Consider the following 68,840-nt stretch of genomic DNA (forward strand, 5'->3'; position numbering starts at 1 on the left):
AATGATCGTATTTTACTAGAGATTCTGTTTGGGATTCAGATGTGCATTCGGACAGCAATCCCTTTCAAGAAATGATACGTTCTGGATGAGGTCAAAGGTGCATCATTTGGACACTTTGTGGGCTTGAAATACAAAGAAAATCATGTTCTATGGTACAAGATAAATACAAAACTTAAGCTTTTATTATAATTAGATTTGTTTATAAAGCATAAGCAATCATTTATTACATTAATATATGTAAAAATAACATTTTAGCATCATACGTTTAGTATATTTAGTCCCTAATGCTGAAAGAAATGATCATAGAACATGACTTCTAACCTTACCTGCGGTGTTTTTGATCCCTATTGCTCAATGCACAGTGAAAGCATTGCATACATGTGTCTGACAATGAGAAATGGGCCCCTGAGACAGTCATTTGCCTGTTTCACAAATGATCGTATTTTACTAGAGATTCTGTTTGGGATTCAGATGTGCATTCGGACAGCAATCCCTTTCAAGAAATGATACATTCTGGATGAGGTCAAAGGTGCTGGAACACTGTATTTAGGATGTGTTTGCAGTTATTCTGTGTTTCTAGCTTCAACCCAGTGATATATATATATATGCTCACTGCTTTTTTGGTACATGCCCAGGACAATAATCATTATGAGGATTTATTTCCATATGTGCTAGAGGTAGTGTTGTGAAATTCTTCAACACACTGGATCGCAGGTTTAAACCTGCACTCTTACTCCTTAAATACCAACAAATGCAGATATGTAGCAATCATATTGTAGCTGACACTCATTTGCCTGTTTCACAAATGATCATATTTTACTAGAGATTCTGTTTGGGATACGGATGTGCATTCTGACAACAATCTCTTTCAAAAAATGATTTTACCTTATCGCAGCTTTGCCCCTCTTGCCTCTTTGGAAAATATCTCCATCTTGTGGTCGTTGTTGGTAATGTCTAGACAATATCTCCATCTTGTGGTCGTTTTTGGTAATGTCTAGACAATATCTCCATCATGTGGTCGTTGTTGGTAATGTCTTCTTATGCCCTTTTTTTATTTCAATTCTTTATTAGTTGATTTTAGAATCTCTACAATAGAGCTGAAAATATCAGTTTTGTAGCAGACAATATGACATTAGTTATAGCCCAATTAAGACTTTATTACCCTGTTTTTAACATAACAAATTAAAATTGATTAAAACTAAGTTTGGAACACCAGGGAACATAAAAAATGATTTTTAGGAAAACCATGAGGTTCTCTGTGTCCGATGCCTGCAAGGGGAGAAAGCTAGAATCCTTTGCTTTTTCAAAATTTGAAAATAAACATCATATAACAACAGCTTTCATTCCTAGGAGTGAAAAATAACCATTTTTGAAGACATATTAGTTTCTAAAACACTACAATAAAGTTAAAAACATCCGTTTTATATTACTTTTAGTATTTTTAGTGAAATTAGTCATTTATTGCACTATTTTTAATATAATCTCTAATTAAAAGTGAATAGAATTAAGTTTGGAGCAACAAGGAACACAAAAAAAAAAGATTTTAAGGAAAAAAATGATGTCTTCTGTGCCAGGTGCCTGCAAGGGGAGAAAGCTAGAATCCTACCCAGGCTCCTGGAGCTCTGTCCTGGCTAAAGGAGGGTGAATCCATCCCCTTCAAAGCTCCATGAAAAAATGATCATTTAAAATTTGAAAAAAAAAACATCATATAACAACAGTTTTCATTCATAGGAGTGAAAAACAACCATTTTTGAAGACATATTAGTTTCTAAAACACTACAATAAAGTTGAAAACATCCGTTTTATATTACATTAATTTTTGTGAAATTAGTCATTTATTGCACTATTTTTAATAAAATCTCTAATTAAAAGTGATTAAAATTAAGTTTGGAACAACAAGGAACACAAAAAAAAAGATTTTAAGGAAAAAAATATTGTCTTCTGTGCCAGGTGCCTGCAAGGGGAGAAAGCTAGAATCCTACCCAGGCTCCTGGAGCTCTGTCCTAGCTAAAGGAGGGTGAATCCATCCCATTCAAAGCTCCATGAAAAAATGATATTTTTAAATTTGAAAAAAAAAAACATTATAGAACAACATCTCTTGGTCCACAGAGTGCAAAAATCCAACTTTGAAGAAAATCCATTGACTGATCCCCGAATCCTGAAGTTTCTTCACATGATATTGGGCTTGCAACCACTTTCTGGAAAATGATGAAAAATGCCAAAAATGAAAAAAAAGTTATCAATTCTAGAGCCTAAGAGGGAAATAAGAGAAATGTATATCTCCAAATAATTTTATGTGCTTCAGAAGAGCCCAGGAAAGTTTTTTGCATACATGAAACCACGCCCGTTTGCACGTAAGCAGACATGGTTGCACACACGACTGCATGAAAGCACACGTGCATGCAAAATCATCCTGTTAAGCATTTGAAAAGCCGCACCACGGCGCACTTGAAATAGCTCTTACATTAGTGGTCGACACAGGAATCGCCTTTTTATTTACGCTCTTACCAACGCGATGGAAAGCAAAACAAAGCAAAGCAGAGCAAAACAAAACGAACAAACGCAAAACCCTCACGTCCCGCACTTGCATATAACGCCGTTACGTGCCCAAGCGGTATTGTACGTCATCCTAGCACTGCACCCCGGGGCGTACGGTATATGGGAATGAGCACACGCCACGAATCGTCTGAAATCACTCCCTACAGCTGTAAGGCGCCTTGAAGCGTGCACCCCCAACATTCTTCTTTGCGCATCTGTGAAAGGTAAACTCTTGAGCAAACTCTGAACCAGCTCTAAGGAAACTAATCCGATTAGACGTTACTTTGACTCATCCTTTAACAGTTTTCAGTCTCTGTCTTTAAACACCTTGCTCAGTCACATTCAAGCCACAAGTACTCTTCTCGGATGTTGCACAAACAAATCCTAATGTCTTGAAAGCATTGCAGCATGTTTGTGTCCCACTTCCCGTGGCTGCAGGACAACTGACACGAACGGACAAACACAATCCCGGGCGTTTAGCGTGACATAGTCTTGCAGGCATCGTGCTGTCTTACTGCAATACTATACCACTTGAGGAAACAGTCCATCTGGCCATGAAACTCATTTGAACGTCTAGCTACAGCAACTAACAATAACATGATTTATTCAGGATGTGTGGAATCAGCACGTCCCGGAGACAGCTTCTGAAATCGTGAGCATTCTCTGGTGGTGTCCTGGAGGGCTCCCCCGGGCATGTGTTGGTGGTATAGTGGTGAGCATAGCTACCTTCCAAGCAGGTGACCCGGGTTCGATTCCCGGCCAACGCAGTGGCAAGTGTTTTCAAATGCTGTCACAAGCCTTGGATTGTGACTAGCAAAGCGAAGCCTTTTGAAAGAGCTAAAGCACTGCAAAACGGAATTGAAGGAGAATCTTACAGGGGATTCTGAGCGGTGTCTAAATAAATAAATTCACAGCGTCCGCGGATGGCATTTTGCAGCTGGAAGTAGATGTCGACGCTTTTTGCACACAGCACCAAAAAAGCGTCTTTTTTGAAGGTACAGGCATTGAGCATTGGTGGTTCATTGTTAGAACTCTCGCCTGCCACGCAGGAGGCTTGGTTTCGATTCCTGGCCAATGCAGTGGCTTTTGCAGCGAACGGCTCCATCACTTGCATCCCAACTTTTGCAACTCGCAACTGAAAACCCACTGAAGCTAAGCAGGTGTGAGCCAGGTCAGTACCTGGATGAGGGTGAGCTACAGGGAAAAACAAAGCTTCCAGCTGGAAGTGGTGTTAATAGGGCCAGCGGGGAGGCGCTCACCCTGAGGTCTGTGCGGGTCCCAATCTCCCAATATAGTGACGGAGAAGCTGTGTTGTAAAAGGGCGCTGTCTTTTGGATGAGATGTAAAACCGAGGTCATAGTGCTCTGTGGTCATTAAAAATGACCACCAAAACCTTTGACAAAAGCTCTTGGTAATTGATGGTCTTCAATAATGTTTCTCCTTTAGGTACATTTAAAATCAGCTGAATAATGCTGTGAAACCATGAAACTGCATGAGAAAGCCCGTACACTGAATTACACGGCTTTCTATTCAAAGGAGGACAAAAGAAATTCCCTGAGTTCGATTTTTTGCAGCACAGAGAGGGGCACTGTCACGAGGCCGGTTAGCTCAGTTGGTTAGAGCGTGGTGCTAATAACGCCAAGGTCGCGGGTTCGAGCCCCGTATGGGCCATGTCCTTTTCTCCTCTCTTACCAAAGCTGTTAGGTTCCTTTCCGTGGTGAGATGGGTTGTCCTGCAACGCTGCCACACAGTGCCGACAGACAAGAGTGTTGCGGGAGAAGAGAAAAGTGTTTGAAGATTTAAGAGTGTCTTAGGTGGAGCCAAAATCAAGTGTCACAAATGCAAGTGGGAAGATTTCCAATGTTTAATATGGTCAAAATAAGCGGAAGTTACCAGCTGGTCCGGCACAGTCTGCCATGTTTTTGTCATATACTGTAAAGTGGTGTCGAACTGGAGCCTCACCATTTGCATATGTGAGGCTCCAGTTATACATCGATTGTCACATTAAATGACAAAAATGAAGAGAGGTAAAGCAGCTGGAGAGGTTTTCTTACAACTTTTGAGCACAGTTTTGGAAAATGTTTCCTTCACGCTGCACTGTACAATATAGGCAGCCAAGAGTCTCCAAAACAAAACAGAATTGACAGATAGGAGAAAATTCCCACTCGTCCTGAAGTTCCCAAAATCCAGCACTGAGTGTAAACAAAGTGTCTAAGTAGCGTGGGAATGTTAAACCTAACCCTAGCTGGAGTTTGAGCAATCCAGCACTGAGAGTAAAAAGATGAGTCAAAGTAACGTCTAATCAGATTAGTTTCCTTAGAGCTGGTTCAGAGTTTGCTCAAGAGTTTACCTTTCACAGATGCGCAAAGAAGAATGTTGGGGGTGCACGCTTCAAGGCGCCTTACAGCTGTAGGGAGTGATTCGAGACGATTCGTGGCGTGTGCTCGTTCCCATATACCTTACGCCCCGGGGTGCAGTGCTAGGATGACTACAATACCGCTTGGGCACGTAACGGCGTTATATGCAAGTGTGGGACGTGAGGGTTTTCGTTTGTTCGTTTTGTTTTGCTCTGCTTTGCTTTGTTTTGCTTTCCATCGCGTTGGTAAGAGCGTAAACCATGTCTGCTTATGTGCAAACGGGCGTGGTTTCATGTATGCAAAAAACTTTCCTGGGCTCTTCTGAAGCACATAAAATTATTTGGAGATATACATTTGTCTTGTTTTCCTCTTAGGCTCTAGAATTGATAACTTTTTTTTAGGATTCTAGCTTTCTCCCCTTGCAGGCATCGGGCACAGAGGACCTCATGGTTTTCCTAAAAATCTTTTTTTTTTGTGTTCCTTGTTGTTCCAAACTTAATTTTAATCACTTTTAATTAGATATTTTATTAAAAATAGTGCAAAAAATGACTAATTTCACTAAAAATAATGTAATATAAAACTGATGTTTTTAACTTTATTGTAGTGTTTTAGAAACTACTATGTCTTCACAAATGGTTATTTTTCACTCCTAGGAATGAAAGCTGTTGTTATATGATGTTTATTTTCAAATTTTGAAAAAATCAAAGGATTCTAGCTTTCTCCCCTTGCAGGCATTGGACACAGAGAACCTCATGGTTTTCCTAAAAATCATTTGTTATGTTCCCTGGTGTTCCAAACTTAGTTTTAATCAATTTTAATTTGTTATTATGTTAAAAACAGGGTAATAAGTTTCTAATTGGACTATAAATAATGTCATATTGTCTGCTATAAAACTGATGTTTTCATCTCCATTGTAGAGATTCTAGAATCAACTAATAGAGAATTAAAATAAAAAAGGGCATAAGAAGACATTACCAACAACGACCACAAGATGGAGATGTTGTCTAGACATTACCAATAACGACCACAAGATGGAGATATTGTCCAAAGAGGCAAGAAGGGCAAAGCCGCGATAAGGAGATTGCTGTCAGAATGCACATCCGGATCCCAAACAGAATCTCTAGTAAAATATGATCATTTGTGAAACAGGCAAATGAGTGTCAGCTACAATATGATTGCTACATATCTGCATTTGTTGGTTTTTAAGGAGTAAGAGTGCAGGCGGTTTAAACCTGCGATCCAGTGTGTTGAAGTATTTCACAACACTACCCCTAGCACATCAGGAAATAAATCCTCATAATGATTATTGCCCTGGGCATGTACCAAAAAATCAGTGAGCATATACATATATCGCTGTGTTGAAGCTAGAGACACAGAATAAGTGCAAACACATCCTAAATACAGTGTTCCTGCACCTTGACCTCATCCAGAATGTATCGTTTTTTGAAAGCGATTGCTGTCAGAATGCACAACTGAATCCCAAACAGAATCTCTAGTCAAATATGATCATTTATGAAACAGGCAAATGAGTCTCTCAGGTGCCCATTGCTCATTTTCAGACACATTTATGCAATACTTTCACCATGCGTTGAGCAATAGGGATTAAAGATACCAGAGGTAAGGTTTAAAAGTAATTCTGAGGTGCAACACATCAGCAAAACAGCTAGGCATCTGAAATGTGGGGTTTGAGAGCCCTTCAGGGAACACCGTACCCTAAAGGTACCAGAAGTCCACTAGTATAAGCATTAAGTCACTGTCAGCCCTGTTGCAATGTGATTGCTACATATCTTCATTTCTTTGGTTTTTAAGGAGTAAGAGTGCAGGGGGTCTAAATCTGCGATCCAGTGTGTTGAAGTATTTCACAACACTACCTGTAGCCCGTCTGGAAATAAATCCTCATTCTGATTATTGACCTGGGCATGTACCAATAAATCACTGAGTATATATATCACTGTGTTGAAGCTAGAGACCTGTATGTAATAATATGATGCTAAAATGTTATTTTCACATGTAAGAAAACCGGCTCAGGGATGCCAAATATGTAATGTTGCCATATCAAAATTAAATGTAGTGGCTCTCTGAAGGCACCAGTTCTGTAGGGTTTGGGCATTTACTGAGACAATTATTAATTGTAGCAGTAAATCACAAAGTTGATTCTTTTGATGGCTTTAGAATCCAACCATGTGACATAACTCAAACAACGCGCACACACAGGTACTAATACACGAGGATACATTTATTAATACATAAAATATGCATGTAAACCTAACAGATCTTATCGAGAGGGTTATCAGAATACAAAAGATATATATTCAGTCAGTTACGAAGTGTTACACATATCAAGAGGACATACGTTCAGTATATCATTCATTAAGACCGTTTCGTTAATGAACTTGGTTATAACTTCTACATTAGATACTCAAACAAGTACATAACTCTTAGGAATTAAATTGATATCAACTGGTTGGGATAACAATTGAATTCTCGAGCTCCAATGCATTGAAGTTGAATACTCATCCAATCTTTGGGGATTCAGATCTTCCTGCGGGCACAAAGAAACAGTTGCAGGCTGTTGCTGTCCAATCCGCGCTCTCTGGCTCCGTGCCAGGCTGTGCTGTGCGGCTTGCGACGCTGCGCTGCTGATGCTCACTGTGGGCTTTAACTAGCAAAGTTTGTGCACAGGAGAAAAGATGACTGTGGGTCCCAGCAAGTCAGGAAGAGGACCGGTTCGTTTCTGATGAAGAGCTAGTTCTGAATAGTGATTCAGCTGTCCACAGTTCCGACCTGTTCACGAGGCCTGCTGCTGGTGCTAACCTCGGGTGGATCCTCTGGTTATTCTCTGGCAACCTCCGCTCTAGACTCTTAGAACAAAGGAAAGTTCTGGCACTCGGACACACTGGCCGTTCCGTGGTTGTCCGGGCTGAGTCTCAGGATGGTCAGGAGGCGCGCTGCGAGAATGTCCTGCCCTTGGGAGCCTTCTGCTCCTGGGCCGCCCTGCCCTGGAATTCTCCTTTGAATTCCCTTTAGAATTGTTCACAGAATCCTCTGAATCCTCCCTTCTGAATCTTACTGAATCTCACAGGCTCTCTGTGTTGCCTGTTTTTACCTGGAGGAACTTCAGCTCATTGATTGGCTGAAAGTTCCATGGGCATCAGAGTCCCACGTGGGTTACTCGGCCCTACCAGTCCCTGATTGATTGATCAAGGTGAGATATGAGTCACTTAGTCCTGACACTTAGTAATGCAGTCCAGATGTCCAACTGGCACTCCCTAGACAGAAAGGCGCCAATGGATGACCATTGATCATGATAGCCAGGCTTAGCTAAGTGCATCCCCCTTTGGGAGCTGTCCTAGGACCTTAAATCACCCTGCATGAATAGTCTCTCTGTGGCTGCACCACAGAGATGAACAGAGAAATGGGGCCTCATTTGGGAAGGCTCAGAACACTTAATTCTGCCTTATTAATAAGCCTCGCCGCTACACACATATATTAATATAATAAATGATTGCTTATGCTTTATAAACAAATCTAATTAAAATAAAAGCTTAAGTTTTGTATTTATCTTGTACCATAGAACATGATTTTCTTTGTATTTCAATCCCACAAAGTGTCCAAATGACGCACTACATGATATAAGGAAGATTATCACATGCATATCGGTATTATCTTTCTTACGAAAATGCATTCCTTTCATTACCTTTTACTTTTTAAAATGAACTCAAATTGTGTATAATGTAATAATTTAAGTAGAATAGATTCTAATAATATAATGATCCAGTGTGTTGCACTACTTCACTGCTTCACTGCTCTATGCCGTCTGGAAATAAATCCTCAGACTGCTTACTGCCCTGGGCATGTACCAATGAATTACAGGAGCACATCTATTTCTCACTGCGTTGAAGCAGGAGACACACAGTCTCTGCAAACACATCCTAAATACAGTGTTCCAGCACCTTTGACCTCATCCAGAACATATCATTTCTTGAAAGGGATTGCTGTCCGAATGCACATCTGAATCCCAAACAGAATCTCTAGTAAAATACGATCATTTGTGAAACAGGCAAATGACTGTCTCAGGGGCCCATTCCTCATTGTCAGACATATGTATGCAATGCTTTCACCGTGCATTGAGCAATAGGGATTAAAAACACAGCAGGTAAGGTTAGATGTCATGTTCTATGATCATTTCTTTCAGCATTAGGGACTAAATATACTAAACGTATGATACTAAAATGTTATTTTCACATATATTAATGTAATAAATGATTGTTTATGCTTTATAAATAAATCTAATTAAAATAAAAGCTTAAGTTTTGTATTTATCTTGTCCCATAGAACATGATTTTCTTTGTATTTCAAGCCCACAAAGTGTCCTTTGATCTCTATTCTGTGGTAATCCACGATGACCCCGTTCTTCAGGTGATTCATCATGTCCTCCCTCGCCTGTTGAGAGGCCACCTGATCTCTTCTGCCGTGGCGTGCTTCATACACGCCCTCTTGAAGTGAGCAGGAAGCTGATCAAAAGTATTCAGGCACATCTTGCACACCAGGGGAATCCTCACGGGTTTCCTTTGAAAATAAATAATACCATCTGTGTATAGAAACAAGCTAAGACTGATTTCTTAAATTATCCTTAAAATTCTCTCTCATAGTTTGAGCATAATGATTTTATTGCATTTATATAAGAATTGCTCATTGCTCCTAAATAAATAATGGTCTCAGTCACAGACTTTCCAATAGAAGCCATTGTGGAGTTCAGCAACTGCAGGTCCTAGAAGTGGGGAAGGAATTTTAAAAGAGAAATTGAATTACAATACAGAAGGAATGGCTGAGGGTTCACTGAAATGTATAAATATACAAATTCCAAAGACTGAGTCCATATAGAAACAACTACTTTTCATTTTCAGTATAAGAAAAAAAAAACTATCTTCCAAAGCATCATAAAATTGTCCCTTCTTCCAGACCCTACTTCTCTCTTGTAGTAGTACAGCAGACCTTTCCAGGTGAGCAGATCACAGAGTCCGAAATGAGCTTCCTCCATCAAGCAAAGTACCTGAACATGACTCTGTCTTCATAAAAGCGCCCCTGTAATAAAGAAATTAAATCCAAAATCAAGAGGGCAGTTGCCTACTGAAATACAAGAAGTCATCAATTTTAACCTAGCAACACATTAAAGGCTGCATATATACAAGTGCGATTCTAGAAATGCTCACCAGATTACGTTTTAAGAAGGAACTGCGCCTCAGGTTCCGCCGAGATCTTAACTCGGATGGCAGGATTCAGAGTCCGGAGTGTGGACTGATGGCGAGCGGAGGGTCCACATACTGTGGATCCCTCAGTGATCTTCCGCGTATTCAAACCGCCAGCGTGTGACTCCCCTGTCCCTGTGACCTCATTGCTCTGCTCTCTCCTCTGTGCAGCCGAGCCCGACTCACGGTAAAGTGAAAAAAAAGATGCCCTCAACGTGAGATTTACTCTGGAGCGAGGATAGATGTTACCTTTTTATCATTTAACAGGATGTATGTGATGTGGCGACTAGGTTCAATTTTGTATCCTCTTTAAAAGATTAAGGACTGGGGTGAGCGTGATTTACCACCCTTTCAGCTAAGAACCCGACTTGCGCACCGTTTAAGCTGCATAGACTCGGTCGTTTAACTCTTCTCCGTTAGCAGGGTTAAGGTTAAAGAAAAAAAAAATAGCTGACTCCTTTTTTTTGCCAGCCGCTAGCGCTGATTAGCAAGGCTTGTATTTCATGTTTTGCAAGTTGCATCCATTTTAAGAAAAACAAGTCGCGTTAAAGACAGGAAATGAATACTTGCCTTTAATTAAGTCTAGCCGTAGGCGGGGATCTCCTGTTTACTAGACAGGCGCTTTAACCAACTAAGCCACGGCGCCCCGGGAGTGTTGTCCTTTTGCAGCCACTTGGACACACCACTCAGACACATCTGCATTCGGTGTGTGCTCCGCCTGCTCGCTGAGCAAGTTGCCACCTTTACATACAATAGCAACATCGACACCAAGAGAAAGGATGACAAATGGCTTTTATCTGGAACTTTTCATGTCCAAGGAGCTCAATGTGCTTTCTGTGTACAACAGGGCCACTGAACTCCACACTGGCCACTGAACCACAGCAGTGGCTTGCTGGCTTGACATCTCCCAAGGAAAATGTTGAAATCACATGTGGAACAGGAAAATGACCCTCGAGTACGTGGGGAAAAAAAAAAAAAGATCATCTGGAGCGCGCCAACCCATGTCCGGACAGCCCAGTTTCGTCGACAAGGTGGCTGAGTGGTTAAGGTGATGGACTGCTAATTCATTGTGCTCTGCAGGCATGGGTTCGAATCCCATTCTCATCGCTCTCCATGTTTGACACGTGTGCCTGTTCGACATTGGCCCTCCTGTTGTTTGCTCCGGTGCTAGAGCCGTACATTTTCTAGCAGTGGCTGAACATGGTATAGTAGGCCAACGTCGGTATCGAGCAGTGACAGTAACAGTACTTACTGCGCCCCATAAGAAATCGTTTGTCCCTGTTCAAAAGAGATTGTGCGATGTCCTGCGGCGTTCGTAAAGCAAACCTTTGACAGTTTGAAAAGAGGAATTTATTCTGCTTCCTGTGCGTGCAGTAGTTACAAAGTTGAACGTCTTTACACGATCTGCTGCAGTTTTCAGTGGGCGGGCTTTGTCAGATGGCTTGAAAAAACGCACTGTGTTTCGGCTCGGGAAACATCATGAGCAGTGTCCTGCATGTTTTCTGTGTATAGCTGTCTTTTAACACATACAGAATTCATTCGAAATCATTGATTTCTCCAATTAACAAGGGTCCCTTTTTGAACCTGCGAGAAGCATTCTTTCAATGTAACAGATTTACTCCGGGGAAAGCCAGCATGACATTGAGAGTAGCTCAAGCTTTCAGCACCCGTATCGGACTGCGTGTATGCAGACACCGCTCAGAATCCCCTGTAAGATTCTCCCTCAATTCCGTTTTTCAGTGCTTTAGCTCTTTCAAAAGGCTTCGCTTTGCTAGTCACAATCCAAGGCTCATGACAGCATTTGAAAACATTCACCACTGCGTTGGCCGGGAATCGAACCCGGGTAAACTGCTTGGAAGGCAGCTATGCTCACCACTATACCACCAACGCACACCCACAGGAAGCCTGCAGGACACCACCAGAGAATGCTTTTTTTATTTTTTTTTTTATTAAACAGAATTTACAAATACAAATACAACAAGAGGATCAGAGTCATGTACAAGAGAAAAGAAACGCAGCAGAAAAAAGCATTTAACTACCAGAGGTAATTAAGTAATTATGTGATCAAATTGTATATTTTACACGTATCATATTTTCCTTGCTTTAATATTTCTCAATTATTTATAAACTTTAGTTTCAACATGCATGCGTTTCCTGTAAAAAATAAAACTCAGCACACAGTTTTTCTTTTAACAACATTTCGAGTACCTCTGGCATTCATGAAAAAGACATACACAAAAGCAAATAACTAACTCTAAGACTGTCTAAACTATTGAGTTTTTCAAAGAACCAGAACTATAACAGTCCTTAACACTTAACTACACCATTCCAAACTAACACTAAAGAAACACTAGTATATACTGGTATAACAAATATAACCAAACATAATCATTAACTGAGCAGTCACTGGGAGCAAATCTCCTTCCCGTCCACAAAGGCCCTCGCTCCCACAAAGTAGGCTCTCCTCCCCTCTCTTCTGGCAGCTTCAACCTGGGGCCACAGCTGGTTCCTGGTACTCCTGTCCGTGGCAGACAGGTCCTCTGCAAACCTCAGTTTGTTCCCATTCAAATACTCATTCCCCCTCGCCGCTCGCCACAGCATGTCCCTCGCCGTCCTCTTGGTGAACTGTATTATAATCGATCTGGGGCGCACTTGCCCAGACATGTTCGCTCTCCCGAGCCTGTGAAAAAAGTCAATGGCCGATATTACGTCCTCCTGGTCCGGCAGGGTCCTTTTACAGATACCCTTCACTGTTGCAACAAGGTCCTTATCACGTTCCTCTTTAACTCCAAATAATTTTAAATTCCATCATCGACGGTATCTATCTACATCGTTCACTTTCAATTCAAGTTCTTTAATATGCTTTTCTTGTTTGGTATTTACTTGTTTAAGAACTTTTACTTCACTCTTTAAGTCTTCAACCTCTTTAAACACACAGTCCATGGACTTTTTAAGACTTTCGATTGCGACTGTATTAGATCAAATCATTTCCTTCAGCTCACCCATGCTCTGTGCCATCATGTTGAAGATGTTGGTCTGGAGCTCCTCCAGCGTCAGGTCGTCCCTTCCCCTCTTGGCTGCCGGGGTTTTCACAGGTGTGCTGGGCAGGGACTCCGGCTCTTCCTCTGGCAGCTGAGTCTCACTTGGGCTGCGAACGCTCGCGTACGAGCGCATCTCCAGCACTCTTTCCACGTCCCCTCCAGCTGCTTCACTTTTCCCTTTAGTTGCCATCAATTTTCTTGTAGTGCTATACATATACGATTGAGGTTTCTTAGACTTCTCCTTCGAAGACCCAGCACTCTCTTTTCTTTTCCCAGTGTTACTCATATCGAAATTCTTAAACCTAAAAAAAATCGTTTTTTTTTCTTTCAATTATAACTGAAGTTTAAACAAGTAGTGTTTAGTCCTTATTTTTCTGTAGTCAAAAAAAGCAAAAATTAACATTCAGGTCATGAAAAACTCAAAAAAAATCCTCAAACACTAAACTTTACCTCCCACCTGAGCGTCATCTTGAACGCCCCTACCACCAGAGAATGCTCACGATTTCGGAAGCTGTCTCCGGGACGTGCTGATTCCACACATCCTGAATAAATCATGATATTGTTAGTTGCTGTAGCTAGACGTTCAAATGAGTTTCATGGCCAGATGGACTGTTTCCTCCAGCGGTATAGTATTGCAGTGAGACAGCACGATGCCTGCAAGACTATGTCACGCTAAACGCCACAGATTGTGTTTGTCCGTTCGTGTCAGTCATCCTGCAGCCACGGGAAGTGGGACACAAACATCCCGCAATGCTTTCAAGACGTTAGGATTTGTTTGTGCAACATCCGAGAAGAGTACTTGTGGCTTGAATGTGAACTGTACGTGCCCGCCCCCTTTCCTCTGTAGTGCATGAGTTCCTCCCGGCATGCCCTTCGTCATTGTTCTGTCATCTTGTATTTAAAGGGTTGTATTTCTGCTGCTGAAAAGAATCAACGGGTTTCTTTGTTCCCAACGGAGCCCTTGTCTGTCATGAAATTCTTCAAAACCTCAAGCTAGAAGAAGACGACAAATATGAAGCGTTACAGCAACGACATGCCATGAGACGATTGATAACGATTTCCATAGGATCCCCGCGGTTGCCTGGCAACCGTCAGCTTTGCGCAGTGGCAGTATCGTAGCCTGTGAGGTTTAGCCGAGGCGGGATTATTGCTAGTTGAAAACTTTTCCCAATACCCCGCTTCCGCCGGTTTGCAATACAATCGGCGAAAGCAATTTTTGACAGTCTCGTTAGAGACTGAGCAAGGTGTTTAAAGACAGATTTGGTCATGGTGACATCATGGTAGAAAGAAGCGAGCTTGTTCCCAGTGGGCATTGATTCGTCGAATATACGTATATTTACGGTGAAATTACGGCTATACGTATATATACGTCGCCTCGAAGTATAATCAACGTCGAATTGCAACCGTAAAATTGACGACATTAACAAACGCATATATAACGTCGAAAACACATCTAACACAGTGCCTGAGGCTTTTTACTGTATGTATCGTGTGTGCCGCAACTAGGAGTATACGGCACTCTGCACAGTGTACGAAGTAAATTATTTTCGCAGCAATTAATTTACACGTGTATAATAAATATAGTAAATATAATAAATTAATTACTGCGAAAATAATTTACTTCGTACACTGTGCAGAGTGCCGTATACTCCTAGTTGCGGCACACACGATACATACAGTAAAAAGCCTCAGGCACTGTGTTAGATGTTTTTTCGACGTAATATATGCGTTTATTCATGTCGTCGATTTTACGGTTGCAATTCGACGTTGATTATACGTCGAGGCGACGTATATATACGTATAGCCGTAATTTCGCCGTAAATATACGTATATTCGACGAATCAATGCCCACAGCTTGGCATACAAGGGTTTTGCTGAGGGGGTCTTGCCACCTGCCTGAAAAAAAACAGTAAAATGTTTGAGTGCCTATAGAGTTTCTATTTTTATTTTCTTGACAAAAGTCCCCCATCAGTGCGCGGTGCCCGAGGAAAAATCTGTAGGGGGGTGTCTGAAATTCTGAGGGGGGAGTGATATTTCGGTTGAAACGGAGCTGTACGGTGCAGCTACCCAAATGAAATCTTGCAGCTATGCCATTGATTAGTGCTTCATGATAGAAGATAACGACTAGCAATCTGGTATTTGCGATGAAGTTCAGTTTCACATTTTTCGTCACTCTCAAGGTTTGTATTGCCTGGAGCGAAAAGTACCATAAGCGTTCATTTTTGCAGCTACATGGACGTTCTGAATCGTTAAGAAAAAAATGTTGTAAAACCAACAGAAAGCACAGACTGCTATAACTAGTCCTAGTTATATAACGATTTTAAGTATAATGATAAACTACTGCAAGGAATCGGTCCACCTGAGCAAACAGGATCGTAATGTTGACACTCAATAATATGCGCAGTTCCTGGACGGATAGCCCTTCTGCCCATCAAACAGACTGAGTGACTGTTCGTGTCATTTAGTGTTGTCTGACCATTGACAAAGTACAACTATTTTTTTAGGGTGCAAATTAAGTTAGGTAAAACTTTTTGCCCAAAACTGAAGGGGCGACATTCCCCCCTCCCCCCGTGATGCCAGGCCTGTCCCCATCCTATTCCATAATGTCATTATATATAATACCATACAACAGTGACCGATCCTTACTTATTGCATGCGTTAAAATTGCACATCAGCTCATAGCAGCGATGTATTATCAATGTTAAATTTCAACCATAATATCGACAACATTAATAAACGCATACGTTGAGAAAATATCGAACCCAGCATATTTTCCGGTTATATACCACAATGCATTGCTAGTATTCGTTGGTCACCATTTTGGACACGTTTTTCAAACGTAGAAGTATATCCGAAAATATCTCAGCAATCCTCTTTTGACGAGTAAGTATGAACAATAATAATACTATCTGAATACATACAGATCTTTCTTAATATTATTTTGATTAAAATAGTATGTGAATAAGCAAAAAAATGGCACATAAAATAGTGTGAATGGGGAAGATGACACAAAATCGTTTTGCCGTTTCTCTTATTCTTATTCTATGTTGTACTTTCAAACTTTGGGTACTCATTAATTAGGACAGACTTTATTGCTCAACTGCTATGATGCAAGCCAAATTTTATACATTTATTTCAGCTTTGAGCTTAGTAAACCGTTCATTTTTTAGATTATACTAAAGAAGATATTAATCATCATTTATTTGGGAAGTAATATTATATAATTTTCTCCTAGCTGCGGTGCTGAAGTCCCACCCTACATCAACAGAAAAAGAAATAAAGGAGCACGCAATGTGTTACTTGAAGAATGCATATGCAAGGCAGGGGGCCAAGAGATCTGGACTCTGAAAATAATAGGTTTTTGGTTCTAACTGTTAGGACAATTAGACAGGGTTTGCAAATAGTGGACAAAAATCGTCTTAACTTCCATTGTAATATTTTATATTTTATGTAATATTTTTTTCTTGGAAATATAGAAGTTGTACATTTTAAAATGTATATTTGAATCAAAATGTGGTTTTGAGTTAGTGTGTTAATGTAATTAGTTTTGTGTTTGTCATTACTATACTGTATATTGCCATGTTACCAGAATTTGTAGCTGAAGTTTAAGACTAGTTGTGTTTTTATGATTATTGCCCATATGTTGATTGTTGATTGATTGTATACAATGTATAATTTGAAATACATATGTTTCAGGTGTGAATGTGTATTTTCAGAATACATTTCTAAACCTAATCATTGGCTTGTTTTACTTGTTTCTACACCTATAAAATCTATCTTTGATGTATAATAGACCTCTACCCATATACGTATAATAGACCTCTAATGTTATCCGTATAATAGACCTCTAACCATATACGTATAATAGACCTCTAAAGTTATACGTATAATAGACCTCTAACCATATACGTATAAAAGACCTCTAAAGTTATCCGGAACTCCAACCATATATGTATAATAGTCCTCTAAATGTATCCGTATAATAGAACTCCAACCATTTATGTATAATGAACGTCTAAATATAGACGTATAATTGACGTTTTACTTTAGACGTATATTAGAATTTCATTCTAGACGAATTGTAGACCACATTTAGACGTATAAGATATGCGTTTAATAGACGTATATTATACGTCTTTTGCCCAATGGGTTACGTCTCAACAGAAACGCTCTTTAGCTCTTTCAGCGTTATGCAGAGACCATCGTCTGTCGAGATCACTTTTGAGTCAGCGCGAAACGCCGTGTGCTGTCAGTTTGATTTCATATTGCTCGTAGCGGCGCCCGGCTTTTGTCTGTCAAACGTTAGGTTGCGCTTCTTCATGCTGCATCGTCGGCATGAGTGGAGCTTTATAAACGTCTGTACTTACTGCGCCCCATAAGAAATCGTTTGTCCCCGTTCAAAAGAGATTGTGCGATGTCCTGCAGCAAACCTTTGACAGTTTGAAAAGAGGAATTTATTCTGCTTCCTGTGCGTGCAGTAGTTACAAAGTTGAACGCCTTTACACGATCTGCTGCAGTTTTCAGTGGGCGGGCTTTGTCAAATGGCTTGGAAAAACGCACTGTGTTTCGGCTCGGGAAACATCATGAGCAGTGTCCTGCATGTTTTCTGTGTATAGCTGTCTTTTAACGCATACAGAATTCATTCGAAATCATTGATTTCTCCAATTAACAAGGGTCCCTTAAAGGATGAGTCAAAGTAACGTCTAATCGGATTAGTTTCCTTAGAGCTGGTTCAGAGTTTGCTCAAGAGTTTACCTTTCACAGATGCGCAAAGAAGAATATTGGGGGTGCACGCTTCAAGGCGCCTTACAGCTGTAGGGAGTGATTCGAGACGATTCGTGGCGTGTGCTCGTTCCCATATACCGTACGACCCGGGATGCAGTGCTAGGATGACTACAATACCGCTTGGGCACGTAACGGCGTTATATGCAAGTGCGGGACGTGAGGGTTTTCGTTTGTTCGTTTTGTTTTGCTCTGCTTTGCTTTGTTTTGCTTTCCATCGCGTTGGTAAGAGCGTAAATAAAAAGGCGATTCCTGTGTCTACCACTAATGTAAGAGCTATTTCAAGTGCGACGTGGTGCGGCTTTTCAAATGCTTGTGGGCATTTCTCTGTTGTTGATTCTTTTTTTGTGTGTAACAAAGTGGCATTTTCATGTCCGGACGGGGAGACTTTATCATTCCGACATGAAGCCACCCTTAAGTCCTCTGAGGCGTGTCTGTCTGCAAGGCTTGTATTTTGGAAATGTTTTTTTGAAACGGAGAACGACTTTGAAATAGGCTTCCGCCGGCGCCTCGCGATCCAGGTAAGATTGTAGCAAGAACGCAGCGGCGGTGGGGCTTGCTGTAGTCGTGGCTGAGTGGTTAAGGCGGTGGACTAGAAATCCATTGGGGTCTCCCCGCACAGGTTCCAATCCTGCCGACTACGTTGTCCGCCTTCAGTCGGTGTGTTTCGGCACAAGCAAAGAAGCGCGCCTCTTTGCTGTTCCTGGTGGTTTTAAAACGCCCAATCGCTTGTACCCGCTGCCTTGGAAATAAGTTCCTCAGCGTCCGCAAATGGCATTTTGCAGCTGGAAGCAGATGTCAACGCGTTTTGCACAGAGCACCAAAAAAGCGTCTTTTTTGAAGGCCCAGGCACTGAGCATTGGTGGTTCAGTGGTAGAATTCTCGCCTGCCACGCGGGAGGCTCGGGTTCGATTCCCGGCCAATGCAGTGGCTTTTGCAGCGAGCGGCTCCATCACTTGCATCCCCTTGCAACTCGCAACTGAAAACCCACTGAAGCTAAGCAGGTGTGAGCCAGGTCAGTACCTGGATGAGGATGAGCTACAGGGAAAAACAAAGCTTCCAGCTGGAAGCGGTGTTAATGGTGCCGGCGGTGGGGCGCTCACCCTGAGGTCTGTGCGGGTCCCAATGCCCCAGTATAGTGACGGAGATGCTGTGTTGTAAAAGGGCGCTGTCTTTTGGATGAGATGTAAAACCGAGGTCACAGCGCTCTGTGGTCATTCAAAATGACCACCAAAACCTTTGACAAAAGCTCTTGGTAATTGATGGTCTTCAATAATGCTTCTCCTTTAGGTACATTTTAAATCAGCTGAAAAATGCTGTGAAATGGGGGGGCACTTCAGGCCAGTGTAGGATTTGGGTTACAAGAACCATGAAACTGCACGAGAAAGCCCATACACTGAATTACACGGCTTTCTATTCAAAGGAGGACAAAAGAAATTCCCTGAGTTTGATTTTTTGCAGCACAGAGAGGAGCACTGTCGTGAGGCCGGTTAGCTCAGTTGGTTAGAGCGTGGTGCTAATAACGCCAAGTTCGCGGGTTTGAGCCCTGTACGGGCCAGGTCTAGGTCCAGGTTCCTGTTTGTGAAACAGGCAAATGACTGTCTCAGGGGCCCATTCCTCATTCTCAAGACACATGTATGCAGTATGTACACCGTGCATTGAGCAATAGGGACTGAATACACCACAGGTAAGGTTAGAAGTCATTCTGAGGTGCCACATGTGAGGGATACAGCTAGGCATCCGAAATGTAGGGTTTGAGACCCTTCAGGAGTACTGCATCCTTTGAGACAGACCCGTGCATGTTAAACAAATGATCATTTCTTTCGGCATTAGGGACTAAATATACTAAACATATGATGCTAAAATGTTATTTTCACATATATTAATGTAATAAATGATTGCTTATGCTTTATAAACAAATCTAAATAAAATAAAAGCTTAAGTTTTGTATTTATCTTGTACCATAGAACATGATTTTCTTTGTATTTCAAGCCCACAAAGTGTCCAAATGACGCACTACATGATATAAGGAAGATTATCACATGCATATCGGTATTATCTTTCTTATGAAAATGCATTCCTTTCATTACCTTTTACTTTTTAAAATGAACTCAAATTGAGTATAATGTAATAATTTAAGTAGAATAGATTCTAATAATATAATGATCCAGTGTTTTGCACTACTTCACTGCTTCACTGCTCTATGCCATCTGGAAATAAATCCTCAGACTGCTTACTGCCCTGGGCATGTACCAATAAATTAAAGGAGCACATCTGTTTATCACTGCGTTGAAGCAGGAGACACACAGTCTCTGCAAACACATCCTAGATACAGTGTTCCAGCACCTTTGACCTCATCCAGAACGTATCATTTCTTGAAAGGGATTGCTGTCCGAATGCACATCTGAATCCCAAACAGAATCTCTAGTAAAATACGATCATTTGTGAAACAGGCAAATGACTGTCTCAGGGGCCCATTCCTCATTGTCAGACACATGTATGGAATGCTTTCACCGTGCATTGAGCAATAGGGATTAAAAACACCACAGGTAAGGTTAGATGTCATGTTCTATGATCATTTCTTTCAGCATTAGGGACTAAATATACTAAACGTATGATGCTAAAATGTTATTTTCACATATATTAATGTAATAAATGATTGCTTATGCTTTATAAACAAATCTAATTAAAATAAAAGCTTAAGTTTTGTATTTATCTTGTACCATAGAACATGATTTTCTTCGTATTTCAAGCCCACAAAGTGTCCAAATGACGCACTACATGATATAAGGAAGATTATCACATGCATATCGGTATTATCTTTCTTATGAAAATGCATTCCTTTCATTACCTTTTACTTTTTAAAATGAACTCAAATTGAGTATAATGTAATAATTTAAGTAGAATAGATTCTAATAATATAATGATCCAGTGTTTTGCACTACTTCACTGCTTCACTGCTCTATGCCATCTGGAAATAAATCCTCAGACTGCTTACTGCCCTGGGCATGTACCAATAAATTAAAGGAGCACATCTGTTTATCACTGCGTTGAAGCAGGAGACACACAGTCTCTGCAAACACATCCTAGATACAGTGTTCCAGCACCTTTGACCTCATCCAGAACGTATCATTTCTTGAAAGGGATTGCTGTCCGAATGCACATCTGAATCCCAAACAGAATCTCTAGTAAAATACGATCATTTGTGAAACAGGCAAATGACTGTCTCAGGGGCCCATTCCTCATTGTCAGACACATGTATGGAATCCTTTCACCGTGCATTGAGCAATAGGGATTAAAAACACCGCAGGTAAGGTTAGATGTCATGTTCTATGATCATTTCTTTCAGCATTAGGGACTAAATATACTAAACGTATGATGCTAAAATGTTATTTTCACATATATTAATGTAATAAATGATTGCTTATGCTTTATAAACAAATCTAATTAAAATAAAAGCTTAAGTTTTGTATTTATCTTGTACCATAGAACATGATTTGCTTTGTATTTCAAGCCCACAAAGTGTCCAAATGTTCTATGATCATTTCTTTCAGCATTAGGGACTAAATATACCAAACGTATGATGCTAAAATCCTGAAAAAAGGATGTGCTCCATCTCGTCAGTAGATTGGATTCCAAAACTGATTTGGGTCAATATACATTACCTTTGAAATTAAAGTACAGTCTACTGTAGGGAACCATCAACTTAGAAAGCATTGGCCTTCCCTGGGGGTCAGGTAGGTGCAAAAGATAAACCTTTATCCTATCTTTATCTTAAGATAAGTGGCCAAGCAGTATTTTTCCAAGTTTCACCAAGCACATCATGTTGCCATAGTAGACAAAGTTCTATAAAATGTTAAATAACTTTTAAAAAAAGTATCTTGGTCTTACAGTACTGTACAAGGTGAATTAAACTGTCCCTGGTAATAAAAAGTAATTAGAAGCATCTCAGAAACTTTATCTCTAGAAACATTAGCTGTTTTATATCATGTAATTTAGTGTGATGTTGTCAGAATTCAAGGACATTATCACACACAGAAATTGGTTCAGTTAAATCTAAAAAACACAGCTAAACATGGGTTTAAATGTAACAGAAGTCTTACCTCTTGTCAAAAGATTTAATTCAAGAAGCGATGTAATAAATGATTGCTTATGCTTTATAAAGAAGCTTAAGTTTTGTATTTATCTTGTACCATAGAACATGATTTTCTTTGTATTTGAAGCCCACAAAGTGTCCAAATGATGCACTACATGATATAAGGAAGATTATCACATGCATATCGGTATTATCTTTCTTATGAAAATGCATTCCTTTCATTACCTTTTACTTTTTAAAATGAACTCAAATTGTGTATAATGTAATAATTTAAGTAGAATAGATTCAGGTAGGAAATATAGAGTCATGATGTTTATGGCTGACATCATTTCACATGGGTGAATTTTAAGCTAAGAAATAAAAACATTTACAATGAAGATACCATTGCTTAATTTTAAATGCCTTTAAAAAATAAATACCTCCTGAGAATAATTTGCCACTCCCAGATCCTTGGTAAGGTACTGTTTGAATCCAATCAGGAGAGGAGCATCCAGGGAGTGCTTTCTATAGAGTCCAGCTTGGGCCACTCTCTTCCGGCCTGCTGATACTTTTTAACTACTCAGGGCCTGTAAGGATATAAAACACCGGTTTAAACATTTTATACCTATAAGACAAATTAGAATTTTAGTAAAAAATAGATACATCTGAAAAATAAAAAAGTCTTACTGCTGATAGAGTTCTTCAGAGCTCACATCTTCCCCTTCCTTATGCGCTTCTGTTTCAGTTTCTAGAGCAGCCTCTGGCATCTCTTCCTCCTGGACAGCGGCCTCTTGCTCAGGGCCGCTGGAATGCAGGTAGATTCTTTTCAACATGCTTTTACATAATATGTTGTAACAATGATTTCAAAAAGAAACTACAGAAGCCTTACAGATTAAAAATATCTCACCTTGCCAATGTGTCTTCAGGCTTCCCATGTACAAAAAGGCCCAAGGACTCTAGCAGTCTTACAACCACTATCCTGTTTGCCTCACCAGACACGATCTCTATTCTGTGGTAATCCACGATGACCCCGTTCTTCAGGTGATTCATCATGTCCTCCCTCGCCTGTTGAGAGGCCATCCTGATCTTTTCTGCCGTGGCGTGCTTCATACACGCCCTCTTCAAGTGAGCAGGAAGCTGATCAAGAGTATTCAGGCACATCTTGCACACCAGGGGAATCCTCGCGGGTTTCCTTTGAAAATAAATAATACCATCTGTGTATAGAAACAAGCTAAGACTGATTTCTTAAATTATCCTTAATTTTCTCTCTCATAGTTTGAGCATAATGAACACTTACTTGGTCTCAGTCACAGACTTTCCAATAGAAGCCATTGTGGAGTTTAGCAACTGCAGGTCCTAGAAGTGGGGAAGGAATTTTAAAAGAGAAATTGAATTACAATACAGAAGGAATGGCTGAGGGTTCACTGAAATATATAAATATACAAATTCCAAAGACTGAGTCCATATAGAAACAACTACCTTTCATTTTCAGTATAAGAAAAAAAAACATTATCTTCCAAAGCATCATAAAATTGTCCCTTCTTCCAGACTCTACTTATCTCTTGTAGTAGTATAGCAGACCTTTCCAGGTGAGCAGATCACAGAGTCCGAAATGAGCTTCCTCCATCAAGCAAAGTACCTGAACATGACTCTGTCTTCATAAAAGCGCCCCTGTAATAAAGAAATTAAATCCGAAATCAAGAGGGCAGTTGCCTACTGAAATACAAGAAGTCATCAATTTTAACCTAGCAACACATTAAAGGCTGCATCTATACAAGTACGATTCTAGAAATGCTCACCAGATTACGTTTTAAGAAGGAACTGCGCCTCAGGTTCCGCCGAGATCTTACCTCGGATGGCAGGATTCAGAGTCCGGAGTGCGGACTGATGGCGCACGGAGGGTCCATATACTGAGGATCCCTCAGTGATCTTCCGCGTATTCAAACCGCCAGCGTGTGACTCCCCTGTCCCCGTGACCTCATTGCTCTGCTCTCTCCTCTGTGCAGCTGAGCACGACTCACGGTAAAATGGAAAAAAATATGCCCTCGACGTGAGATTTATTCTGGAGCGAGCCAGTGTTGCGCATAGCTGCCTTCAAAGCAGTTAACCCAGGTTCGATTCCCGGCCAACGCAGTTGCGAATGTTTTCAAATGCTGTCATGAGCCTTGGATTGTGACTAGCAAAGCGAAGCCTTTTGAAAGAGCTAAAGCACTGCAAAACGGAATTGAAGGAGAATCTTACAGGGGATTCTGAGCAGTGTCTGCATACATGCAGTCAGATAAAGGTGCTGAAAGCTTGAGCTACTCTCAATGTCATGCTGCCCTTCCCCGGAGTAAATCTGTTCCATTGAAAGAATGCTTCTGGCAGGTTCAAAAAGGGACCCTTGTTAATTGGAGAAATCAATGATTTCGAATGAATTCTGTATGCGTTAAAAGACAGCTATACAAAGAAAACATGCAGGACACTGCTCATGATGTTTCCCGAGCCGAAACACAGTGCGTTTTTCCAAGCCATTTGACAAAGCCCACCCACTGAAAACTGCAGCAGATCGTGTAAAGACGTTCAACTTTGTAACTACTGCACGCACAGGAAGCAGAATAAATTCCTCTTTTCAAACTGTCAAAGGTTTGCTTTGCGAACGCTGCAGGACATCGCACAATCTCTTTTGAATGGGGACAAACGATTTCTTATGGGGCGCAGTAAGTACAGACGTTTAAAATGCTCCACTCATGCCGACGATGCAGCATGAAGAAGCGCAACCTAACGTTTGACAGACAAAAGCCAGGCGCCGCTATGAGCAATATGAAATCATACTGACAGCACACGGCGTTTCGCGCTGACACAAAAGTAATCTCGACAGACGCTGTTCTCTGCATAAAGCTGAAAGAGCTAAAGAGCGTTTCTGTTGACACGTAACAAGCTCGTTTCTTTCTACCATGATATCACCGTGACCAAATCTGTCTTTAAACACCTTGCTCAGTCTCTGACGAGACTGTCAAAAATTGCTTTCGCCGATTGTATTGCAAACCGGTGGAAGCGAGTATTGGGAAAAGTTTTCAACTAGCAATAATCGCGCCTCGGCTAAACCTCACAGGCTACGATACTGCCACTGCGCAAAGCTGACGGTTGCCGGGCAACCGCGGGGATCCTATGGAAATCGTTATCGATCGTCTCATGGCATGTCGTTGCTATAACGCTTCATATTTGTCGTCTTCTTCTTCTTCTAGCTTGAGGTTTTGAAGAATTTCATGACAGACAAGGGCTCCGTTGGGAACAAAGGGCGTTGTGAGAAAACCGTTGCTTATTTTCAGCAGCAGAAATACAACCCTTTAAATACAAGATGACAGAACAATGACGAAGGGCATGCCGGGAGGAACTCATGCACTACAGAGGAAAGGGGGCGGGCACGTACAGTTCACATTCAAGCCACAAGTACTCTTCTTGGATGTTGCACAAACAAATCCTAACGTCTTGAAAGCATTGCAGCATGTTTGTGTCCCACTTCCCGTGGCTGCGGGACGACTGACACGAACGGACAAACACAATCTGTGGCGTTTAGCGTGAAATAGTCTTGCAGGCATCGTGCTGTCTCACTGCATTATTATACCGCTGGAGGAAACAGTCCATCTGGCCATGAAACTCATTTGAACGTCTAGCTACAGCAACTAACAATATCATGATTTATTCAGGATGTGTGGAATCAGCACGTCCCGGAGGCAGCTTCCGAAATCGTGAGCATTCTCTGGTGGTAGGGGCGTTCAAGATGGCGCTCAGGTGGGAGGTAAAGTTTAGTGGTTGGGGAGTTTTTTTGAGTTTTTCATGACCTGAATGTTAATTTTTGCTTTTTTTGACTACAGAAAAATAAGGACTTAACACTAGTTGTTTAAACTTCAGTTATAATTGAAAGAAAAAAAAACGATTTTTTTTTAGGTTTAAAAAGTCCGATATGAGTAACACTGGGAAAAGAAAAGAGAGTGCTGGGTCTTCGAAGGAGAACTCTAAGATACCTCAATCGTATATGTATAGCACTACAAAAAAATCGATGGCAACTAAAGGGAAAAGTGAAGAAGCTGCAGGGGCAGCAACAGGGCGGAGGCGCCGCGCGCCCGGCCGATATGTTGGACCGGTGCGCTTTACGTGCTGAAATAAACACGCGACAGCCCCGAAATGTTTCCAGAGTGCTGTGCACTGAAGACTTGCCTGGTGCTCTTCCGTGCAGATTGTTTGTCCTCCTCCAGTGCGGGACGAGCCAACACAAGGGAGCGCATTCGCCAACATCCAGGCACGCAATGCGATTTGGAAAGCAGCTCCTTTCCAAAGAGTTGCACACGAACGATCCTTCAGTCCCGCTCGGGGGGCACGGAACCCCCGCCACACACAGCTTCAAGTAGCGAGTCAGGCGCCGGGGCTTTTGCTTACGGCCACACCACCCTGAACACGCCCGATCTCGTCTGATCTCGGAAGCTAAGCAGCGTCGGTCCTGGTTAGTACTTGGATGGGAGACTGCCTGGGAATACCAGGTGCTGTAAGCTTTTGCTCTCCCGGCCAGCAGGGGTCGCTGTTGGTGCCATAGGCTTTGGGAGGAAAACCTGCAGGATGGAAAGGTGATCTATAGCCTCATCTCTAGAGATGTTTTGTTGCTGTGGCATGTGTGTGACCCATATTCAAAAAAAAAAACCCGTCTGTAAAACGAATATCGAAGCTGCCTCTAAATCTGCAAATGAAGATGAGTCGATAAACCACTCGTTTTTCGTATAACTAGACATATATTCATTTGTTACCGATTTCATTCATTGAGCACGGATACAATAGAGGTACAGCCATTCACTGTTTGACATGTCTGCACTGGTACAGAACCGAGCAATCAGAAAACGGGTGAAACTGTCTTTAGACTCAGCATACAGTACCGAGGCCCCCCATGACCAAATAAAGGCTAACCTCGATAATCAGCCTAAAGAACGCAGACTACAGCAAAACGACTGACTTTGAAAAGGGAATGAACGTCCGGAAGGAGTAGTGGAACTAGCTTGAGATGCTTCTCCGGACCCCTAACTAAAAGCCAGCGAGAACCAGCAGCGGCGTCCACTCCTGTCGAACCGGGATCCTTCCGCAGCCACGCAGCTCGTGGTGTCCTAACCCTCCCGTATCTGATTTTGGACCAAGCACATCAGGGGAGAGCGCGAACGCAGTCCCCCACTACCAGAAATTATGCAGTCGAGATTCCCACATTTGGGGAATTCGCAGGGGTCAGCACAGCCGGAGTGCAATGGCCGAGCCTCGCCCTGGGTGAACCTCCTTCTTGATCAAGGTTTCTCCCCTGCCAGGTAAGTATAAGTTAAACAGGCCCCTGCAAGCGGCCCGCACCCACAGCACAAATCGCGCAGCCTAGGCCACCTCCTCGCCCCGCACGCCACCGCCTCCTGCTGGGCCCACTCTTTCACACACTCACACGCCACACTAACACTCAAAAGTGTGGGCAAAACGAGAAAACGAGCGTGCCGTTTCCTACACATCTGCAGTCGCCGTTGCGCATTCGCAGCATGTCCCGGGATGCAATTCGGCCTCATTTGCATGACTCCAGACCGGCAGATCGCCACGCAAGCTCGCGACGTGCGCCTGCCACACACCGAACAAACCTTTTCAGCAATTTCCAAAAAACAGGCCTGCTCGCCTGCCCACAAGGCTCCGTCTCTTACCTGCTCTCCAGAGCCTGCTGCCTTCTGTGCTTTTCTCTCGGCACCGCTGCAGTGCACACAACTCCTGCAGCGGGAGGGGGGGAGAAAGTTCCCGCGCTCCGCCGCAGGGAAGGCTCGCTCCGTGCGCTCACGTCCTTTCGATGCCAGTCCAACAAGTGCTCCGCATTAGCTGCGTCGGGGCTCCGGCGTGTCGCACCTCACCTCACCTCGCACTGCCCCCTCCTTGAATGTCTGCCGCTGGGCATGCCCCGCTCTCCTCCGCCTTATCTTATCGCGTGTGAGCACCGACAATGGCCACAATGCCGGGGAATGGCACCTGTAAAGTGTTAATTGGGGCACAGGAACAGCCCATCTCGTCTCGGGGGGGCCGGCTTCAGAGACAATACAGCAAACACAGCGGGGCGGGGGAAGAAGACGACACCACACATGCGGGTACATTCAGCTCCGGCGGGAACGAGACATTTGTCGGTCTTTTCAAGTGCCGAGAGCCGAGCAATCCTTCACTTGTATCGTTTCTCCCCGGTGACTAGATCTGGCCCTGCGACTCTCGACTGGGCTCACCCCCGGGGCAGCCCAGCAGGTGTGAGCCTGGCCGGCACCCGGATGGGAGATTCCACCCCGGAAAAGCTCCGGTTGCTGCTGCTCCTGCAAGAGGTGTGACTGGGACCAGTAGGGAGCGCTCACCCTGCGGGCTGTGTGGCTCTCTTACGCCCCAGCCTCCTGATGGCGACATTCTGCTGCACAAACAGGCGCCGTCCTTCGGGGGAGGCGTCAAACCGAGGTCCCGACCCTCCTTGGCCATTAGGAAACCCCAGGGCGTCTCTCAAAAAGAGACGCCGGGGGTGTCCCTCTGGTGTTAGTGCTCCCCTTTACCCATCAGTCGGGGTCTCCTCCTAATCCCCGTCTCACCTGTAACAATCAATGACGAGGCCCCCCTGTCCGTGAGATTTAGTACTCGCGCAAGAGACCGGGGGCAGAGCGCGAACGCGGTCACCCGCCCCCCACAAAGTGCGCGCTCCGGGTTCCCTCTCGGGGCCCTGCAACACAGCGGAAGGGCAGCGAGAAGGAGCCTCTTGCTCTGACGCCGCAAGGCCACAAGAGGGCGGAGGCGCCGCGCGCCCGGCCGACGTGTTGGACCGGTGCGCTTTACGTGCTGAAATAAACACGCGAAAGCCCCGAAATGTTTCCAGAGTGCTGTGCACTGGAGGTTTTTGTCTGGTGAAGACTTGCCTGGTGCTCCTCCGTGCAGATTGTTTGTCCTCCTCCAGTGCGGGACGAGCCAACACAAGGGAGCGCATTCGCCAACATCCAGGCACGCAATGCGATTTGGAAAGCAGCTCCTTTCCAAAGAGTTGCACACGAACGATCCTTCACCCCCAGGGCAGCCCAGCAGGTGTGAGCCTGGTCGGCACCCGGATGGGAGATTCCACCCCGGAAAAGCTCCGGTTGCTGCTGCTCCTGCAAGAGGTGTGACTGGGACCAGTAGGGAGCGCTCACCCTGCGGGCTGTGTGGCTCTCTTACGCCCCAGCCTCCTGATGGCGACACTCTGCTGCACAAACAGGCGCCGTCCTTCAGGGGAGGCGTCAAACCGAGGTCCCGACCCTCTTTGGCCATTAGGAAACCCCAGGGCGTCTCTCAAAAAGAGACGCTGGGGGTGTCCCTCTGGTGTTAGTGCTCCCCTTTACCCATCAGTCGGGGTCTCCTCCTAATCCCCGTCTCACCTGTAACAATCAATGACGAGGCCCCCCTGTCCGTGAGATTTAGTACTCGCGCAAGAGACCGGGGGCAGAGCGCGATTAGTACTTGGATGGGAGACTGCCTGGGAATACCAGGTGCTGTAAGCTTTTGCTCTCCCGGCCAGCAGGGGTCGCCGTTGGTGCCGTAGGCTTTGGGAGGAAAACCTGCAGGATGGAAAGGTGATCTATAGCCTCATCTCTAGAGATGTTTTGTTGCTGTGGCATGTGTGTGACCCATATTCAAAAAAAAAAACCCGTCTGTAAAACGAATATCGAAGCTGCCTCTAAATCTGCAAATGAAGATGAGTCGATAAACCACTCGTTTTTCGTATAACTAGACATATATTCATTTGTTACCGATTTCATTCATTGAGCACGGATACAATAGAGGTACAGCCATTCACTGTTTGACATGTCTGCAGTGGTACAGAACCGAGCAATCAGAAAATGGGTGAAACTGTCTTTAGACTCAGCATACAGTACCGAGGCCCCCCATGACCAAATAAAGGCTAACCTCGATAATCAGCCTAAAGAACGCAGACTACAGCAAAACGACTGACTTTGAAAAGGGAATGAACGTCCGGAAGGAGTAGTGGAACTAGCTTGAGATGCTTCTCCGGACCCCTAACTAAAAGCCAGCGAGAACCAGCAGCGGCGTCCACTCCTGTCGAACCGGGATCCTTCCGCAGCCACGCAGCTCGTGGTGTCCTAACCCTCCCGTATCTGATTTTGGACCAAGCACATCAGGGGAGAGCGCGAACGCAGTCCCCCACTACCAGAAATTATGCAGTCGAGATTCCCACATTTGGGGAATTCGCAGGGGTCATCACAGCCGGAGTGCAATGGCCGAGCCTCGCTCTGGGTGAACCTCCTTCTTGATCAAGGTATCTCCCCTGCCAGGTAAGTATGAGTTAAACAGGCCCCTGCAAGCGGCCCGCACCCACAGCACAAATCGCGCAGCCTAGGCCACCTCCTCGCCCCGCACGCCACCGCCTCCTGCTGGGCCCACTCTTTCACACACTCACACGCCACACTAACACTCAAAAGTGTGGGCAAAACGAGAAAACGAGCGCGCCGTTTCCTACACATCTGCAGTCGCCGTTGCGCATTCGCAGCATGTCCCGGGATGCAATTCGCCTCATTTGCATAACTCCAGACCGGCAGATCACCACGCAAGCTCGCGACGTGCGCCTGCCACACACCGAACAAACCTTTTCAGCAATTTCCAAAAAATGGGCCTGCTCGCCTGCCCACAAGGCTCCGTCTCTTACCTGCTCTCCAGAGCCTGCTGCCTTCTGTGCTTTTCTCTCGGCACCGCTGCAGCGCACACAACTCCTGCAGCGGGAGGGGGGGAGAAAGTTCCCGCGCTCCGCCGCAGGGAAGGCTCGCTCCGTGCGCACACGTCCTTTCGATGCCAGTCCAACAAGTGCTCCGCATTAGCTGCGTCGGGGCTCCGGCGTGTCGCACCTCACCTCACCTCGCACTGCCCCCTCCTTGAATGTCTGCCGCTGGGCATGCCCCGCTCTCCTCCGCCTTATCTTATCGCATGTGAGCACCGACAATGGCCACAATGCCGGGGAATGGCACCTGTAAAGTGTTAATTGGGTCACAGGAACAGCCCGTCTCGTCTCGGGGGGGCCGGCTTCAGAGACAATACAGCAAACACAGCGGGGCGGGGGAAGAAGACGACACCACACATGCGGGTACATTCAGCTCCAGCGGGAACGAGACATTTGTCGGTCTTTTCAAGTGCCGAGAGCCGAGCAATCCTTCAATTGTATCGTTTCTCCCCGGTGACTAGATCTGGCCCTGCGACTCTCGACTGGGCTCACCCCCGGGGCAGTCCAGCAGGTGTGAGCCTGGCCGGCACCCGGATGGGAGATTCCCCCCTGGAAAAGCTCCGGTTGCTGCTGCTCCTGCAAGAGGTGTGACTGGGACCAGTAGGGAGCGCTCACCCTGCGGGCTGTGTGGCTCTCTTACGCCCCAGCCTCCTGATGGCGACACTCTGCTGCACAAACAGGCGCCGTCCTTCGGGGGAGGCGTCAAACCAAGGTCCCGACCCTCCTTGGCCATTAGGAAACCCCAGGGCGTCTCTCAAAAAGAGACGCCGGGGGTGTCCCACTGGTGTTAGTGCTCCCCTTTACCCATCAGTCAGGGTCTCCTCCTAATCCCCGTCTCACCTGTAACAATCAATGACGAGGCCCCCCTGTCCGTGAGATTTAGTACTCGCGCAAGAGACCGGGGGCAGAGCGCGAACGCGGTCCCCCGCCCCCCACAAAGTGCGCGCTCCGGGTTCCCTCTCGGGGCCCTGCAACACAGCGGAAGGGCAGCGAGAAGGAGCCTCTTGCTCTGACGCCGCAAGGCCACAAGAGGGCGGAGGCGCCGCGCGCCCGGCCGACGTGTTGGACCGGTGCGCTTTACGTGCTGAAATAAACACGCGACAGCCCTGAAATGTTTCCAGAGTGCTGTGCACTGGAGGTTTTTGTCTGGCGAAGACTTGCCTGGTGCTCCTCCGTGCAGATTGTTTGTCCTCCTCCAGTGCGGGACGAGCCAACACAAGGGAGCGCATTCGCCAACATCCAGGCACGCAATGCGATTTGGAAAGCAGCTCCTTTCCAAAGAGTTGCACACGAACGATCCTTCAGTCCCGCTCGGGGGGCACGGAGCCCCCGCCACACACAGCTTCAAGTAGCGAGTCAGGCGCTTGGGTTTTCGCTTACGGCCACACCACCCTGAACACGCCTGATCTTATCTGATCTTGGAAGCTAAGCAGGGTCGGGCCTGGTTAGTACTTGGATGGGAGACCGCCTGGGAATACCAGGTGCTGTAAGCTTTTGCTCTCCCAGCCAGCAGGGGTCGCCGTTGGTTCCGTAGGCTTTGGGAGGAAAACCTGCAGGATGGAAAGGTGATCTATAGCCTCATCTCTAGAGATGTTTTGTTGCTGTGGCATGTGTGTGACCAGTATTAAAAAAAAAAAACCCGTTTGTAAAACGAATATCGAAGCTGCCTCTAAATCTGCAAATGAAGACAAGTCGATAAACCACTTGTTTTTCGTATAACTAGACATATATTCATTTGTTACTGATTTCATTCATTGAGCACGGATACAATAGAGGTACAGCAATTCACTGTTTGACATGTCTGGTACAGAACCTACAGAACCGAGCAATCAGAAAACGGGTGAAACTGTCTTTAGACTCAGCATACAGTACCGAGGCCCCCCATGACCAAATAAAGGCTAACCTCGATAATCAGCCTAAAGAACGCAGACTACAGCAAAACGACTGACTTTGAAAAGGGAATGAACGTCCGGAAGGAGTAGTGGAACTAGCTTGAGATGCTTCTCCGGACCCCTAACTAAAAGCCACCGAGAACCAGCAGCGGCGTCGACTCCTTTCGAACCGGGATCCTTCCGCAGCCACGCAGCTCGTGGTGTCCTAACCCTCCCGTATCTGATTTTGGACCAAGCACATCAGGGGAGAGCGCGAACGCAGTCCCCCACTACCAGAAATTATGCAGTCGAGATTCCCACATTTGGGGAATTCGCAGGGGTCAGCACAGCCGGAGTGCAATGGCCGAGCCTCGCCCTGGGTGAACCGATTTCGATTTTTAAGAACTTTATTTTCTTTTCACAAAAAAATACAGGACATCACAAATCAGAAAGCTTTACATTAATATACATACTTAAAAAAGTATATATGATCACATCTCATTACATTTTGACACGGTAACAGTTACATAGCAACAATTTTCTTTTTTTCTGGTGCAAATCACATTCTTTACTTAAACTTGATAATGTTTTTCACAGTTTCTTGAGATATTGACCTATGCTCTCTATTTCCCACAGATTTTCTGCTTCCTCCCTCCCTTCTCTCCACAGATCTCTGAGGTAATAGATTTCTCTCAGGTGATGAACAAGGCCAGGCTACCTGCAGCCTTGACTGGAATCTTGATGCCTTTGAACAGCCCCATGTTCCTCACTCTCCACAGGGCATCTTTCCCACTGTTCACCACGGCCCAGATCCTGTCAAACACGTCAGGAGGAAGTTTGACAGGAGAGATGCCGTATATGACGAAAGCAGCAGTCAGGGTAAATTGGGACGAGAGAGCCTGCAACCAATCTTCAAACTGTGCCCAGAAGGCCTTTGCAAAAAAGCAGGACCACAGGAGATGGGATACAGTCTCCTCCTCGCCGCAGCCCACCCTAACGCAGCGAGGGCTGGGGGTGAGGCCCCTACGGTACAAGAAAGTTCGTACCGGTAAGCACTGGTGGACGACACTCCAGGCTAAATCTCTGTGAATGTTGCACAGAAACTTAGAGGATGTGTGTTTCCACACCTTCCTTGTTTGGGCTGATGTTAAAATGCCCACATGGGTCTGCCTATTGTTCTGGGGTGCAACGAAATCTTCCAGTTTTTGGACCCTGACATCTCGGAGGGGAATATGGCCAATTGGGTGAGATCTTAGAAAACTTTTAACTGTCCCATAAATTGCAGGGCATGTGTCAGAGAGTTGGACGTCCAGCTTGGGTCTGACACCCCACACTCTGAACACCTCCCTACCTACCCAGAGCCTGGAAAAATAAGTCCAGGTACGCGCTGCAGGTGCTGTTGCAAAGCCTCTCAGCACAGAGGCCAGGAAAATGCACAGCAGCTTCGTAGCAATATCTGGGACAGACTTCCCCCCTGAGGGTAGCGGCTTGTACATTATTTCCCTTCTGAGTCTTTCCTGCTTCCCACCCCATAGAAATTGAAACATCAATCTCCTCATCACCGCCGCAACACGTTGTGGGATTGGGAAGGTAGAAGCCAGAAAATTCAAGACAGGCAAGAGCTCGGCTTTGATGACCAGCACCTTCCCTGTCATGGTGAGGTCTCGGTTCTTCCATTGCATCAGTTTTTTGTTTAAGATTGGCAATTTGTTCTGCCAATTTACTGTTCCCATCTCTTCTCCAAAATACACCCCCAGGACCTTAATTCTCTTCTCTTGCAGCCTGAGATCATGTCCTTCTTTTGGCTCCCTCCAGTTCTGATAAAAAATCTCACTCTTAGATTTGTTAATTTTTGCGGAGGAAGCCAAAGAGAAACGATCACAGCACTGCAGAGCTCTGCTAATTGAGGCATTGTCAGAGAGGAGCAGGGTGACGTCATCCATGTATAGAGATGTCTTTACCTCTCCTCCCCCACTTCCAGGCACTGGTATCCCATTAATGGCCTGATCCTGGCGCAAGGCACAGGCTAAGGGCTCCATAGCCAAAACGCATAACAAGGGGGATAATGGGCAGCCCTGCCTCACCCCTGAACAGACTTCAAAGGGGCGTGATCTATTCCCATTAACCATGACTCTGCTGTTGCTACCTGTGTACAGCAGGTTAATCCACTTTCTCATGATGGGGCCAAACTTCATGTGCTCAAGTCCCGATGTTAAGTACTGCCGGTTTAGGCGGTCAAAGGCCTTTTCTAGGTCTACACCTAAAATGCAAAGAGGGAGGGAGCGATCCTCAGAGTACAGACAGACATCCCTCAACAAGGCCAGGTTGTCGCTCATCAGGCGTCCTGCTATCCCACAAGTCTGTTCTTTCCCTACCAGTGAGGCCACTACATTTTGTAGGTGCAGGAAAAGGGCTTTGGACAGGATCTTAGTGTCCAAGCCTAACAGGCTGAGGGTCTCCAGTTCTTTATGTCATTTTTTGCTCCTTTCTTAAACAAGAGAGAGATAGTGCCTTCCCTTAAGGAGTCAGGCAGCAATTCTGTCTTATAGCTTTCCTCGAATAGGAGCAGTAGCGGATCCTGAAGCAGATCCCAAAAGGTGCAATAAAATTCTTTAGGGAGCCCGTCAGCACCTGGAGTTTTCCCCTTCTGTAAGCTCTCCATCGCCTGTCTCAGCTCTTCTACTGTCAAATCCCTCTCAAGTACTTCCCTATCTTCTTCACTCAAAACGTTTTCTAGCTTTGAGGTAAAAAAATGAATTTCTTCATCCTTTAGCTCTGTAGAGCTGTACAGTCTTGAGTAGAAGGCCTCGGTGCAGGAGAGGATAGCACTCGGCTCTGTTCTCTCTCGTCCCTCCTCATCAACTACACTTTCCATGACAGACTTGGAGCCTACCACTTTCCTGAAAAAGAAGCGAGTACACTTCTCATTTTCTTCCAAGAACTGCACTCTGCCTCTTAACAGCACTCCTCGACTACTTTCTTCGGCTATGCTCCGGATGTCCTTTTTTAAAAGGGTGATATCCTCGAGCACATCGAAGCCACTGTGCAGCATCGTGTAGAGACGCTGCAGCTGCCTCTGTTTCCTGGCTAGCACTCCTCTCCGTCTGGCAGCAGCCTTCCTTCCCTCAGCCATGAAAAATGCCTTTGTCCTCATCTTCACCTCCTCCCACCACTCTCCTACTGACCCGTACAGACACTGCAAGGACAGCCACTGTGATAGTTTCTCCTTGTAGCGGGATACTACCCCCTCGTTCTCTAGCAGCTTTGTGTTGAGTTTCCAGAGGCCTGGGCCAAAGACAGTCCCGCCCTGGAGTTCCACTCTACACCCTAAAGCCTGATGATCTGAGAAGAAGACAGGCTGAAGAGTGACCCCAACAACTTTCACTCTCTCTGAGACAAAGCAATAGTCAATTCTGGAGCTGCTATTCCTCCCTGACCATGTATATCCTGCTGTTGTGGGATATATACATCTATATGTGTCTGAGAGTTTAAAGTCTTGAACAAAGTTTTGCAGGGCCAGTGAGCTGGAATCCAATTTTATCGGAGAGCTAGACTGCCTGTCTGTGTGCTCTAAGATACAATTAAAATCCCCTCCCACTATCACGTCTGTGCTACTTAACAATAGGGGAGAGAGTGCCTTGAGTAGCTCCACCCTTCCTCCCACGTCAGTAGGACAATACACATTGATTAGCCGCAGGTTAACGGTCCCCCATTCCACATCCACACACAGCAACCTGCCATCTATGACCCTCTGAATACTTTTCAATTTGAAAGCCCATCCTTTGAAAAGAATGGCCACGCCAGAGGCTCTGTTGTTATTGTCCCCTGACCAAACAGAAGGCCCTTTATCCCACCTATCTTTAAAGCTTTTATACCTCTCTTGATAGGCTAAAGCACACTCCTGCAACATCAACACATCTCCCTCTCTCTGCTGGAGGTAATCAAAGACACACTGGCATTTAACTCTGTCATTGATACCTCTGGTGTTAAGAGAAATTATGTTTAGAGCCATTTTACATAAGAAAGTGGAACCAGTCTTTACAAAACACATTTCTCTTCGGTCTCACCTGTTACCTTCTCTTTCTTTTTCTTCTTACCAATTTCCTGCCAGCCATCCTCTGAATGAGCCTTCATCAGGGTGGCAGCAGTAAAAGCGTTCACGGAGTCCATTTCAAGGAAGGGGGTAGAAAGAGGGGTGGAGGGGTTCCAGCTGTCCCCATCGCCATGCTCTCCTTCCTCCTCGCTCGGGGAGAAAACAGAGTCATTTTTCCTTTTCCTCAAGTCCAGCTCCTGGGAGCACTGAGGGGAAAGGGGTGCAGCCGATGCACCAGTCTCCTCTTCCCCCTCACCCACCAGCTGTTGCAGATCCTCCGTGACGGACTGGATGGAGGAGAGGAGGGCATCTGTAGCACTTGCAGAGTCTGAGAAAAGCAGCTCCGCTGAATCCTGGGTATCGTCGCTGGACCCGCTCCACCGGGGGGCCCCACACTGGCCCTCGTTCTGAGGAGCAGGAGTGGGGGAGGGGTCCTCGCTGTTCTCGGGGGTTTTCAAACCCTCGTGCTTGTCTGGTGCAGTCTGCGGTTGTGGGAGCGTAGTGGATTTCTCTTCCACCGGCCCCGGAGCCACAGCAGGACTGATCCTGGCTGGAGGCTGAGACTCTTTGTCCAACAAGGGTTCTTTGTTTGACTTGTTGTTTGCTTTGGCTTTTCGGGCCGGTTTGGCTGAAACAAGCACTGCCTCATCCTTTCTCATTTTGAGTTTATTGGCGTAGGCGTGAGGGCAGTTCTTAAAAACGTGTCCTTCCGAGCCACATAAATTGCACTTTGGCAGCATTGAACAGTCAGAGGCTAAATGTCCCTGTTTGCCACAGGTCTTGCAGCATTTCACAGTGCAGGACGATGCCAGGTGTCCCACAGCACCACAGCGCCGACACACCTTTGGTTGTCCCACATAAAAAACATAGCCATTGCAGGCGCCCAGCCGGATTGTAGAGGGCAGGTGCCTTAAGCCTCCATTTACATTGTCCGGTAGTAAGCGAACCTCGAATTTCCTTGCTCCTGTTTTTATACCGTCAACATCTCTAACCTCAGTTCCATGGTGGACGGTGCAGTACTGGTTAAGCCAGATGTGAATGTCCTCCGTCTTTGCCAGTTCCGAGAACATAACAACATGCACCGTTTTCCTCTCTCTCTGTGTCAGAGGCTGCAAGTTGATCTTCTCAAGTGCAGGAACTTTCCCTCTTTTTGCCTCAAAGACATCCACGCATTGTTCAAACAGAGGATAGGTAGCAAATACAACCTCAAATGCTTTCTGACCTGGGAGAGCAAAGATGAAATCCAAGTGCCGAGGTTCAAAGCCAAGTTCCTTCTGTAACACTTTTCTGCTGAACTGCATACGATCCATGAAGAGGTCATCCAAAAGCTCAAAATGTACAGCATTCTTGCGGGATCCAAAGGTTGCCATCTCAAACTGCAAAACAAACACTGCTTCCACAAAACAAGAAAACAATCCAACTACTCCAACTACAGGCTGATCAAGGTATCTCCCCTGCCAGGTAAGCCGAGAGCCGCAGGCGATGAGCCCGGAGCTGAACGGGCCCCACTGGCTCGTTTGTAAGGCCAGGTGCATTGCCAACCACGACCGGCAGGGCAGAGGCCTTGAAGGCAGCCTGGGCTCCTGCAGCTGTGCAGCCACGCACTCTGGTTTCTCTTCATCTCGTACAAATCTTTCGCCTTTTACTAAAAATTTCCGTGGAGAGGAGCATGAATGCGTTCCATGCAATTTTTGTGCTTCCCTGCCTTCGGGTGGGGCGCAGCCTGGCTGGTCATAGAGAGAAAACAAAAACGCCCGCAATCGGTCTTGTTATGGCGACTGTGGCTGTCTGCTCTGCCAGTCCTCGGTCTCCGCCTGTCTGACTGGCGCTCTTTTCTTTGGGGGGCGGGAAGTGTCCGGCCGCAAATATGAAGCGTTACAGCAACGACATGCCATGAGACGATTGATAACGATTTCCATAGGATCCACGCGGTTGCCTGGCAACCGTCAGCTTTGCGCAGTGGCAGTATCGTAGCCTTTGAGGTTTAGCCGATGCGCGATTATTGCTAGTTGAAAACTTTTCCCAATACCCCGCTTCCGCCGGTTTGCAATACAATTAGCGAAAGCAATTCTTGACAGTCTCGTCAGAGACTGAGCAAGGTGTTTAAAGACAGATTTTGTCATGGTAACATCATGGTAGAAAGAAACAAGCTTGTTACGTCTCAACAGAAACACTCTTTAGCTCTTTCAGCGTTATGCAGCGTCTGTCGAGATCACTTTTGAGTCAGCGCGAAACGCTGTGTGCTGTCAGTTTGATTTCATATTGCTCGTAGCGGCGCCAGGCTTTTGTCTGTCAAACGTTAGGTTGCGCTTCTTCATGCTGCATCGTCGGCATGAGTGGAGCTTTTTAAACGTCTGTACTTACTGCGCCTCATAAGAAATCGTTTGTCCCCGTTCAAAACAGATTGTGCGATGTCCTGCAGCGTTCGCAAAGCAAACCTTTGACAGTTTGAAAGAGGAATTTATTCTGCTTCCTGTGCATGCAGTAGTTACAAAGTTGAACGTCTTTACACGATCTGCCGCAGATCTTACAAACGAGCCAGTGGGGCCCGTTCAGCTCGGGGCTCATCGCCTGCGGCTCACGGCTTGCGAGCGTGCCCAATCCGTGCGATAACTCGGAAAACACCCGGCCACACTGTGCCGGAAACGACGCACTCTGGGAAGCCGCTATGCAAAGCGAGGTCCCAAGATCCCCTGCGGCCGGACACTTCCCGCCCCCCAAAGAAAAGAGCGCCAATCAGACGGCCGGAGACCGTGGACTCGCGGAGCAGACTGCCACAATCGCCATAACAAGACCGATTGCGGGCGGTTTTGTTTTCTCTCTTTGACCAGCCAGGCTGCGCCCCACCCGAAGGCAGGGAAGCACAAAAATTGCATGGAACGCATTCATGCTCCTCTCCATGGAAATCTTTAGTAAAAGGCGAAAGATTTGTACGAGATGAAGAGAAACCAGAGTGCGTTTCCGGCACAGTGTGGCCGGGTGTTTTCCGAGTTATCGCACGGATTCGGCACGCTCGCAAGCCGTGAGCCGCAGGCGATGAGCCCGGAGCTGAACGGGCCCCACTGGCTCGTTTGTAAGGCCAGGTGTATTGCCAACCACGACCGGCAGGGCAGAGGCTTTGAAGGTGGCCTGGGCTCCTGCAGCTGTGCAGCCACGCACTCTGGTTTTTCTTCATCTCGTACAAATCTTTCGCCTTTTACTAAAGATTTCCGTGGAGAGGAGCATGAACGAGTTCCATGCAATTTTTGTGCTTCCCTGCCTTCGGGTGGGGCGCAGCCTGGCTGGTCAAAGAGAGAAAACAAAAACGCTCGCAATCGGTCTTGTTATGGCGATTGTGGCAGTCTGCTCCGCGAGTCCTCGGTCTCCGGCCGTCTGATTGGCGCTCTTTTCTTTGGGGGTTGGGAAGTGTCCGGCTGCAGGGGATCTTGGGACCTCGCTTTGCATAGCGGCTTCCCAGAGTGCGTCGTTTCCGGCACAGTGTGGCCGGGTGTTTTCCGAGTTATCGCACGGATTGGTCACGCTCGCAAGCCGTGAGCCGCAGGCGATGAGCCCGGAGCTGAACGGGCCCCACTGGCTACACCCGGCCACACTGTGCCGGAAACGACGCACTCTGGGAAGCCGCTATGAAAAGCGAGGTCCCAAGATCCCCTGCGGCCGGACACTTCCCACCCCCCAAAGAAAAGAGCGCCAATCAGACGGCCGGAGACCGTGGACTCGCGGAGCAGACTGCCACAATCGACATAACAAGACCGATTGCGGGCGTTTTTGTTTTCTCTCTTTGACCAGCCAGGCTGCGCCCCACCCGAAGGCAGGGAAGCACAAAAATTGCATGGAACGCATTCATGCTCCTCTCCACGGAAATCTTTAGTAAAAGGCGAAAGATTTGTACGAGATGAAAAGAAACCAGAGTGCGTGGCTGCACAGCTGCAGGAGCCCAGGCCGCCTTCAAAGCCTCTGCCCTGCCGGTCGTGGTTGGCAATACACCTGGCCTTACAAACGAGCCAGTGGGGCCCGTTCAGCTCCGGGCTCACCGCCTGCGGCTCACAGCTTGCGAGCGTGCCGAATCCGTGCGATAACTCGGAAAACACACGGCCACACTGTGCCGGAAACGACGCACTCTGGGAAGCCGCTATGCAAAGCGAGGTCCCAAGATCCCCTGCGGCCGGACACTTCCCAACCCCCAAAGAAAAGAGCGCCAATCAGACGGCCGGAGACCGAGGACTCGCGGAGCAGACTGCCACAATCGCCATAACAAGACCGATTGCGAGCGTTTTTGTTTTCTCTCTTTGACCAGCCAGGCTGCGCCCCACCCGAAGGCAGGGAAGCACAAAAATTGCATGGAACTCATTCATGCTCCTCTCCACGGAAATCTTTAGTAAAAAGCGAAAAATTTGTATGAGATGAAGAGAAACCAGAGTGCGTGGCTGCACAGCTGCAGGAGCCCAGGCCGCCTTCAAGGCCTCTGCCCTGCCGGTCGTGGTTGGCAATACACCTGGCCTTACAAACGAGCCAGTGGGGCCCGTTCAGCTCCGGGCTCATCGCCTGCGGCTCACGGCTTGCGAGCGTGCCCAATCCGTGCGATAACTCGGAAAACACCCGGCCACACTGTGCCGGAAACGACGCACTCTGGGAAGCCGCTTTGCAAAGCGAGGTCCCAAGATCCCCTGCGGCCGGACACTTCCCGCCCCCCAAAGAAAAGAGCGCCAATCAGACGGCCGGAGACCGTGGACTCGCGGTGCAGACTGCCACAATCGCCATAACAAGACCTATTGCGGGCGTTTTTGTTTTCTCTCTTTGACCAGCCAGGCTGCGCCCCACCCGAAGGCAGGGAAGCACAAAAATTGCATGGAACTCATTCATGCTCCTCTCCACGGAAATCTTTAGTAAAAGGCGAAAGATTTGTACGAGATGAAGAGAAACCAGAGTGCGTGGCTGCACAGCTACAGGAGCCCAGGCCGCCTTCAAAGCCTCTGCGCTGCCGGTCGTGGTTGGCAATGCACCTGGCCTTACAAACTAGCCAGTGGGGCCCGTTCAGCTCCGGGCTCATCGCCTGCGGCTCACGGCTTGCGAGCGTGACCAATCCGTGCGATAACTCGGAAAACACCCAGCCACACTGTGCCGGAAACGACGCACTCTGGGAAGCCGCTATGCAAAGCGAGGTCCCAAGATCCCCTGCGGCCGGACACTTCCCAACCCCCAAAGAAAAGAGCGCCAATCAGACGGCCGGAGACCGTGGACTCGCGGTGCAGACTGCCACAATCGCCATAACAAGACCGATTGCGGGCGTTTTTGTTTTCTCTCTTTGACCAGCCAGGCTGCGCCCCACCCGAAGGCAGAGAAGCACAAAAATTGCATGGAACTCATTCATGCTCCTCTCCACGGAAATCTTTAGTAAAAGGCAAAAGATTTGTACGAGATGAAGAGAAACCAGAGTGCGTGGCTGCACAGCTACAGGAGCCCAGGCCGCCTTCAAAGCCTCTGCGCTGCCGGTCGTGGTTGGCAATGCACCTGGCCTTACAAACGAGCCAGTGGGGCCCGTTCAGCTCCGGGCTCATCGCCTGCGGCTCACGGCTTGCGAGCGTGCCCAATCCGTGCGATAACTCGGAAAACACCCGGCCACACTGTGCCGGAAACGACGCACTCTGGGAAGCCGCTATGCAAAGCGAGGTCCCAAGATCCCCTGCGGCCGGACACTTCCCAACCCCCAAAGAAAAGAGCGCCAATCAGACGGCCGGAGACCGAGAACTCGCGGAGCAGACTGCCACAATCGCCATAACAAGACCGATTGCGAGCGTTTTTGTTTTCTCTCTTTGACCAGCCAGGCTGCGACCCACCCGAAGGCAGGGAAGCACAAAAATTGCATGGAACTCGTTCATGCTCCTCTCCACGGAAATCCTTAGTAAAAGGCGAAAGATTTGTACGAGATGAAGAGAAACCAGAGTGCGTAGCTGCACAGCTGCAGGAGCCCAGGCCACCTTCAAAGCCTCTGCCCTGCCGGTCGTGGTTGGCAATACACCTGGCCTTACAAACGAGCCAGTGGGGCCCGTTCAGCTCCGGGCTCATCGCCTGCGGCTCACGGCTTGCGAGCGTGCCGAATCCGTGCGATAACTCGGAAAACACCCGGCCACACTGTGCCGGAAACGACGCACTCTGGGAAGCCGCTATGCAAAGCGAGGTCCCAAGATCCCCTGCGGCCGGACACTTCCCGCCCCCCAAAGAAAAGAGCGCCAATCAGACGGCCGGAGACCGTGGACTCGTGGAGCAGACTGCCACAATCGCCATAACAAGACCGATTGCGGGCGTTTTTGTTTTCTCTCTTTGACCAGCCAGGCTGCGCCCCACCCGAAGGCAGGGAAGCACAAAAATTGCATGGAACGCATTCATGCTCCTCTCCACGGAAATTTTTAGTAAAAGGCGAAAGATTTGTACGAGATGAAGAGAAACCAGAGTGCGTGGCTGCACAGCTGCAGGAGCCCAGGCCGCCTTCAAAGCCTCTGCGCTGCCGGTCGTGGTTGGCAATGCACCTGGCCTTACAAACTAGCCAGTGGGGCCCGTTCAGCTCCGGGCTCATCGCCTGCGGCTCACGGCTTGCGAGCGTGACCAATCCGTGCGATAACTCGGAAAACACCCGGCCACACTGTGCCGGAAACGACGCACTCTGGGAAGCCGCTATGCAAAGCGAGGTCCCAAGATCCCCTGCAGCCGGACACTTCCCAACCCCCAAAGAAAAGAGCGCCAATCAGACGGCCGGAGACCGAGGACTCGCGGAGCAGACTGCCACAATCGCCATAACAAGACCGATTGCGAGCGTTTTTGTTTTCTCTCTTTGACCAGCCAGGCTGCGCCCCACCCGAAGGCAGGGAAGCACAAAAATTGCATGGAACTCATTCATGCTCCTCTCCACGGAAATCTTTAGTAAAAGGCGAAAGATTTGTACGAGATGAAGAGAAACCAGAGTGCGTGGTTGCACAGCTGCAGGAGCCCAGGCCGCCTTCAAGGCCTCTGCCCTGCCGGTCGTGGTTGGCAATACACCTGGCCTTACAAACGAGCCAGTGGGGCCCGTTCAGCTCCGGGCTCATCGCCTGCGGCTCACGGCTTGCGAGCGTGACCAATCCGTGCGATAACTCGGAAAACACCCGGCCACACTGTGCCGGAAACGACGCACTCTGGGAAGCCGCTATGCAAAGCGAGGTCCCAAGATCCCCTGCGGCCGGACTCTTCCCAACCCCCAAAGAAAAGAGCGCCAATCAGACGGCCGGAGACCGAGGACTCGCGGAGCAGACTGCCACAATCGCCATAACAAGACCGATTGCGAGCGTTTTTGTTTTCTCTCTTTGACCAGCCAGGCTGCGCCCCACCCGAAGGCAGGGAAGCACAAAAATTGCATGGAACTCGTTCATGCTCCTCTCCACGGAAATCTTTAGTAAAAGGCGAAAGATTTGTACGAGATGAAGAGAAACCAGAGTGCGTGGCTGCACAGCTGCAGGAGCCCAGGCCACCTTCAAAGCCTCTGCCCTGCCGGTCGTGGTTGGCAATACACCTGGCCTTACAAACGAGCCAGTGGGGCCCGTTCAGCTCCGGGCTCATCGCCTGCGGCTCACGGCTTGCGAGCGTGCCGAATCCGTGCGATAACTCGGAAAACACCCGGCCACACTGTGCCGGAAACGACGCACTCTGGGAAGCCGCTATGCAAAGCGAGGTCCCAAGATCCCCTGCGGCCGGACACTTCCCGCCCCCCAAAGAAAAGAGCGCCAATCAGACGGCCGGAGACCGTGGACTCGCGGAGCAGACTGCCACAATCGCCATAACAAGACCGATTGCGGGCGTTTTTGTTTTCTCTCTTTGACCAGCCAGGCTGCGCCCCACCCGAAGGCAGGGAAGCACAAAAATTGCATGGAACTTGTTCATGCTCCTCTCCACGGAAATCTTTAGTAAAAGGCGAAAGATTTGTACGAGATGAAGAGAAACCAGAGTGCGTGGCTGCACAGCTGCAGGAGCCCAGGCCGCCTTCAAGGCCTCTGCCCTGCCGGTCGTGGTTGGCAATACACCTGGCCTTACAAACGAGCCAGTGGGGCCCGTTCAGCTCCGGGCTCATCGCCTGCGGCTCACGGCTTGCGAGCGTGCCCAATCCGTGCGATAACTCGGAAAACACCCAGCCACACTGTGCCGGAAACGACGCACTCTGGGAAGCCGCTATGCAAAGCGAGGTCCCAAGATCCCCTGCGGCCGGACACTTTCCGCCCCCCAAAGAAAAGAGCGCCAATCAGACGGCCGGAGACCGTTTACTCGCGGAGCAGACTGCCACAATCGCCATAACAAGACCGATTGCGAGCGTTTTTGTTTTCTCTCTTTGACCAGCCAGGCTGCGCCCCACCCGAAAGCAGGGAAGCACAAAAATTGCATGGAACTCATTCATGCTCCTCTCCACGGAAATCTTTAGTAAAAGGCGAAAGATTTGTACGAGATGAAGAGAAACCAGAGTGCGTGGCTGCACAGCTGCAGGAGCCCAGGCCGCCTTCAAAGCCTCTGCGCTGCCGGTCGTGGTTGGCAATGCACCTGGCCTTACAAACTAGCCAGTGGGGCCCGTTCAGCTCCGGGCTCATCGCCTGCGGCTCACGGCTTGCGAGCGTGACCAATCCGTGCGATAACTCGGAAAACACCCAGCCACACTGTGCCGGAAATGACGCACTCTGGGAAGCCGCTATGCAAAGCGAGGTCCCAAGATCCCCTGCGGCCGGACACTTCCCGCCCCCCAAAGAAAAGAGCGCCAATCAGACGGCCGGAGACCGTGGACTCGCGGAGCAGACTGCCACAATCGCCATAACAAGACCGATTGCGGGCGTTTTTGTTTTCTCTCTTTGACCAGCCAGGCTGCGCCCCACCCGAAGGCAGGGAAGCACAAAAATTGCATGGAACTCATTCATGCTCCTCTCCACGGAAATCTTTAGTAAAAGGCAAAAGATTTGTACAAGATGAAGAGAAACCAGAGTGCGTGGCTGCACAGCTGCAGGAGCCCAGGCCGCCTTCAAAGCCTCTGCGCTGCCGGTCGTGGTTGGCAATGCACCTGGCCTTACAAACTAGCCAGTGGGGCCCGTTCAGCTCCGGGCTCATCGCCTGCGGCTCACGGCTTGCGAGCGTGACCAATCCGTGCGATAACTCGGAAAACACCCGGCCACACTGTGCCGGAAACGACGCACTCTGGGAAGCCGCTATGCAGGCAAGGTCCCAAGATCCCCTGCGGCCGGACACTTCCCGCCCCCCAAAGAAAAGAACGCCAATCAGACGGCCGGACCCAACAACCTTGGCGTTATTAGCACCACGCTCTAACCAACTGAGCTAACTGGCCTCGCAACAGTGCCCCTCTCAGTGCTGCAAAAAATCGAACTCAGGGAATTTCTTTTGTCCTCTTTTGAATAGAAAGCCGTGTAATTCAGTGTACGGGCTTTCTTGTGCACTTTCATGGTTCTTGTAACCAAAATCCTACACTGGCCTGAAATGCCCCCCATTTCACAGCATTTTTCAGCTGATTTAAAATGTACCTAAAGGAGAAGCATTTTTGAAGACCATCAATTACCAAGAGCTTTTGTCAAAGGTTTTGGTGGTCATTTTTAATGACCACAGAGCGCTGTGACCTCGGTTTTACATCTCATCCAAAAGACAGCGCCCTCTTACAACACAGCATCTCCGTCACTATACTGGGGCATTGGGACCCGCACAGACCTCAGGGTGAGCGCCCCCCCGCCGGCACCATTAACACCGCTTCCAGCTGGAAGCTTTGTTTTTCCCTGTAGCTCACCCTCATCCGGGTACTGACCTAGCTCACACCCGCTTAGCTTCAGTGGGTTTTCAGTTGCGAGTTGCAAAAGCCACTGCATTGGCTGGGAATCAAAACCAAGCCTCCCGCGTGGCAGGCGAGAATTCTAACACTGAACCACCAATGCTCAATGCCTGTACCTTCAAAAAAGACGGAGGACATTCACACCTGGCTTAACCAGTACTGCACCGTCCACCATGGAACTGAGGTTAGATATGTTGACGGTATAAAAGCAGGAGCAAGGAAATTCAAGGTTCGCTTGCTACCGGACAATATAAATGGAGGCTTAAGGCACCTGCCCTCTACAATCTGGCTGGGCGCCTGCAATGGCTATGTTTTTTATGTGGGACAACCAAAGGTGTGTCGGCGCTGTGGGACACCTGGCATCGCCCTGCACTGTGAAATGCTGCAAGACCTGTGGCAAACAGGGACATTTAGCCTCTGACTGTTCAATGCTGCCAAAGTGCAATTTACTTGGCTTGGAAGGACACGTTTTTATAAACTGCCCTCATGCCTACGCCAATAAACTCAAAATGAGAAAGGATGAGGCAGTGCTTGTTTCAGCCAAACCGGCCCGAAAAGCCAAAGCAAACAACAAGTCAAACAAAGAACCCTTGTTTGATAAAGTCTCAGCCTCCAGCCAGGATCTGCCCTGCTGTGGTTCCGGGGCCGGTGGAAGAGAAATCCACTACGCCCCCACAACAGACTGCACCAGACAAGCACGAGGGTTTGAAAACCCCCGAGAACAGCGAGGACCCCTCCCCCACTCCTGCTCCTCAGAACGAGGGCCAGTGTGGGGCCCCCCGGTGGAGCGGGTCCAGCGACGATACCCAGGATTCAGCGGAGCTGCTTTTCTCAGACTCTGCAAGTGCTACAGATGCCCTCCTCTCCTCCATCCAGTCCATCACAGAGGATCTGCAGCAAATGGTTGGTGAGGGGGAAGAGGAGACTGGTGCATCGGCTGCACCCCTTTCCCCTCAGTGCTCCCAGGAGCTGGACTTGAGGAAAAGGAAAAATGACTCTGTTTTCTCCCCGAGCGAGGAGGAAGGAGAGCATGGCGATGGGAACAGCTGGAACCCCTCCACCCCTCCCTCTACCCCCTTCCTTGAAATGGACTCCGTGAATGCTTTTACTGCTGCCACCCTGATGAAGGCTCATTCAGAGGATGGCTGGCAGGAAATTGGTAAGAAGAAAAAGAAAAAGAAGAAGGGACCAGGTGAGACAGAAGAGAAATGTGTTTTGTAAAGACTGGTTCCACTTTCTTATGTAATATGGCTCTAAACATAATATCTCTTAACACCAGAGGTATCAATGACAGAGTTAAATGCCAGTCTGTCTTTGATTACCTCCAGCAGAGAGAGGGAGATGTGTTGATGTTGCAGGAGTGTGCTTTAGCCTATCAAGAGAGGTATAAAAGCTTTGAAGATAGGTGGGATAAAGGGCCTTCTGTTTGGTCAGGGGACAATAACAACAGAGCCTCTGGCGTGGCCATTCTTTTCAAAGGATGGGCATTCAAATTGAAAAGTATTCAGAGGGTCATAGATGGCAGGTTGCTGTGTGTGGATGTGGAATGGGGGACCATTAACCTGCGGATATTCAATGTGTATTGCCCTACTGACGTGGGAGGAAGGGTGGAGCTACTCAAGGCACTCTCTCACCTATTGTTATGTAGCACAGACGTGATAGTGGGAGGGGATTTTAATTGTATCTTAGAGCACACAGACAGGCAGTCTAGCTCTCTGATAAAATTGGATTCCAGGTCACTGGCCCTGCAAAACTTAGTTCAAGACTTTAAACTCTCAGACACATATAGATGTATATATCCCACAACAGCAGGATATACATGGTCAGGGAGGAATAGCAGCTCCAGAATTGACTATTGCTTTGTCTCAGAGAGAGTGAAAGTTGTTGGGGTCACTCTTCAGCCTGTCTTCTTCTCAGATCATCAGGCTTTAGGTCGTAGAGTGGAACTCCAGGGCTTTGGCCCAGGCATCTGGAAACTCAACACAAAGCTGCTAGAGAACGAGGGGGTAGTCTCCCGCTACAAGGAGAAACTATCACAGTGGCTGTCCTTGCAGTGTCTGTACGGGTCAGTAGGAGAGTGGTGGGAGGAGGTGAAGGTGAGGACAAAGGCCTTTTTCATGGCTGAGGGAAGGAAGGCTGCTGCCAGACGGAGAGGAGTGCTAGCCAGGAAACAGAGGCAGCTGCAGCGTCTCTACACGATGATGCACAGTGGCTTCGATGTGCTCGAGGATATCACCCTTTTAAAAAAGGACATCCGGAGCATAGCCGAAGAAAGTAGTCGAGTGCAGTTCTTGGAAGAAAATGAGAAGTGTTCTCGCCTCTTTTTCAGGAAAGTGGAAGGCTCCAAGTCTGTCATGGAAAGTGTAGTTGATGAGGAGGGACGAGAGAGAACAGAGCCGAGTGCAATCCTCTCCTGCACCGAGGCCTTCTACTCAAGAATGTACAGCTCTACAGAGGTAAAGGATGAAGAAATTCATTTTTTTACCTCAAAGCTAGAAAACGTTTTGAGTGAAGAAGATAGGGAAGTACTTGAGAGGGATTTGACAGTAGAAGAGCTGAGACAGGCTATGGAGAGCTTACAGAAGGGGAAAACTCCGGGTGCTGACGGGCTCCCTAAAGAATTTTATTGCACCTTTTGGGATCTGCTTCAGGATCCGCTGCTGCTCCTATTCGAGGAAAGCTATAAGACAGAATTGCTGCCTGACTCCTTAAGAGAAGGCACTATCTCTCTCTTGTTTAAGAAAGGAGCAAAGAATGACATAAAGAACTGGAGACCCCTCAGCCTGTTAGGCGTGGACACTAAGATCCTGTCCAAAGCCCTTTTCCTGCGCCTACAAAATGTAGTGGCCTCACTGGTAGGGAAAGAACAGACTTGTGGGATAGCAGGATGCCTGATGAGCGACAACCTGGCCTTGTTGAGGGATGTCTGTCTGTACTCAGAGGATCGCTCCCTCCCTCTGTGCATTTCAGGTGTAGACCTAGAAAAGGCCTTTGACCGCCTAAACCGGCAGTACTTAACTTCGGTACTTGAGCACATGAAGTTTGGCCCCATCATGAGAAAGTGGATTAACCTGCTGTACACAGGTAGCAACAGCAGAGTAATGGTTAATGGCAATAGATCACGCCCCTTTGAAGTCTGTTGTGAGGCAGGGCTGGCCATTATCCCCCTTGTTATTCGTTTTGGCTATGGAGCCCTTAGCCTGTGCCTTGCGCCAGGATCAGGCCATTAATGGGATACCAGTACCTGGAAGTGGGGGAGGAGAGGTAAAGACATCTCTATACATGGATGACGTCACCCTGCTCCTCTCTGACAATGCCTCAATTAGTAGAGCTCTGCAGTGCTGTGATCGGTTCTCTTTGGCTTCCTCTGCAAAAATTAACAAATCAAAGAGCGAGATTTTTTATCAGAACTGGAGGGAGCCAAAAGAAGGACATGATCTCAGGCTGCAAGAGAAGAGAATTAAGGTCCTGGGGGTGTATTTTGGAGAAGAGATGGGAACAGTAAATTGGCAGAACAAATTGCCAATCTTAAACAAAAAACTGATGCAATGGAAGAACCGAGACCTCACCATGACAGGGAAGGTGCTGGTCATCAAAGCCAAGCTCTTGCCTGTCTTGAATTTTCTGGCTTCTACCTTCCCAATCCCACACCGTGTTGCGGCGGTGCTGAGGAGATTGATGTTTCAATTTCTATGGGGTGTGAAGCAGGAAAGACTCAGAAGGGAAATAATGTACAGGCCGCTACCCTCAGGGGGGAAGTCTGTCCCAGATATTGCTACGAAGCTGCTGTGCATTTTCCTGGCCTCTGTGCTGAGAGGCTTTGCAACAGCACCTGCAGCGCGTACCTGGACTTATTTTTCCAGGCTCTGGGTAGGTAGGGAGGTGTTCAGAGTGTGGGGTGTCAGACCCAAGCTGGATGTCCCACTCTCTGACACATGCCCTGCAATTTATGGGACAGTTAAAAGTTTTCTAAGATCTCACACAATTGGCCATATTCCCCTCCGAGATGTCAGCGTCCAAAAACTGGAAGATTTCTTTGCACCCCAGAACAATAGGCAGACCCCTGTGGGCATTTTAACATCAGCCCAAACAAGGAAGGTGTGGAAACACACATCCTCTAAGTTTCTGTGCAACATTCACAGAGATTTAGCCTGGAGTGTCGTCCACCAGTGCTTACCGGTACGAACTTCCTTGTACCGTATGGTCCTCACACCCAGCCCTCGCTGCGTTAGGGTGGGCTGCAGCGAGGAGGAGACTGTGACCCATCTCCTGTGGTCCTGCTTTTTTGCTAAGGCCTTCTGGGCACAGTTTGAAGATTGGTTGCAGGCTCTCTCGCCCCAATTTACCCTGACCGCTGCTTTCGTCATATACGGCATCTCTCCTGTCAAACTTCCTCCTGACGTGTTTGACAGGATCTGGGCCGTGGTGAACAGTGGGAAAGACGCCCTGTGGAGAGTGAGGAACATGGGGCTGTTCAAAGGCATCAAGATCCCAGTCAAGGCTGCAGGTAGCCTGGCCCTGTTCATCACCCGAGAGAACTATTACCTCAGAGATCTGTGGAGAGAAGGGAGGGAGGAAGCAGAAAATCTGTGGGAAATAGAGGGCATAGGTCAATATCTCAAGAAACTGTGAAAAACACTATCATGTTTAAGTAAAGAATGTGATTTGCTTCAGAAAAAAGAAATTGTTGCTATGTAACTCGTACCGTGTCAAAATGTAATAAGATGTGATCATATATACTGTTTTAAGTATGTATATTAATGTAAAGCATTTGTGATGCCCTGTATTTTATTGTGAAAAGGAAATAAAAGTTCTTAAAAATCGAAATCGCTGGAGGAAACAGTCCATCTGGCCATGAAACTCATTTGAACGTCTAGCTACAGCAACTAACAATATCATGATTTATTCAGGATGTGTGGAATCAGCACGTCCCGGAGACAGCTTCCGAAATCGTGAGCATTCTCTGGTGGTGTCCTGCAGGGCACCTGTGGGCGTACATTGGTGGTATAGTGTTGAGCATAGCTGCCTTCCAAGCAGTTGACCCGGGTTCGATTCCTGGCCAACGCAGTGGCAATTGGTTTCAAATGCTGTCATGAGCCTTGGATTATGACTAGCAAAGCGAAGCCTTTTGAAAGAGCTAAAGCACTGCAAAACGGAATTGAAGGAGAATCTTACAGGGGATTCTGAGCGGTGTCTGCATACACGCAGTCCGATACGGGTGCTGAAAGCTTGAGCTACTCTCAATGTCATGCTGCCTTTCCCCGGAGTAAATCTGTTACATTGAAGGAATGCTTCTCGCAGGTTCAAAAGGGACCCTTGTTAATTGGAGAAATCAATGATTTCTAATGAATTCTGTATGTGTTAAAAGACAGCTATACACAGAAAACATGGAGGACACTGCCCATGATGTTTCCCGAGCCGAAACACAGTGCGTTTTTCCAAGACATCTGACAAAGCTCGCCCACTGAAAACTGCAGCAGATCGTGTAAAGACCTTCAACTTTGTAACTACTGCACGCACAGGAAGCACAATAAATTCCTCTTTTCAAACTGTCAAAGGTTTGCTTTGCAAACGCTGCAGGACATCGCACAATCTCTTTTGAACGGGGACAAACGATTTCTTATGGGGCGCAGTAAGTACAGACGTTTAAAAAGCTCCACTCATGCCGACGATGCAGCATGAAGAAGCGCAACCTAACGTTTGACAGACAAAAGCCGGGCGCCGCTACGAGCAATATGAAATCAAACTGACAGCACACGGCGTTTCGCGCTGACTCAAAAGTGATCTCGACAGACGCTGTTCTCTGCATAACGCTGAAAGAGATAAAGAGCGTTTCTGTTGAGACGTAACAAGCTCGTTTCTTTCTACCATGATGTCACCATGACAAAATCTGTCTTTAAACACCTTGCTCAGTCTCTGACGAGACTGTCAAAAATTGCTTTCGCCGATTGTATTGCAAACCAGCGGAAGCGGGGTATTGGGAAAAGTTTTCAACTAGCAACAATCGTGCGTGCTAATTAGAACAACAGCAACGCTGAGCTCTCAGCACCGTACTGAGCCCAGGTGTTATTCTAAAGCTGTCAGGTGCAGTTCATTTATATGAAGGAAATCTCTTACTGGGTACGATTACAATGCAGTAAGTAGCACAGGCTACTTGGGGAATAGCCCGATGTGTTTTAAAACGACCCGAGCCAGGTAGGAGTCGAACCTACAATCTCCTAATCCGTAGTCAGATGCATTATGCATTGCGCCACTGTCCCTGGTGTGACACTACAGGACTGTAACCCAGTGATCTCAGCCCTGCAACTAGTAAAATATTACCCCCGGTCCATTCTTTTCCAAAAGTGAGAAACACCTGTTTTCTACATTTTGTCTGTTTTAAAACCATATCTCTTTAAACCAAACCAAGAGTTTGTCTTTTGCACTGATATTCTGATTCATTTCGATTTCAAAGAAAAAAAAGCATTACCTTCCAAAGCATCATAAAATTGTCCCTTCTTCCAGACTCTACTTCTCTCTTGTAGTAGTACAGTAGACCTTTCCAGGTGAGCAGATCACAGAGTCCGAAATGAGCTTCCTCCATCAAGCAAAGTACCTGAACATGACTCTGTCTTCATAAAAGCGCCCCTGTAATAAAGAAATTAAATCCGAAATCAAGAGGGCAGTTGCCTACTGAAGTTCAAGAAGTCATCAATTTTAACCTAGCAACACATTAAAGGCTGCATCTATACAAGTACGATTCTAGAAATGCTCACCAGATTACGTTTTAAGAAGGAACTGCGCCTCAGGTTCCGCCGAGATCTTAACTCGGATGGCAGGATTCAGAGTCCGGAGTGCGGACTGATGGCGCACGGAGGGTCCACATACTGTGGATCCCTCAGTGATCTTCCGCGTATTCAAACCGCCAGCATGTGACTCCCCTGTCCCCGTGACCTCATTGCTCTGCTCTCTCCTCTGTGCAGCCGAGCCCGACTCATGGTAAAGTGGAAAAAAATATGCCCTCAACGTGAGATTTACTCTGGACGAGGATAGATGTTACCTTTTTATCGTTGAATAGGATGTATGTGATGTGGCGACTAGGTTCAATTTTGTATCCTCTTTAAAAGATTAAGGACTGGGGTGAGCGTGATTTACCACCCTTTCAGCTAAGGACCCGACATGCGCACCGTTTAAGCTGCATAGACTCGGTCGATTAACTCTTCTCCATTAGCAGGGTTAAGGTTAAAGAAAAAAAACATTGCTGACTTCTTTTTTTTTTGCCAGCCGCTAGCGCTGATTAGCAAGGTCTGTATTTCATGTTTTGCAAGTTGCATCCATTTTAAGAAAAACAAGTCGCGTTAAAGACAGGAAATGAATACTTGCATTTAATTAAGTCTAGCCGTAGGCGGTTGTCCATAATGACCAGTACTGTTCGAGAAGACAGAACAAAGAAGGCACCGCTGGGATTCGGACCCAGGATCTCCTGTTTACTAGACAGGCGCTTTAACCAACTAAGCCACGGCGCCCCAGGAGTGTTGTCCTTTTGCAGCCACTTGGACACACCTTTAGAAAAACATTTTGTTAACAGGCATTCTGCCTCAGCCTAAACACCTATAGCTTGCAAAGTGCATGCTATTAGACAGGCACCTCTGCAAGACCTTAAGAGTCTCTTAAACTAGTGATAGTAAGTTGTTCCCAACGGGTGATGTTCGGCTTTCAAATCATCTCTCCGTGGAAGCGCCGAGATGCAGCTGTTTAAGGCTTAGAAGCAGCTGACTGTTTCACTACCTAGCTGATCACTGTCAGTCAGGGAGCTCAGAGGTGAAAAGCCTGTCTGAGAGACAATTCGCCGTCGATCAGTTCAATATGTTCCGTACCAGCTCGGCGCACCTGAGATCATCTTGGTAGCCGTGTAGCTCATATAGGTGAGAGCGTGTGTGTGTACCACCGTGATTGGATGCCGGCCCTTCTCAGGTCACAGTAAACCTTCTGCTCAAAAAAAGTGAGGTTTTATTTAATCTCTGACCAAGGGAAACGTTTCATTTTTTCAAAGAAATGTTTGTTAAAAAATAAAGTCATAGTTCAATGGGATTCAATCATAGACCGTGTGATATGGAAGTCAGGAACCTAACCCACAGCACCACCAGCACAGTCACGTGCTGAGTGCTGAAAAAGCACTACAGAAACATTATCGACAGACAATGTACAGCGTGTACTATTCTTGTGTTGCGGTACATGAATATAATTATATCGTTATTAATTTCTAATTTATAACTTTATTAACTTTATAAATTAACTTTATAAATTTATTAACGTTATTAATTAATTTCACGACGCACAGACAGGGCGCGGGGAGCCGCCGCCTGCAAACACAGCTCCAGGCAGGACTTCACTCCGCAGGAGCCGCAGAGCAGAGGAGATGGGGGCAGCTTAGCTCCTGTGCAGAGACCTGAGCTGCTGTTGCTGCAGACACTGTCTTTTCTGCACTCGGGGTAGGAGTGAATGTTGAGTTGCCCTTAGAAATGAAGCAGAGCACTTCAACAGCACGGGTGTGTGTGTGTGCGCCCTGGTGATTCTGGGAGACAGATTGAACCTGGGCTAAAAGAGAGGGGGCTTAGCCCTCTTCCATTTGCTAGTTCAAAGTTGTACAACCCATTTGTATCTGCTAGGCGGCGCAGTCGTCGTGCACAAAGAACGCTTTGAAAAGCGTCAAAGGCAAGTCATTCCGAGTTGGTCGTTTGTGTTTTCCGTTCAGACGCGAAATGCTGAAATGATCTCTCGGCTCCTCGGTTGTCATTTCTGCTCCTTAAAGGAATCACAGCACCCGTCGGCTTCCAGCACGGTGGTTCGGGACACAATGCCGGGGGTCGGAGAGAGCGATGTCTTCCTCGTTAGTATAGGACCTGTCACCTGTCCCCACCTGTCATGCGGGAGACCGGGGTACATCAGGACGCGCATTGAAGTGAAAGCAGGATGCGCTGCGACATGCACTGTGCAGATCCCGCCACACTAAGGGGTGAGTGGGTCTGTTCGATCACAGCGCTAGGCGAATCCCCAATCCCCTTTTGTGCGTGGCGACAAAAGAAGTCTGTTTCCGCCCGGTTTCGAACCGGGGACCTTTCGCGTGTGAGGCAAACGTGATAACCACTACACTACGGAAACGGTGGTAAGATATGCCCAGCGGCCCAGTGTTGAGCTTCGCCATTGCGATTCAGCTGCTTCCAGTGCCTTTATTGGAGTGCGCTGATGGACCGTGCTCTCTCTCCAGAGACCAGCACGCCTGTCATGGACGGAGCAGGAAAGGCGCTGCCACATTCTACAGCCCTCTCCACGCAATCGACGAAATCTGGCTACTGAAGTGGAGAAAATCGCCTCTCCAGAAAGTGCAAATATCATCTTGGAGAGTATAAATCCTATTGCCGAAGGTCAGCTCTGTCTACCAGAGTGACCCTCCCACCTCCTGCAGCGATGGTCAGCTCGTCTCACACGCGAGAAGTTTTGGCTGGAAACAAGCGCCCCCTCTTCTCGCACGTTTTGCACGTTCGAGAAGGATCTTCTTCACATTCGCCCATGCAGTTCCCAGTCTTGTGGACGAGGACAAAAAGAACACACAAGGGCTCATCCAGGAGTTGAACCCAGGACCTCCCGCACCTTAAGCGAGACTCATACCCCTAAACCAATGAGCCACGGCAGCACTTTCCATTTTATTCTGTCAGCGAGCTTGAGGACGGGGGAGAGGCGTCATTCGCTCGTCCAGTCAGACCTTCATCAATAAGTCAAGAAAGCTGCAATTACACGACTGCCTTGCAGACGAAGGGCAGTGAACTGCACCCGGTAAGAGGGGAACAAGCGGCACTAGGTGACACCGAGGCATAACCCCAGCGAGGGGGGTTAGCTTGCATGGTACAGCGCTCGCTTTGCATGCGAGAGATAACGGGATCATTTCCCACGTCCTCCAGGTGTGTGCTTAGAGCTTGATGTGCCGAAAGGTGTCCTTTAGCCTGTGGTCACGCCTTGCATGGAGAGCGTCATGCAGCTGTCAATCATTTTGCAGCCACGCCCCCTCTTCATCTTCTCTCTGCCTTAAGCGTCTCCGCCACTCTCTCTTGACATTTCATGTCAGCATGTCAGAAGTCCGAGTGACGTTTTTAATGGCTGAGTGAGGGCACGATGCTGAAGCAGAGAGGCCACTTCAGCCAGAGAGACTTGTGCTAGGTGAGATCTGAAAAACGGACTCGCAACAGAAACAGACCAAAAAAGTATCGGTGAGATCAAAAGGCAAATGCAACATCCAGCAGAGGGCGTCTAAAGATTAGGGAACGGGCGACTGAAATCCATATGAGGCAAACTTTCCAGCTGTGTACTGCAGCTGGCCTCGTTGGTGTAGTTGGTAGCGCGTCAGTCTCATTGTCTGAAGGTCCTGAGTTTGATCCTCACACGGGGCAGGGCTGCTTCCTCTCTTGCTCTTTTCAAACACTTGCGGCAACTGTTCGCTCATAACCACGTCTGGAATGCGTGACCTTTACACGGGGGAGAAGCAACGCCGCATCCCTTTTCTAAAGAACATTCACATTCAGAAATAAGTCAAGAAATTTGCCATTACTTTAGCTCGCGCTGCTGTCAGCCTGCCCATGTTGCCAAAGAAAGATTCACTCGGCGTCAACATGACAGAACAGCGATCACTTGAAAACACTGTTCCACACTCCGTAAGCAAGAACTTCAGTGTTTGCAGTCACCCGATATGCCGATAGTCAAAGGAGTACAAAACATGAAGCGTCAAAAGACAAGATGAGTTGATGGAAAGAGCCTTGAATTGATGAGCACAAAAGTTCAGCTCGTACAATAGGCAACGAAGGTCCCGGCGTCATCATCGCACTTGAAAGGACTGCCTTGCAGACTAAGGGCAGTGGGAGGTTGCTGTTTTCAGATGGAGGCATTGGGATGGTGGGCCGAGATCTATTCTTCTTAAGGAATTCTTCATCGTGAAAGATCGGTCCACAGGTCATCCAAAGAACTTACAAATTTTTTGGACTCAGGGAATCACGTGCTTCCGGAAGGGAGTGAAGTGCTCAAACACATGACATGCCCCCTTGATCTCACATGCACAATTCTGCTGCAACATGCACAGCTACCGTCCACACCAGGCAGTGGGGCTTCAGCAGAATTTGCTACGCCACCTGCAATAACATATCCAGCTGCACACATATACATGGCCCCTCTGTCCTTTTCAGGATCTCAAAAAAAAGCATAGCATGGTTTTCCTGCAACCTGATTGACCGCATCTCCCTCAGAATGTGCCCCGTTGCATTCATTGCTGAAGCAGGACGGAGGCTAACGGACATGCCAGAACAGTTAGGCTCAGCGATCTCTCCAAAATATTGTGGTTGTAGTGGAAGAAATATGGTTTAAATTGTACCTTGGTATTTCAAACTCTCTCTAGAATGTTATCCTTTTCTATTTTATTTTGACAGGAACTGGCTAATGACACTAGATGAAAAGAGAAGAAAGAAAACACAACGTTTCGGCCGTGGAGCCTTCTTCAGGTGTGAGGGCTCCACGGCTGAAATGTTGTGTTTTCTTTCTTCTCTTTTAAGCATGGAATAGACCTATTACTTGTTCCTTTGCAGCCTACGCATGCTGACACAGCTCCCCACCTGAACTGCTTATGATGCCTGGTAGTTTGTGGTACTTGGGTATTGTCTTATGTTTGCTCAAACTGCATATGTGTGATTGCATATTTTTGGGTATTTTCATATGTCAATATTTAATTCACTGACATTCCTGTATGCTTGGAAGAAAGGTAGATTGGATTTGGCACAGGACGCCTGCCCATATTTGTTGATCATTGTTGGGCTGGAAAAACAACGATAAAAAGTGTATGAAAAAAGCTCTCTCCAATATTTCCCTTCTCTTCGCCATGGTTACACTGCCTGTTCTTTCCGTCTTTTGTCCTTCTACAAAGATTCCAGGGCTCTTTTTCCACCATAATATCAGAAGCCAAAAAATAACCATCTAATGTGTAAACAGCATTTGTAATGTTGGTAGCTGGAAGAGGTTAAGTATGTTTGCAAGACCTAGTTGATTACACCAGACTTACTTTGTTGTTGTCAGTTTTTTTTTTCTCTTTTAAAGGCTGTAGGTGGGGTGTGATGGACTGTACCACTATCATAGAAGATTTTTTCAGGACACATCGCAGTTCCATAGTAGAATTTATCAATAGTAGAATTCCATAGGACATTATTTACCAACATATTACCCAGTGTGAGACTCTGCCAGTAAACCTCAGAGCATTGAGTTCTCCACTGATAAAGATGGCTGTCTGAAGTCATGAAATCCACTGCTGGGATGCCTGAGAGACAGTAATTGAATCTTGGCTGGAATTAGGCTTTCTATTAGTGTTGATCTTTGGGAATTATGTGGTAAAAAGGGAAAACTCCTTTACTTTAGTCACTTTGAATGTTCAAATGTACAGAACCTGCAAAACTAAGCAATGAAAAAAATCCATCACCACTCTCATGATAGCATAACTCATAGTCTCTGCTGTTGTGTAACAATACACACTTTCAATTTTCTTATCGCCTGTCTCCAGAGAGAATCTTGTTAGTGCTGATGACCTTGAATTAGACCTTGTTGACTCTGTAAAACAATCTTCCTCTGCTTAGAATTTCACTCAGATTGATTATGTTCTCAGATTATTCCTGGCAGGACTGAGTTTCCAGGAAATGAAAAGTGAAAGAAAAAGTACAGAAGATCAGCCCTTGAATATACAACATTGTGCAGTGAGATTGTTAAATGTATTAGCTGCTATCCCGTGCTAGAGCCTGTCGTGGTAAGCAGTGGATGACAGGATCTAGCATAGATACTAATGAAACACTGTTAATGAAAGATAAAACACTTGAGTCTTATTTTAGTTTTCCATTTCCCTTTCATTTGTGATGTACTGTACAACAGGCCACAGAACATGCACAAAAACAGATATGCACACATTCACACCAGGCAATGACAGTCTGCCCAGTCAGAATCTGAGCTGAGGTATCAGAATTCTGAATTCCCTGAATTCTGTCATGGATCATCCACAATAAGGGCAATGTTTGAACACGAGGATCCCCAGGAGAGAGCCTAGTAACACAAATCTTGGAGCAAAAGCAGATGATTAACTTCATAGTTTGTGTGGTTGAGCCAAAGTTGAGCATGAGGATATGTGAGTCACCATTCTTAGAAATGGATCCAACTTCAGACAGGCGTCAAAAGTAAGAGTATACAGTGCTGGGGCAATGACACTTCAATGATCAGAAGGATAACAAGAGTTTTAATGCATTGAAATTGATTTTCTGGTGATGCACACTGTCATGGAACTATTAATTTTTTAAGGATCACTTACTGACGTCAGACAGCTGCCAATTCTCCAGACTGGAAGGATGAACAGTTTATCCCCCTAGGTACCATATTTCCATATTTCGAAGCATTGGAATAATACATGTCATACAGCAACATAAAAACAGGAAGACAAGTATCACAGCCCCTATAATCGGTGTTAGTAACTTAAAAGAAAAACATTCCCCCTGGCCCAAACAGTGATTCTAACCAGGAGAGAAAAGCCAGTGTATCTTTTATGCCTCTCTCTTTATTCACCTTGTCTTTTAGTTCTTTCAAATGCTGAATAGCGAGCGTAATATTTCCGTAATCATCGTCATTAGCTGGAATATATGTACAACAGGAGTCTCCTACTAAAGCATAGACTCCTCCAGATGCTGCATTTTGAAGGTCCAGCACAAACCTGTTCTGAAGTACCATTAATCTAACTCCCCTTAATTCTTGTTTGATAGCGTCTAAGCCTTCTAACGTGATATTAATAAAAGAGTACATTTCATAAAAAGTCGCATGGGTGAGGCTGTAGAATGAGGCATTAAAGCACATATATAACAAGATGCATTAAATTTCTTTAACTTTACAGCATGATTTATAAATTTATACCACAAATTACTCATATCCCCCTCATTATCAGTTTCATTCAGCCAGTTTGTATACAAAGAGGCTTCGTGTTTAGATTCTTCCTCTTTTGGGGTGGTGACAGGCTTCTACATAAAAAGGAAAAAGGCTGTGCACATCAGTCCCACGCAGGTTAGCCCCATCTGTCCTTGTGGAGACATCACTCCTGCGCTTTGCTCAGTTCGTTTGTGACCTTTTTACAGTGGGAAGCATGAATCCAGGGCACCATTTCTGTGACCTTCACAGCAGTGGCAGTGGTCAGAAGCACCTGGTACAGCCCCCTCCACCTGAGTGAACACCATTTCTTTTTCCTGAAGTCTTTCACCAGAATCCAGTCTCCTTATTCACTCATTAGTTCTTACAGCACAGGTAAATCCCTGTGGGCTGGAGCCCAGCATAATCTTAGGCTTTTTTGGTCAACATTGGTCAACAGATTGGTCAACAACTGGGTAATAACTCTTAGAAAAATCTACACATTGTTCCCCTGCCTCAGCTGTGACGTTTTGCAGAACAATTCTAGCTGAAGTTGTAAAATTTCTCTTTGTTCCGTTCCTGCAAAACATCTTATTATGAGCAAACAAACCACAATAATCATTTGCATCTAGGGGAATCACTCCCAAGGGTAACCCCCCTTAAAGCTATATTGTTCTACCCATCAGGTTCTGCCACTAGATAAGAGAACCTTTCCCATGAAATCATTTTTTGACCTTCATGATCCCTTCAGGGTGTACAATTAGCACAGAAGCAGCAGCTTTAGTCCACATGTTTTTCAAACAGGATATTAACGATATGATCATAACGAATAATACCAGACCCACAAATATGTATTGAACCAGAGACCCTCTCCGTGTTCCTAGCACAGACTGTAGCCATGTACCAATGCCCCAATCATCTGGATTATAATTATGATATATATTTTTCTTCATCATAGATGTGCTTTGCTAAGTCCTAGCAACCTACAATACTACAATAGAGAATTAGCAAATTCAACAATCCATTCCTCCAGCTAAATTCATCCCTCCAGGAAGTTTCATTGATTGGCCCGTGATGATATCAAACAGGCTGTTACACAGTTCTGTTTGATCCAGCCCGCATCCCATGGCGTTCCTTCAGTCTGATGTCTAGTCGATCTTTCAGAGATCTGTTCCTTCATTCCACTGTTCCAGCAGACTGAGGGTGATCTCAGTCCATCTCACTCCGAACAATGCAGCCACAGCCTGACACACCTTCCCTGTGAAGTGTGTTCCTTGATCATAATACAAGGGGCAGGGCAGTGCCCACCGAGGGCTTATCTCTGTTATCAAGTGTTTGGTAGACACAGAGGCAGTGGCAGCAACCCACCAGGAAAACAGATTATAAGAGCCCAGGTTTCCCTTTACAATTTTCAATTTCCCAGGTTTGAAAGGTTCCTCAGTAGCAGGCCTTTTGAGCTGTTGCACCCGCACCTGAACTGTAGTTGAGTTCCTTTGATAAACATTACATCCAGATACCACATAAGTGGTTACGGCTTCAAACCCGGTTCTCACCCAGTTTTGGGTAACCGGCACACCATTTGACTCCCACCTGGGTGTCCAACAGAGTGCATTTGTCGGGCTATAAAGGGCATTAGGCTGTGAGGGCATGCAGGGCGTCTGGTGTGCTGTCAGCTCCACACCCCATCATCATGCAGCCCCACAATCTTTTCTAACCATGTCCATTTCTCTGCTTCACAGAGGTCTCAGACTACTGTTCTACAAGTATTGCTCACCTGACAGTTGCATCTGCAAAGTTGTTCCCTCGAGTTACTGGAAACATTTCTTTATTATGTGATTTACACATTACCACAGCTACTTCAGTCAGTAGCTGCAAAGCTTCTAACAGTTCAGAGATAAACCCAGCATTCTTAACTGGAGTCCCTGCTGTGTTGAGAAAATCCCTATTCCTCCACCACCATCCAAAATTGTGGCATGCACCAAATGTATATATAGAGTCTATATACATATGCAGCCATTCAAAACAAGCGGGGTACGCTGCGGTATAACACGGTGGGCATGTCGCAGTATACCGCATCATACCGGACGCAAATTAGATTATGTTAATAGTATCCGGAATCACCTTGTAAAATCGCCAGGTGGAGCTAATAAAGGTTAACCTCTCCTGTACAGCATTTGAGCTGTCACCAGAAAACGTCAGTTTTGAATCCTGATCACTGCTGAGGGACAATCTTTATTCAATTAAGAATTTAAGGTGTATACTCTTTAGACTTTAAATTTAAACAGTGTATTACAGCATGTTAATCATTAAACATTAAAAAGGCGGTATATTTTATAAAAGCAAGATTGTTCTGTTGGACAAAAGTACACAACCTACCACCTTTATCATAAATATTTTAATTATGCAGGAATATTTTATGCATCAAAGTCTTTACTGAAGATATTACTAAGAGTATTAATAATGAATGACCTTGGACAAGCTGTAAGCTCAAAGTATTACCCTGGTCCACATTCTTTGTAACCGTCTTTGTAAACGAAAATAGTTTATTTTTTCATTGACAAAAAGTAACACCACAGCATTTAGTTGATCCGATCACGCATTCATTTCTAATCATACAATGTAATTCTTGAGAATCTCCGATTCACCATGCCTTTCACATGCTCATAAACGATTTTAATTTAGGAATATAAACATATTAATGTATGTAAACTGTACTGTATATTGCTGGTCTTGGTAGTTTAAAGAAAAAATACACACCAGTATTCCATTTCTCCCTAAACATTTTAAGCATCAAAGTCTTACATGTTGTTATTTGGGAAACATTTTTACGTGCTCCTTCTGACCATATTAGGATTATATACTTTGTGAAAAGTGATAGTATTTAACCTTTTCTGTGAATTCGCTTGTTATCTAACAAATGCATACTTTTAGAATTTGATTAACAGGGAATATAATATGGAATTGCGTATCTAAACAACTTAATAATGATATAATTATAATAATGTACTGTCTGGCGGAATAAACTGAAGAGGTTAGTTAATGCGACACGGAATTATTAAGAATTATCACCTCTTTTTACACTTGAGAACAAATGAGAACATTCCACTCAGTGGGATGTTATCTCAAGCACCTGCTAATTCGTTTTACACCACTGGACGACAGGAGAATGTGACTGTACTGTATCTGTACAGAATGTATCTTTCAATCAATACAGTAATTGATTAAAATCGCAATCGTGCGTTTAATTAAATGCCTTTTTTGATTCACAATCTGAAAATGAAAACAGCGGTAAAGTCACCTTGAATTTAAAAAAAACGATTTTGGCACGCCTGTAGCATTTTCACGAAACCTCCTAAAGTTATGAGAACACTTGCTTTGTGTATAAAGTACATTGTGAATGTTTTCACAGCCTTCACTTTGTTGTTTTTATGCCATTTTTTTGACCACACACAAATATTCCTATGTCCGTATCTTCGCAAGGGAATCAGTGCGAATTTTAATACTAATTAAATGACCGCGGGCACTTTCCACCCCCGCTACATTCTCAGAGTAGAACAGACTAACCTTCTAATGAAAGACGGTCCACCTCCCACGGACAGGAAAAGTGCCCACAGGCACTTAAACTTAATATGGTCAGTAACAGTAAAGAGTAACATGGTCAGAATGTTTAGGGAGAAAGTGGAATACTGGTCTGTATTTTTTCTTTAAACTACCAATACTAGCCATATACAGTCTGTAATGTAGGGATTTCTATATGTCTTTATTTAGTGGTTACATTAGTGAAAAGGCTAAACTTTTAGCTTCAGTAACGCGTACGCGTACGCGTACGCGTACGTATGGTGTACATGTTTGTTTTGGGTTTTGCTTGTTCACATATCTCCCCTTTTTATAAAACAACGTGGTTGAAAACTGTTCCAGAGACACTGTTGTTTCATCAGTTAAAAGTACATCATGAAATGCCTCTCCCTGTTCAATCTACTGTTAAAAAGAAAAGGAGCATAAAGCGTCTGATGGTCATAAACGATATTCATTTAGGAACAGCATCAGAGATATGTTTTTAACTGCACTGCATCGGAGAGAATACCATAGTGTGTTTTTTTTTTTTACTCCCTGGCGGAAATTGGCTTCCATAAGAATCAATATGGCTCAGAGATTAAATAAAACTTCACTCGCACCAAACAAATGTATATTTCTAATCACAACATGATCGAATTTAAGTCATTTTAATAACAATGAATAGTCACCTATGCGTTACAATATAAACATTTATATTGATTTAAATCGCGTTTAAATCGCCGTTATTTAAAACCCATAAATAAAGCTGATACTGTTTAGACTTTTAATTATTTAAAACTGTATTACAGCAGCACAATGCACAATGCAACGTAAATCGCTATCTTTGTCTTCTGTGTAATAATGTTCACCTCTCTGTCCAGCAAATTAACAATAGTAATAATAATGAACTTTATTGTATATGGCGCCTTTAAAGGTGGCTCCTCAAAGCACTTTACAGGTTAAAAACAATAACAACAATACTGTTTGACTGGGCAAACGATTTTTTTTTTAAGAACTACAAAATGAGATATAATGATGTGTTCCGGTTTAGACATAAACGAAGAGCATAACACGTGGGCGGCGTAGCGGTCGGCTCTGGCTTTCCCATCTACTGTATACCGATACGCTGCATACAACCCCCCTCTCTGCGGGAGTTCTGGCTGTGGCGAATTAAACCGGTTTCACAAGTATTTTCAAAGTAGAAGGGGGCGAGATTTCCAGCAAAAGACACCTCCCCCCCTCAAAAACCAAGGAAGTACAGTACTTACTAGTTAAGAAAGCTAGACTCCTCAATGAAATCGCTTTAACATGCTAATGCTTTGGTGTAACAGTCCGGGCGTGGCCAGCTTCTAATGTCAACCTGACTATGGCGAAAGGAACCCTCCTTTCATTGGAAGACTATGAACATATTCTAGCCATAAATGAATTAATAGCAAACATGGTTTACATAAAATACATTTTTCCAAGAAAGTTTAGCCTTTGTTACTAATGAAACCACAAAATAAAGACATAAATATAGAAATCTTAATATTTTTTAAAATACATGACTTTGCTAAAATTTATTTGAAAATAAAAACGATTACAAACGCCAGCGGATAGAGAGAACAGGGGAGGGATGTTGGTTTTGCATAAGGGGTGGGGCTATAGAAATGAGGTCTATTTGAGAATGTGGAGTTACATGTTCTGGCTGTTGGTGAATTATCGTTGTTGAGTATGGCGTGTTGAGGTATTGATTTTGTGTAATGCTTTATGTTGAAAATTTAGGTGGATTTTGTTTATAATAACGAGGATAAACTGGGATGGGAGGAGGATTTGGTTTTGCATAAGGGGCGGGAATATGATAATTTGAGGAATTTGAGAGAGATTCACAGAGATTCCCTCTGCTGTGACCCAGGGAACCTGCAGTCAGGTAACATTATTTCTCACAACTACCAGGTAGTGAGTGAGATTGACCTGATTGTTCCTGCCTTAACGGCAGGGTTGCCAATACACCCAGTCCCCCAGAAGGGACAGGGAATGAAAGCCAAGCCGGTTTTCTTACAGCCACCAGCTCAGTTTGTCAGTCTGAGTCTGACCAACAGTGGTTCAGCCAGACTGGAGCTGGATGGGCAAGCCACCCGACTGTTAGTGCAGAACATGGAAAAGGGGGGTGTCAGAATCCCCGCCTGCACTGACATGGGCCTGGTGGGTGATGGTGAGTTCGAAGACAGTGAACTAGCTATCCCAGTGCTGGGGCAGCTCCCTGAACCCCTAGAGAGGGAAGGGGGGAGCGAGCAGGTGTCCTACACCCACGTCCAGCGAACGATTGTAAACATGCCGATAGAGGGATTCCTCAATCAGGAAGTGTGCAGGGTGGACCTGAACAGTGAGAATGGAGTAACAATCCCAGATCCCTCAGGTGCTCCAGATAACCACTAAGCCAAGGGTCAGGCATGCTCCACCGCTGCACCACCCCCTGCAGGGTTCCTAGAGCACAGGCATGAACAAATCGAAAAAGCAGATGTCCTGGAAATGGAGGAGCAGCATCAGCAGCTGCGTCAGATCTCCTCAGATTTCCAGGATGTTGGTGCCCAAGATGCCACATGGCATACTGAGAAAGAGACCATGTACATGCTGCGCCAGCTTAGAAAGGGGACAGTCACTCAGAAGGAGATGACTGGGATCAGCCACCCGAAAAGACTTTTGGGAGGACTGATTGCTGCCGCCACTGTTGTGTGTTTGCTATTTCTGGTAGGTTTGTGTGCTACTGGCACTCTCACCCTGACTGCCCCAAGAAGGCAGGTGTCAGAGGTGCCAGAGGGTAGTGACAGACTGTATCAACAGCAGCAAAAGTTGGAAAGCTTAGGGAAAACCCTACAGGCAACTTCCTATGCAACAGGGTTGAATCTTATCCCCCACCTAGTGGACATGATTGTTGGTGTTATACAGTGGGTTTATGCTTGTGTGCAACAGGCCAGAATGTTGACACAAGACCTGTTAAGGGAGCTTAGTGCCACTGTAGCCAGTCTAGCCATAGCACAAATCCTAACCCACTTGATTTCACTCTTCTCAGTAGAGGAGTATGTGACATTAAACCCATTGCTCATAGCTCACCCAGAAGGCAATCCAAGATTGAATTCGGTTCCAAATCTTGAGATGGGTATGGCTACCAAAGCTATCCATTGGCTGTGTCTAACTGATCCACCAATGAAGGGTGTAAAGCTACTAACGAGCAGAGGGAGGTTAATGAACCCCATGAAGAGCAGGTGGGAAGTAAATGGCTGGTCAGCACACCACATTTAACTGTCACTATAACTTGTGACAGGCATGATACAGCTACCACAATGCAGCTACCTAACCAACAGTTTCCTGCAAGTTCCCAAGGAGGCCATAGTACAGCATGGTAACTTAACACTGTACGGTCTGCAACCAGACAACATAAGACCAAACTTGAGGTCGTGGATGCCTTCAGGTGCCACACTATTGAATTGGATAGAAATCCAAGAAACAGTAAGCCCTGAAGATGTACAGGTAGTTAGTTTGCTTTAATGGAACAAACCTCCAAACCACCCTGGCAGGTGCCCAACACAGGTGTCATGGTTCATCAGGGGGGCTGGGAACAGGAACCGGTGTTATTGTAACACTGGTGCTGGGAAGCTGGATCATGACTGACAATGTACTCTGAATGCTGTACTCTTACATCAAGATGTACTCCGGGTAGCACGAATGAGTCAAAGGTAGCATTTCAAAAGAAAGGAAGTTACCTCTTCCCCAAATATCTGCCTACAGAGGTATCAGATACTGACAGTGAACTTCCTGATTTGTAATGCCTAGACTGAGATGATGTCTCCTACCTTGTTTATACATACTCCAGATGTTATTCATCCTGTTTGTTCCCAATGCTGGTTCCGGTATGAATTCTCGAGGAGTAATGTGGACATTTAAGGTTAATGTTCTAATGACAAGGGACATCACTTAACTCTGTTTTGTTTTGAAGGCAACAACGCCTCAGGACCTCGTGACCTTCAAAAAGGGGGGATATGTAGAGGCAATGCTTGTTAATAAGACAGAATTAAGTGTTGCTGTGCTTTCCCAAATGAGGCCCCATCTCTCTCTTCATCTCTGTGGCTGCACCACAGAGAAACTATTCATGCAGGCTGATTTAAAGATGTTTTCTTTTGATAAGGGACAGCTCCCAAATGGGGATGCACTTAGCTGAGCCTGGCTATCATGATCAATGGTCATCCATTGGCGCCTATCTGTCTAGGGAGTGCCAGATGGACATCTGGATTGCATTCCTAGGTGTCAGGAGTAAGTGACTCATATCTCACCTTGATCAACCAGTCAGGGATTGGTAGGGCCATGTAACCCATGTGGGACTCTGATGCCCATTAAACTTTCAGCCAATGACAAGCTGAAGTTCCTCCAGGTAAAAACAGGCAACAGAGAGCCTGGAGAAGGAGAACTAGTAGGACTATTCCAGTAGGAGAATTCTAAGGAGAATTCCAGGGGTGCAAGACAAATCCATGGCAGGACGGCCCAGGAGCAGAAGGCTCCCAAGGGCAGGACATTCTCACAGCGCGCCTCTTGACCATCCTGAGACTCAGCCCGGACAACCACGGAACGGCCAGTGCGTCTGAGTGCCAGTACTTTCCTCTGTTCTAAAAGTCGAGAGCGGAGGTTGCCACGAGTAACCAGAGGATCCACCCGAGGTTAGCATCAGCAGCAAACCTCGTGAACAGGTCAGA

General features: G+C 46.3%; 28 non-coding genes across 28 annotated transcripts; 8 read left to right on the forward strand and 20 right to left on the reverse strand.

Moving 5' to 3' along the window:
* Positions 1 to 4,135: 4,135 nt before the first annotated feature.
* On the forward strand, positions 4,136 to 4,209 carry trnai-aau (transfer RNA isoleucine (anticodon AAU)). The gene has a single exon. It is a non-coding gene; the product is annotated as a tRNA-Ile (tRNA).
* A 7,753-nt stretch (positions 4,210 to 11,962) lies between these two features.
* On the reverse strand, positions 11,963 to 12,034 carry trnag-ucc (transfer RNA glycine (anticodon UCC)). The gene has a single exon. It is a non-coding gene; the product is annotated as a tRNA-Gly (tRNA).
* Positions 12,035 to 14,278: 2,244 nt separating this feature from the next.
* On the forward strand, positions 14,279 to 14,420 carry LOC148637565 (U4 spliceosomal RNA). Its single transcript, XR_015931334.1, has one exon. It is a non-coding gene; the product is annotated as a U4 spliceosomal RNA (small nuclear RNA).
* A 4,403-nt stretch (positions 14,421 to 18,823) lies between these two features.
* On the forward strand, positions 18,824 to 18,894 carry trnag-gcc (transfer RNA glycine (anticodon GCC)). Its single transcript has one exon. It is a non-coding gene; the product is annotated as a tRNA-Gly (tRNA).
* Positions 18,895 to 25,022: 6,128 nt separating this feature from the next.
* LOC148637567 (U4 spliceosomal RNA) lies at positions 25,023 to 25,163 on the reverse strand. The gene has a single exon (XR_015931333.1). It is a non-coding gene; the product is annotated as a U4 spliceosomal RNA (small nuclear RNA).
* A 1,292-nt stretch (positions 25,164 to 26,455) lies between these two features.
* On the forward strand, positions 26,456 to 26,574 carry LOC148637568 (5S ribosomal RNA). The gene has a single exon (XR_015931342.1). It is a non-coding gene; the product is annotated as a 5S ribosomal RNA (ribosomal RNA).
* A 636-nt stretch (positions 26,575 to 27,210) lies between these two features.
* On the reverse strand, positions 27,211 to 27,374 carry LOC148637569 (U1 spliceosomal RNA). Its single transcript, XR_015931314.1, has one exon. It is a non-coding gene; the product is annotated as a U1 spliceosomal RNA (small nuclear RNA).
* Positions 27,375 to 30,219: 2,845 nt separating this feature from the next.
* LOC148637570 (U1 spliceosomal RNA) lies at positions 30,220 to 30,383 on the reverse strand. Its single transcript, XR_015931325.1, has one exon. It is a non-coding gene; the product is annotated as a U1 spliceosomal RNA (small nuclear RNA).
* Positions 30,384 to 32,189: 1,806 nt separating this feature from the next.
* Positions 32,190 to 32,308, forward strand: LOC148637571 (5S ribosomal RNA). The gene has a single exon (XR_015931341.1). It is a non-coding gene; the product is annotated as a 5S ribosomal RNA (ribosomal RNA).
* A 640-nt stretch (positions 32,309 to 32,948) lies between these two features.
* Positions 32,949 to 33,118, reverse strand: LOC148637572 (U1 spliceosomal RNA). Its single transcript, XR_015931336.1, has one exon. It is a non-coding gene; the product is annotated as a U1 spliceosomal RNA (small nuclear RNA).
* Positions 33,119 to 38,380: 5,262 nt separating this feature from the next.
* On the forward strand, positions 38,381 to 38,497 carry LOC148637573 (U5 spliceosomal RNA). The gene has a single exon (XR_015931329.1). It is a non-coding gene; the product is annotated as a U5 spliceosomal RNA (small nuclear RNA).
* A 230-nt stretch (positions 38,498 to 38,727) lies between these two features.
* Positions 38,728 to 38,869, forward strand: LOC148637574 (U4 spliceosomal RNA). The gene has a single exon (XR_015931339.1). It is a non-coding gene; the product is annotated as a U4 spliceosomal RNA (small nuclear RNA).
* Positions 38,870 to 39,619: 750 nt separating this feature from the next.
* Positions 39,620 to 39,736, reverse strand: LOC148637575 (U5 spliceosomal RNA). Its single transcript, XR_015931328.1, has one exon. It is a non-coding gene; the product is annotated as a U5 spliceosomal RNA (small nuclear RNA).
* A 198-nt stretch (positions 39,737 to 39,934) lies between these two features.
* LOC148637576 (U5 spliceosomal RNA) lies at positions 39,935 to 40,051 on the forward strand. Its single transcript, XR_015931322.1, has one exon. It is a non-coding gene; the product is annotated as a U5 spliceosomal RNA (small nuclear RNA).
* Positions 40,052 to 40,574: 523 nt separating this feature from the next.
* Positions 40,575 to 40,691, reverse strand: LOC148637577 (U5 spliceosomal RNA). The gene has a single exon (XR_015931326.1). It is a non-coding gene; the product is annotated as a U5 spliceosomal RNA (small nuclear RNA).
* Positions 40,692 to 41,082: 391 nt separating this feature from the next.
* LOC148637578 (U5 spliceosomal RNA) lies at positions 41,083 to 41,199 on the reverse strand. Its single transcript, XR_015931331.1, has one exon. It is a non-coding gene; the product is annotated as a U5 spliceosomal RNA (small nuclear RNA).
* Positions 41,200 to 41,590: 391 nt separating this feature from the next.
* On the reverse strand, positions 41,591 to 41,707 carry LOC148637579 (U5 spliceosomal RNA). Its single transcript, XR_015931316.1, has one exon. It is a non-coding gene; the product is annotated as a U5 spliceosomal RNA (small nuclear RNA).
* Positions 41,708 to 42,098: 391 nt separating this feature from the next.
* Positions 42,099 to 42,215, reverse strand: LOC148637580 (U5 spliceosomal RNA). Its single transcript, XR_015931319.1, has one exon. It is a non-coding gene; the product is annotated as a U5 spliceosomal RNA (small nuclear RNA).
* Positions 42,216 to 42,609: 394 nt separating this feature from the next.
* On the reverse strand, positions 42,610 to 42,723 carry LOC148637581 (U5 spliceosomal RNA). The gene has a single exon (XR_015931327.1). It is a non-coding gene; the product is annotated as a U5 spliceosomal RNA (small nuclear RNA).
* A 391-nt stretch (positions 42,724 to 43,114) lies between these two features.
* On the reverse strand, positions 43,115 to 43,231 carry LOC148637582 (U5 spliceosomal RNA). Its single transcript, XR_015931330.1, has one exon. It is a non-coding gene; the product is annotated as a U5 spliceosomal RNA (small nuclear RNA).
* A 391-nt stretch (positions 43,232 to 43,622) lies between these two features.
* Positions 43,623 to 43,739, reverse strand: LOC148637583 (U5 spliceosomal RNA). Its single transcript, XR_015931317.1, has one exon. It is a non-coding gene; the product is annotated as a U5 spliceosomal RNA (small nuclear RNA).
* Positions 43,740 to 44,130: 391 nt separating this feature from the next.
* Positions 44,131 to 44,247, reverse strand: LOC148637584 (U5 spliceosomal RNA). Its single transcript, XR_015931318.1, has one exon. It is a non-coding gene; the product is annotated as a U5 spliceosomal RNA (small nuclear RNA).
* A 391-nt stretch (positions 44,248 to 44,638) lies between these two features.
* LOC148637585 (U5 spliceosomal RNA) lies at positions 44,639 to 44,755 on the reverse strand. Its single transcript, XR_015931324.1, has one exon. It is a non-coding gene; the product is annotated as a U5 spliceosomal RNA (small nuclear RNA).
* A 391-nt stretch (positions 44,756 to 45,146) lies between these two features.
* Positions 45,147 to 45,263, reverse strand: LOC148637586 (U5 spliceosomal RNA). Its single transcript, XR_015931315.1, has one exon. It is a non-coding gene; the product is annotated as a U5 spliceosomal RNA (small nuclear RNA).
* Positions 45,264 to 45,654: 391 nt separating this feature from the next.
* Positions 45,655 to 45,771, reverse strand: LOC148637587 (U5 spliceosomal RNA). The gene has a single exon (XR_015931320.1). It is a non-coding gene; the product is annotated as a U5 spliceosomal RNA (small nuclear RNA).
* Positions 45,772 to 52,530: 6,759 nt separating this feature from the next.
* Positions 52,531 to 52,672, reverse strand: LOC148637588 (U4 spliceosomal RNA). The gene has a single exon (XR_015931340.1). It is a non-coding gene; the product is annotated as a U4 spliceosomal RNA (small nuclear RNA).
* Positions 52,673 to 54,048: 1,376 nt separating this feature from the next.
* trnat-agu (transfer RNA threonine (anticodon AGU)) lies at positions 54,049 to 54,122 on the reverse strand. Its single transcript has one exon. It is a non-coding gene; the product is annotated as a tRNA-Thr (tRNA).
* Positions 54,123 to 55,685: 1,563 nt separating this feature from the next.
* On the reverse strand, positions 55,686 to 55,758 carry trnav-cac (transfer RNA valine (anticodon CAC)). The gene has a single exon. It is a non-coding gene; the product is annotated as a tRNA-Val (tRNA).
* Positions 55,759 to 68,840: the final 13,082 nt, after the last annotated feature.

The sequence above is a fragment of the Lepisosteus platostomus genome, unplaced genomic scaffold (genome assembly GCF_059453375.1).
Source record: "Lepisosteus platostomus isolate fLepPlt1 unplaced genomic scaffold, fLepPlt1.hap1 Scaffold_115_H1, whole genome shotgun sequence".
In the NCBI taxonomy this organism is placed as follows: Eukaryota; Metazoa; Chordata; class Actinopteri; order Semionotiformes; family Lepisosteidae; genus Lepisosteus; species Lepisosteus platostomus.